Here is a 65,319-nt window from a genome sequence, read left to right as displayed (position 1 = left end):
TTCTGAACATCTTCATTACTACGGAGCTCCTGTCTTTTCGGCGGCGGCCTTTCTCTGCTGTGCCTACAGGTGGCCCCACGGCAGCTGCAGGCGTGTAAAGCATCCCATAACAATTCAGGATAGGGCTGCCTGGAGGAGGGCTTTCAGCCAAGGGCTGGGGAGTCACCGGCCCTGCGCTCTTGCAGCGTGGAGCTGGTGGCTGTGCGGGGAGCAGGGAGCCCTGTGGGTGCCATTGCATCACCTGCACACTGCTTCCTTCTCTGCTTTGTGGGGGACACGGGTCTGTGATCACAGCAGTGATGTGGGCTGGGAGAAGCGCTGCTCTGCAGCCACAACTGCTCCCATGTGTCCGTCCTGCCGGGTCCTGTTCTGTGCCTCTGCCACCAGCAGCACAGAGAGGGGCTGGGGAAAATATGCTGTCATCCGGGGGTCCCACGACTGCTCCCTTATTGCTTCCTGATGAGTTGGGCTACGTTTGGGAAATGCAGAGTTTGCCATGGCAACGCAGCAGCGAGCCGGGTGGAGATAAGCGTGCTGTGCTGCGCTCACTGGGTTTATCTGCAGCTCCCTGGCAGAGCAGTGAGCGTGGGACTCTGCTGTGCTCCCAAACAGAAGCCATGGAGAAGTGCTCAGGGCCATCGCAGGCAGAGCGTGCGAGCGGGAAGGAAGGGACAACAGGGTTTCATGGGCAAAGGCGGTGCCCATGGGGTGCTGGGAGGCACCCACGGCACTCCGTGAGCAGTGCCCCTTCTGTCCCAGCCGGGGGGGCTGCGGCCGGCCCCGTGCACACAGCTGAGGCCAGGGCTGGGTTCGGGCTCCCAAAATGCCAGGGTGGCGCCGTGGCCGCAGAGCTCCGTGGGTCCCCAGGGCACGGGGAATGGGGGGGGGGGGCTGCGGCCGTGGGTGCGGCTGAGTCACCGCGGGGGCCGCCCGCAGCTTTCCCGGAGCTCCGCTGTGCCAGGACGCGCCTCGCTTCCTTCTTCCCACCGCCGCCGCGCTCCCTTGCAGCGTTTGCAATGATTCATATTTGCTCACGGCAGCAAACGGTCACGTAAAGATAACGAAGCACGGCTCCTGCCCTCGCACTGCGGACCCGCAGCTCCCCACCGCCGGGCTTTGACCCCAACTGCACGGCAGCGATGCTGGGCGCAGAGCGAGGCCCCGTGGGTGAGATTTGTCACAAACGCAGCGCAGGGCGGCGCAGAGCCGCCATTCGCCTGGTTAAACGGCCCGGGGGGGACGCGTTGCTCACCGCGCATTGCACAAGCTGAACGGGAGCCAGTTCTTCATTTCTTAGAAATGAGCGGAGCCGCGGCCCCGAGCAGCTTTCCCCGCATCACCACTCGGCCCGGCCCAGCGCCGCGATCCGCCCGCAGCCAGCTGCGATCCTGCGAACGGCTGCGGGAGGGGCGCGGGGTCCCCGCACGTGCAGCGCTGCGGGCGCGGGGCGAGCAGAGCCGTGGGGCGTCGGGATCCCGGCGGGGACGGGAGGGGGGCCGCGGAGGGGTGCGGCTCCCGCCCCGAGGGGCTCATCCTTGGGGTGCGCACCCCCATCTCGTGGGGTCCCCACCGCACCGCCACGGGGGTGAGCGGGTCCCGAGGTTCCGCACCGACGGGCACCGGACGGCTGCAGGTCCGAGGAAGCCCTGGGAGGGGGGGGGAGGGGGCCGTACCGCCCGCACATGCTCGTTGCGTTGTTTTGCGGCGCTGCCGGGGCCGCCCCGTCCCGTCCCGTCCCGCCCCGCCGGGGCCGCCCCCGGGGCGCGCCGGGCACTTAAAGCGGCGCTGGGCGGCGGCGGGGTGAGTTGTTGGAGCCGCCATCTCTCGCCATGCTGTTCGATCGCCTCAAGCGCTTCCTGATCGTGCTGGAGGGCGCGGAGCGGGGATCGCCGGCCGCCTTCAGCCCGGGGCAGGCGGTGGTGGGGCGCGTGGTGCTGGAGCTGGCGGGGGCCGCGCGCTGCGGGGCGCTCCGGTTGCGGGCGCTCGGAGCCGCCCGCGTCCACTGGACCGAATCGCGCAGCGCCGGTTCCAGCACCGCCTACACGCAGAGCTACAGCGATCAGGTGGAGTTCCTCAGCCACCGCGACACGCTGCTGGCGCCGCCAGGTACGGCTGCGGGCTCCGAGCCCCCCGCGCGCCCCCGGCCCGGCACCCCGCACCCGGTGGGGATCCCCGCGCCGTGCCTCCCCCGGCCGGGTGGGCGGCGGGACCCCGTGCTGAGCGGGGTGGGGTTGCGGGGCGCGGTGGCGGTTTGGCGGTGCGGCCCCGGCAGAAGGATCCCGTCCCCTTCGTGTGCTCCATCCCGGCGCGGAGCCCCGCGGGTGGGAGATAATCGCCCTCCGTCTGTTCTGCCCACAGATAACGGCGAAGTCACCGTCCTGCAGGCAGGAAGGCACGAGTTCCCCTTCACCTTCCAGCTCCCAGAGTAAGTTCATGGTTTCCTTAACACAGAGGGGAAGAGCCGCTGCTGGGAGCACGGCACCTCCGCCACAAACCTGCCGGCAGAGCCCTCGGAGTCACTCCTTCTCATTCCAGGACCCTGGCGACGTCCTTCGAGGGCAAACACGGCAGCGTGCGCTACTGGGTGAAGGCCAAGCTGCACCGGCCCTGGGCCACGGTGAAAAAGGTGAAGAAGGAGTTCACCGTCATCGAACCCATCGACATCAACACCCCTGCACTGCTGGTGAGCCCCCGTGCCCGAGCAGAGCTTGTCAGGGGTGCGCCATGCGGCGGGGATGGGCGCCAGGAGTGCAGAGGCTGCTGCACCTCCTGCTTTTTGGGAGCTGGAATGCATTGCAACAGCATCTTGCATAAGGCTCCTAGGAGCCGGTGCTGCTCCCCAGCAGGTTGGCTGTGCCAGGGAAGTGCTTGCCTTGTGTTTTATTGTTCCTTTCTAAGCAGCCTCTGCCCGTCCCTTTTTTCAGGCTCCCCAGGCGGGTGCTAAGGAGAAACTCGCCCGCGCCTGGTACTGCAATCGTGGCCAGGTCTCAGTGACTGCCAAGATCGACCGCAAAGGTTACACCCCCGGTGAGCACCTCCCTCGGGCACCCAGGGTGAACTTTGGCTGGAGGGGACTTGGGGTCACCTGCTCGTCCCCGCCGTGCCAACGGGCAGATGAACCCCCGGTGACCCCCGTGCAGGAATTCCTCGGGGCAGGACTGGGCTCCGTCTGCAACATGTGCATCTGCTCGGCAGGTGAGGTCATCCCTATCTTTGCTGAGATTGACAACTGCACCAACCGGGCGGTGGTGCCCAAAGCAGCCATCATTCAGACTCAGACCTTCATCGCTCGGGGCACCAAGAAGCAGAAGAAGTCAGTGGTGACCAGCATCGTCGGGGACTCCATCGCTGCGGGGAAGCGCGAGGTGTGGCACGGGCGGGCGCTGAAGATCCCTCCGGTGGGGCCGTCCATCCTGCAGTGCCGCATCATCCAAGTGGAATATGCCCTGAAGGTGAGGGGTGCGTGGGGACCGCGGTGGGGCTCAGCTCTCTGCTGGGTGTTCCCCTCTTCCCAAAGCTGTGCTTATCAAGGTTGGTGCCCTGTGCCAGGTCTTGTGCTGAGCATCTCCCTGCGTGTCCCACTGCAAGAATTCCCTTCTTCCCTTCACCCGGGAAAGCTCTGCCCCTCTGTGGGAGTAACGCAACAGCTGAGTTCCCCCACTGCCTGCAGGTCTGTGTGGATATTCCTGGCACATCCAAGCTGCTCCTGGAGCTGCCGCTCGTCATCGGGACGATCCCACTGCATCCGTTTGGCAGCCGCACGTCCAGCGTCAGCAGTCAGTACAGCATCACCCTGGACTGGCTGAGCAGCATCCCCGAGCAGCCTGAAGGTGAGCAGAGGTTTTCAGCCTCGACGAGTCGGGGAACAGCACGTTTGAAGCCGCTTCAGCTGCACGTTCCCCATTCCTCGACGCTTTTCTTTCTTCTCTTCAGCCCCTCCCGATTACTCAGCGGTGGTGCCCAGCCCCACAGCCGAGCAGAGCCTGGCCCCGCCGTGCCGCAGCGAGCTGGGGGCTGTTCTGGAAGGGCCCTTCTTCGCCTACATCCAGGAGTTCCGCTTCCGACCGCCTCCGCTTTACTCTGAGGTGAGGAGCCGTGCGGGTGGTGTGGGGTGATGCACCCACTGCTAACGGGGGTCCTGACTCTGGGCTTGGCGTTGCAGATCGACCCGAACCCACCTTCAGACGGCATCCGCCCGCGCTGCATGACCTGCTGAGCAGTGCTGATGGCATCGTGACCGTTGGGCTGCAGTCAGAGCGCCCGCAGGATGGCAGTGGGCGCGTGGCGGCCGTGAGAGCGCTGAGCCCCCACCACAGGCACTGCCCTGTGGGGTCTGAAGGGCTGGAACCGCCCCAGCGTTTTGGGGTTCGGATGGAGCTGGGATGGTGCTCCTCTATGTGTGCTCCAGCACCTCCTGCTGTGGAGAGCTTTGAGCTCGGAGGTGTTGCAGGGAATCCAGAGAATGTTTAAATCCTGTGCTGGGTTTGGACCCCGCGGTGCTGCGGGTGCAGCTCTGCTGCTGCAGTCGCTTCTCCAGAACTGCAGTTTCCTAAGGAGAAAACTGGCCGGGTGAGGCAGACTGTGCTGCTGGTGAGCACGGCCGGGAGCCAGGAGCTGCTGCAGGGGTGGCTGGAGCCGCCTGGCAGCTGGGTGGGGGCAGCAGAGCCCCCCGTGGCCAACATTGGGGCTGTGTAATTCCCAAAGCAGCAGAGATCTGCGGTGGTGTTTTGGTGCTGCTCCTGCAGGGTGGCACAGACGTGGCCCCTCACAGTGCTTTGTTGGCCGAGGAAACAAGAAAAAAAGCTGGAGTGGGTCCTCCAGGGCAGCCACCAGAGACTGTGCGTTCCCCCCGACCCCTGCGCAGAGCCCCAGCCCCGGTGCTGGGCATTGCTCAGAGGATTTTCTATTGTTTGTATCAGTGACCACTTTTATACCGACCACTCTTTGTCTCTGACGTTACTCTTTTCGTACAACTTCAGTTGGGGTGATTTCTCTGAAATAAATCTCTTTTAACCAACTGCAGCTCTCAGCTTTTGCATTTGGAGTCACGCTGGGTGTGTGCCCCAGTGCTGCTTCCCCTTTCCCAGAGCTCAGCAGAGCGCTGCTCTGCTATGTGCCACTGTTCCTCTTCCGTGTGGCCTCATCCCCTTCCACCCCCATGGCAGCACCCGTCGGGTTCTGCAGTGCTGATGTTCCCCATTGTGCAGCTCCTGCGCCCGCTGTGCTCACAGTGAGCTTCGGGTTTGCTGCACTTCTGCACCCCGTGTCTGCTGAGCACAGCAGATCTCAGAGGGTCTGAAGTGGGGCTGAGTTCCACAGTGTCCTCCAGGGCTGTGCTGTGACAAACACTGCTGCTGGAATGTGACTTTTCCCCCTGGTTTCGTTTGTTTTTCTTCTTTTTTTGTTTGTTTTCCTTTTTTTTGTGTGTGTGTGTTTTTCTTCTTTATGTTTCTTTTCTGTTTGGGTTTTCATTTCCTTTCTTGCTTTTTGGACCTTGCTCAGTGTTCAGACCTGCACCCCGTGCCAGCGCTGCCACACAGGACCCACAGGTGCTCCATGCACCCTTACCCAAACCTCCCTTTGCTTCGCCTCCCCTCGGGACAAGGATGGAGATGCTTCATGGTGATGTTGCTTGCAGATGCACACCCCCAGTGCTCTGCTTCTCCCTGAAGCCATCTTTCCAGTAACTCTTCTTGTAACAGCCTCAGGGCTTCCTTGGAAAGCCACAGCGATGGCTTTACAAGTCCTCCAGTCCCGGAAGGGCTAAAAATACCCCCAGGGACAGAGCTGGCATCCCCTGCTCTGCAGCCTCGGCTCCAAAGCCCTTCTCCCGCAGCCCAGAGCCTCCGTGCTGCCGTCTGTCTGCTGCGTCCCCGCTCTGCTCCGGTGCCACTTGCAGAAGGCCACGACATGCTGTGCACCCATGGGTGGCCCTGAGACGCCGCATCCTTCCCAGGGTCGGTTCCCCTCCCCCCCCCCCCCCCCCTTGCCGGCGGCGGCGCTGGCAGGGACAGAATGTGCTCCGAGGGCTGCGGATTAACAGCGCGGGCATCCATCCAGCTCCGGGAAAACAGCTCTTCCTCCACCACCTCCCAGCTGTGCGTGTTGGGAGCCACGTGGTGGGAGCTCCAGCGTGGATGGGGTCGGACAGCTGGGATACAGCTGGGTTTGCACCCTGATGGGTGCGAGCCTGCGAGAGACAGGGCCAGCAGTGGAACTGCCCCCCCCCGCTCCCCCAACCCCATCATTACCTCCATTATTTTCGCTGTTTTTGGTCCAGTGCTGCATAATGTGGTCCCTGGGGACCCCTTCACGTGGGGACACCGGAGCCACTGCTGCCCACCTAAGCAGAGGCGCAGCCCTGCTCACACCGCCCTGCGTGGGGGATTTGGGGAATTCCTGTGCGGGTTGGACAGGAACGACTGCTCCTCCTGCAGCGCTCCGGGGCTTCGGCTGCCCGCAGTGGGGAGAGATTGCACAGAGCCAGCGCTGCGTTCTGCACAGAGGGAGGCCTGGAGCGGACGGACGGACAGACGGGCGCACAGCGCCTCCGAGGGTCTGCTGGTGTGTGCTGTGTGTCACAACCCCGGCAGGAAAGCAGCCCCTCTTGTGGACAATGGAAAATTTTTACGGCTTTTGACTTATGTCCAATGATTTCAGAGCAGGGAAGCGGCTCACAAACATGTCTATGGGTAAACAGCGGCCGCGGGGCCGGGGCTGTGGGTGGTGGAGAGGACCCCCCTCCTCCCCTCCCTGCAGCCCCAGGTCCCGGCAGGCATCCCCGGGTCCCTCCCTGCAGGCACAAACACGGGGACAAATATTTTGACTCTCCTTGGTGGAGGGCCAGGTCCAGAAAAACAACAACGACGGCAAGGAGGAGAAGCCGTGTGTTCACCTGCCGGCAGCACGTGATGGGCAGTGCGGGGACCCCCGTGCCCATAGCTGGGGTGTGACACGTGGTGACATCGCTCCTGCTGGTCCCTTTGCACAAAGCCCCCACTGCTGTGCTGTTCTTCTCCCTGCCAGATCTCAGAGCTGCCTCACACTTGCAGTTTCACAGTTCGGCTTTTAGTTCTGAAGGACATCAGGGAACGGAGCCGAAGGGTCACACAGGTGGGGGCCGTCACCGCGTTTGTCTCCTGTCCCCGCAGAGCCGTGAGTCCCAGCAAACAGCTGCGCTGCTCTGCCGATGGACAGCGGGGCCGGGGGGTGGATTTGTCCCATTGAACCCCTCGGCCCACCCGCAGCCCGTGGTTACACCCCGACCCCACGGAGCCCGCGGCTGCTGCCCGGCTCGCCAGCAAGCGTGATCCACATTGCCGTGATGTCAGAGGGTTTACAGCGCGCTGAGGGAGAGGACTTTCCTGATAAGCAGCCGTGTGATGCGGCCGTCCCGTCGGGGCCGGGCCGCGCTGGTTGTGGCCGGCGGCAGCGCGGTTTGCTCCGCTTTCTTGTGGTTCTCAGAGAGAAAAACAGGGAGAGCGCTGGGGAGGAGCGCCCCGCGGGCAGAGCAGGAGGACCCGAGGGTGTCGGGTTGTTTGCTGCGGACTCGGCGCCGTGCAGCCGCTGAGATTTGCTGCCCAACCCGGCGCTCTTTTCGGCGTCCCGCACCGCCGTTGTCCTCGCTGACCCGTTTCGGGGCGTCGGTTCCGCTCCACCGCTGCTAAAGCCCGCAAAGCTCCGGGCACCGCGCGGCCCCCCCGGCCCCGACCGCCCCCAAAGCGCAGCCGTGACCAGAGGCACTTTCCATTCCGTACGCTCGTGGCAAAGAAAAACCTCATCCTGAGGAGCGAGCGCGAGAAAACAGCAGCGCTGCGCAGTGTGTGTGTGAGTGAGTGTGAGTGAGTGTGAGTGCGTGTGTGCGTGTGTGAGCGTGCAAAGAGCGGAGCTGCTGTTGTCGTCGGTTGCGAAACGCAGCGCAGAAACACCCGGAGCTGCAAAACCGCACCGCGCGCGGCCGCTTCTCCACCCCATTGCACCCCTCGGTGCGCGCCCGGCAGCGCCCGGGGCCGTTTTGGAGCGGGGGGGTTTGGGGACCCTACGAGGTTGGGTTTTTTGGGGGGTGCAGCTCCGGAACTGCGGGGTTTGCCGCTCCCTCAGCACGGTGCCGCAGTGGGGGCTGCAACGCCCCGGGGTTGGGGGAGGAAGGACGGGGGGATGGGAAACGCACCGCCGTGAGTGCGGGCGGGGCTCCGCATTGGGGCAGCGCTGGGAGCGGCGATGTGCGGAGCTCCCACGGCCGGCACCGGGAAGAGCACGGCGCGGTGCGGTGCGGCCTTCTCCAAAAATAACGGCGGCGGGGCCGGAATTGGCGCGGCTCGGGACGTCGGGGCACGCGGTGTGCGGCTCGTCGGCTCCTCGGATCCGCTGTGAGAAGGAAAAGCTCCGAGCCGACGCAGGGGGCGGCGGCGGCTTTGGGGCGCCTTTGGGGCTGCTGTGTCGGGCTGAGCTTTTTCCCCATTCCTGCGGGATTTTCCCCATTCCTGAGGGATGACTTTCGATCCTCATCAGCCTGGGAGGAGTCCCCCGCTCCCGTGTGATGAGCTGCCCGTTCTCAGCCCGCACGCGGCCGATGCCGCAGTGTGTCCGGGCGGTGCGCGGTGTCGATGCGGCCGATGCTGTGCCCTTGCAGCCGTTCCCGTCCCTGTGCCGCTCCCGTGGCCGTGCTCGGATCGCCGCCTGCACGGCCGCTCCCGGAAACTCTTTCGGAAAATAGTTCAGTGCCGTTTAAACTCATTAGGGAACCCTGAGCCGCTCATTCGTGCTAATTGGCATCACGCGAGGCTTCATTAATTTTCCCTTGCGCTGTGCCTCCGGGCTCTGTGGGTGCACGGGGTCACCGTGCCGCTCGGGACGGGGCTGTCCCCAAAGGGACACGACGGGATGGTGACCCCGCGGGCACGGAGAGAACCCCTGCCCCCACCGCCCCCCCTTGGGGTGTTTTTCAGACGGTGCCGGGGACTTGCTGTCCTGCCACAGTCTCGCTGTCGGATTCCCGTGTCCTGGCCCCGTGCCGGGCCATGTGCTCGGCCCGAGCCGTGACCCTAAAAGTTGGGCTGTAAACAGCAGCCGGGCTGCAACCCGAGCGCTGCGCTCCCTTAACGCAGCACTTCCTCTGCGAGCAGCGGTGAGCACCGCCGCCGGGTGCGCTGCGAGTTGGGTCCGTCGCAACCAAAGCCCTAAAAAGAAGCGCCGTGGGGGGCGGGAGGCTGCTGGCTGCCCGTCCTCCTCCTCAGCCCCACCGCTTTGGGTTTGGAGGGGACGGAGCGGGGCTGCAGCGTTGCGATAGGACCGGGGAAGGGTCAGCGCCGTGCGGCGGGGATGTGCTGTGCTGCCCCAAAACCCCGCGGGGTTGGGATGTCCGCGGTGGGGGTTCGGTTGGGGTCGGTTTGTGCGACGATGGCGGCGTGAGGCTGCGGGAGGGGAGCGCGGGGCTGCTGCCACCTCGTGGTCCCGTTGGTGGCTCCGACGCGGTGACGGCGGACACGACGGAGCGCCCCAAAACGCGGGGACCTCCGCAGCCCGGGGTGCTCCGAGCAGCAGCCGAAGGGGGGGAAACCCCTCGTGTGGCGGGACGGGGGGACGCTGCCTCTGCCCACATCTCCCTCTTGCCTCTTGAACCCGTTTTCTGTTTCCTCAGCATTAATTTTTGCTCTCTCAGCACCCACCGGAGGCCGCCTACAGCCCGGTGTGGGGCAGACGGACCACAAACCGCTGCCGAAAGTTCTGCCCCAGATACGGCGCACGGCGCGGCCCCCGCAGCCCCAGGTGTCTCACCCCACTGCTTGGGGGCCCAACAGCAAACCCCGGAGTTCCCCGACCCGGGTGGGACAAGGAGAGCACGGCGGTGCTGCTGTTTGGTTTTCTTTACTTCTACACTCTGGTGTTTCAGTGCTCGGCGCTGGGCTTGGCTGTGCCCCCATCCCACGGGGGCAGGGATGCAGTCTTCACTCTGATGTGCTCCCAAAGCAGCTTCCTCGTGCCCAAGGAAACATCCCCACCCCCGTAGGGGGAGCTGAGCCTGCAGCCCCCTGCCCTCATTATTTTGGGCTGCACTGTGCCTCACTGGGTCCCGGCCCTGTGCAGTGCAGCAGTGTTCCTGGAAATCAGAAACCCCCAGGAAAGTGCCCACAGGGCCTTGGGGAGGGCGTTCAGCATCACACCTGGATGCTCAGCATCAGCCCTCCCAGACCCTCAGCATCACCCCCTCGCTGTCTGAGGGACCCGCTTTGTCCCCCATCCCTGGGATCCCTAAGGCACCGCCTTCTCCTGCAGCAGCCCCACACCCTCCTGATCCTGTGGGGAGATGGGTTTGAGCAGCACAAGAGGTGGCAGCGCCTGGCTCAGCCCCCAGCTCCCTGCGCCCTCCTCTGCAGCTGTGGGGCCACAGGTGGGGACCCCCCCTGGCCCCCCTGAACCCCCTGGCTCCGGATCCAGCACCTCCTGCCGCCGGTACGTGAAGGGCAGCTCCATCTTGCAGTGTGGCTGCAGTGGCTCCATCGGTTCTTTGGGGCTGAGCTGTGGTGTGCGGGGCTGCGTGCTGGCGGCTGCCTCATGTTCAGGGCTCAGCTCCATTACCAGCAACTCCCCAGGGCTGAGCTGCTCCGAGGGCTCCAGGAAGCTCTTCCAGGGCTTGTTCTGTTGGGGAGAAGAAGCACTGTGCTGGGAGGTCTTGGCCTCACAGCTCATCCCAGGGCGCGCACTGCAGCTCACCTGGCTCATCTCACTGGCTGAGAACCGGAGGGCTTCGCTGCCGGTAGGTTTGGGCAGGGGAGGGAAGAGCATCCCGTGGAGCCTGGGGAGATGGCAGTGGGGTCAATGCGGGGGGAGAGGGGCACGGAGGAACCGTCATTCTGCCTGTTCTCACCTCTTCTTGCTCAGCTGGTAGATGAGGGCGGCAGCTGGGATCCCCAGCGAGATGCCCAGGTACTTCAGGTTGGAGCTCCACACCGCTCCACCTGGAGATGAGCACCTCTGGGTGATGGTGACATCCCGGCCCCGTGTCCCTGTGCCCAATGGGACACAGGAAGGTCCCCATGAGAAAGGGAGGAGGTCCCCCACCGTTACCCAGCGCCGTGGTCTGGAAGTGCCACCGGGCACTGCAGGAGCCCCCGCCGCCCGCCGCCACCTCCTGGATGCCCACCCTGTAGGCGGTGCCCGGTTTCAGGTCTCGCAGCGCGTATCGCGATGCTGATGCGTCCACGTCGCCATCTGTAAGTGACACCGCGTGGGCAGCAGCGCTCAGAGCCGCCCTCCCTCGGTCCCCCCCACCCTCCTGGCAGCGGTGCCACCACTCACACGTCACGTTGTCCCCTTCAGCCGCGTGGCACACGCGATACCCCAGCAGCGCCCCGGGGCAAGCAGCGCGTAGGGACGGCTCCCAGAGCAGCACGGCGGCATCGGCGCTGGCGTTGATGCGGACAGAGGCGGCCAACGAGGCTGCGTGGGGTGGGAGCGGATGTTGAGGGTCCGGCCGGCCCCCTGCGCGGCACCGGGGGGTTGCGATGTCCCCGCTCCCTACGTACTGTTGCCGACGAAGTGATGCTGCAGAGCGAAGGTGGCCCAGTCCTGCTGTGCGCCGCGGCCGTGCACGGCGAGCCGGTAACACGCCGGCGCTTCCAGCGGCCCTACGTGAGGAGCGGCACCGTCACCGCGTGGCCGCAGCCAGCGGGAGGGCGTTGGGGCTCGGGGCGCTGCCGTGCCTGCCTGCCAGTGGGAGCTGCGTGCGAGGAACTCCTCCTGCACGCAGCGCCCCGGCTGTGCGGTTCCCGGCGTCCGCTGCCGCTCGGAGCAGAAGGCGAAGCCTCGCGTTGGTGCCTCCCAGCGTGCGGCCACCATGGTGCCCACAGAGCTGATGTTCTGGAAGCTGAGCTCTGGGGCAAAACACGGGGAGCAGAGAGGTGAGGGTGGTGCCGGGCCAAGGAGCCTCGTCTTTTCTGCGGCCTTTTTGGGTACCCGTGTGCTGCTCCGCCGGCACCTGCAGCCGCCGTGCAGGGCTGCTTCCTGCGGCGTTGGTGGCCGTCAGCACGATCTCGTATGCAGCCCCGCAGAGCGTGAGGTTGTACTCTGTCTCCTCTGCCCCCAGCACCACCTCGTCCTCCTCGGCGCAGCTGCACTCCGGCATGTGGGCACGCAGTGTGTAGCTGACGTCCCCCTGTGCCGTGCGGGCGCGCTGCGTGGGGACAGCGGTGGCAATGCCGTGGGGTGCCTGCAGGACACGGAGCCGTCCCAGCAGTGCGCCCACCTGCCCACCTGCCAGCCCAGCTGTAGCAGCCTCTGCCCGTTTCTCCCGAGGTGTCCCAGCCTGAAGCTCAGGGCGGGGCTCTCCAGGATCTCTGCGAGAGGAGCGATGCGCTCACCCAGGTGCGTGCCGGCCAGGTGCAGGGATGTGGGGTCCCTCCTGGCGTCGCACTCACCCTCGGGGATGAAGATGGATGGGCTCCAGTCGCTCCAGTGGCTGCTCCAGTGCTGCATCCTGTGCCGGAGCTGCACCTCGAAGGCAGCGGTTCCCCCCAGCTCGCAGGTCACTGCAGAGCACCAGGTCAGTGGTGGTGAGGTGACCCCTCTCAGGATGAGTTTGTCCCCCCACCCCAACCCTGAGCATGGGGCAAAACAGACCTGGGTCATCTTCATCCTCACCCTTCCCTGTCTCACACATCACCTGCGGAGAGAACGGTGGGACCAGCCACCGGGTGACGGTGATGCTGACCGAGGTGCAGGGGACGTGGTGGTTGGGGGATCTTTTTGGTCCCCTCACCTGCATCCAGCTGCCATCACCCACCCGGCGGAATCGAGCCTCCCTGCGTGGCGGCGGCCGCTCCTTGTGGTGACACTGCGGCCGCGGCAGCCTCAGCTCCAGGCGCCCATTGGCCTTAGTGAAGGACGTCCCATGGGAAGGGGGATCCAGTTTCACTGCGGGGACAGCACAGCTGTGGTGACCACTGCAGCCCGCCGCCCTGCCTGGTCCCCAGCACTCACCGGCCTCGTCGAGGTGCAGCGTGACGTTGGGGCTGCGCTCCAGATGCTGTCCCCAGCGCGCCTCCACCCAGGCCGTGGCGTTGGTACGGACATAAACTTGGTGCTGCTTCAGGGTGCGCACCGTGGCGGTGCCCGCATCGTGCTGTTGGCACAGCTGCCGGCTCACATAGCTGCAGGGAAAGCGCTCAGCCGTGGTGTACAGCAGTGGCACCGTGTCCCCTGTGGCCCCGAGTGTCCCCTCTGTGCTCCTGATGGACACGGTGTCCCCGACTCACCAGAGCACGAGGACGTAGGTGGTGCTGCCGGCGGGGCCCTGGGGTGGCCAGGAGCAGGTGAAGGGGCCAGAGCTGCAGCGCCTGAAGCAGGAGAGCCCGGGGGGGGGATCGGGGGCACCTGTGTGTAGGGAGTCACACCCGGGCTCGTGGGGGCTTGGGGTAGTGGAGCTTGCTTGACCTGGGATCATGGGGATGGGGAGGGGGGCCAGGGGCCGGAGGTGTTCCATCTCCCAGCTCCCTGCAGGGCCCCCTCCAGCCCCCCGGTGCCACTGCGACTCCACATGACCCACAGCGGCCGGAGGTGGCTCGGAGGCCGTGCAGAGGGCGGGCGGGCTCAGCCGGCAGTGGGGCTGTGGGCCCCCGGCACCGGGACGGCCGCGTGCTGCAGGCAGTGCTGCGCCGCGCCGTGGGGCAGAGAGACAACGGCAGTCGTGCAGTGATTCCCAAAAAGCCCTCTTCTCCCATGGATGCCACGCAGCTTTGCCCGCCAGCACCATCCAGACCCCATCCCGCTGCCCGCAGCCCCAGCACCGTGCCCGGAACACCTCCGTCCGCTGCCATGAAAGCTCCCTGCACGACTCCCTTCCCTTATCACCCCGTATCGCTCAGCGAAACCCTCTGCGTTTATCTCCCATCGCGGCAGCACTCACCGCCCCGCGCCGGCAGCGCCAACGCCAGCAGCAGCCACCGCAGCGCCGGGACCCCTCCGCGCTCCATCCTCACCGCGCCCCCCCCGCAGGGTCCCGCTCCCCCCGGCTCTGCCCCCACTGCCGCTTCCTCTGCTGCTGAGCGCGGCCGCTGCCGGTGTTGGCGCGTGCTTCTCTTGGACCAAAACCAAAAGAGAAAGCAGCGCTGATGTCCCCCGCTGTGCCCGCACACCCGCCCCGACGCTGCCAGAAAAGCAAGGTAAGCAAAAGAGGTGTTGTGTTGCGCCGCTTATTCTTTTTTCCTTTTTCTTTTTTTGGCAACTTGCACGTCGTGGCTTTGATGCGCTGCCCGTATTTGGTGAATCAGGAGCTGCGAGGTCGGGGCTGCTCCCAGCGCGGGGCCGCATGTCCGGGCAGAGCCCTCCGGCCCCCAGCGCACATCGTCCCCCCCTCGAGGTCACAACAAAGCCCCACTGAGGCACAGGACACGGCGTCACCGGGCGCCGTGTGATCGCGGGCGGCAGAGCCGGGTGGCACCGCGCACAGAGCGCCGTTGTCCCCGCAGAAAATGTCCCCTTGTGCGCCGCTCCGCGTGGGGACGGCGCGGCGGCGGTGGTGGAGCGCAGTGCAGGGGCGGCTGTGACCCCTCAGCCCACCGCCGTGGGCGCACGCTCAGCCCCGTGGCTCTTGGAGCAGCGTGCTGTGCCAAACCACGCCGTGCCGTGCCACGCTGTGCCAAATGAAGCTGTGCTGCGCTGGGGGTGTCGTGCCAAACTGAGCTGTGCCAAACTGAGCTGTGCTATTCACCACGCCAAACCAAGCTGTGCCATGCCAAATGAAGCCGTGCCATGCCGTGCCATGCTGCTCCAAACCAAGCTGTGCTGTTCCGTGTTGTGCCAAACTAAGCTGTGCCTTGCCATGCAGTGCCGTGCCAAACCAGGCCAGGCCACGCCACAGCCGCACCACGCCGTGCCATGCTGACCTGCGCCGTGCCGGACGTGGCTCAGCCCTTACTGTGCCGGGCCATCCCCCCAGCCACCCCCGTGCCGTGCCGCGCCGTGCCGGGGCCGCTGGGCGGCGCACCGGGAGCACCGGGCGGAGCGGGAGCAGCGGGAGGCGGCGGCGCGGCGCGGCGGAATGGACGAGCCCAGCATCCTGCGGCGGAGGGGGCTGCAGGTGAGCGGCGCGGAGCTGCGCGGGGCGGGTGGGCGCGGGGTGGGTGCCGGAGGGCGGCTGTGTGCGTGTGTGTGCGTGTGTGTGCGTGTTGGATGTGGGTGCGAGAAGGGTGGATGCTCGGTGAGTGCGTGTGCGAGCGGAGCCGTGTGTGCGGGAGAGGGGGCTGCCGTGCATGCGAGGAGCGGTGCTGCGGGTGGGATTGGGGTGCGGTGCCGGCTGTGGGAGAGGATCCCGGCTGTGGGTGCCGGGAGGCACAGGGCCGTGTGCGGGGGCTCTGCCGGGGGCTCCGTGGGAGCAGCGCAGGACCCCCATCCCAGCGATGCCCAATCTTTGCCCAACCACGGCCGTGAGGGTTTGCAGCCCCCAGCCCCACTGCGCACCCCCAGGGACTCCGACCCCCCAACTCCCCCGCCTATCCTTCTCCCACACCCCCGGATCCCCGCCGCCCCTGTCGGAGGGCAGGCAGACGGCCGCAGCGGGGGCTCACGCTGAGCCCGAAGCTCTGCGCCGATTTTCCGGGTGACCTCACAACTCCGTCCCCATCTGCAAAACGGAGCGCTGTCCCCCGCGGGCCGTCCCGAGCTGTCGGTGCGGTTGGAGCGCGGTACGAAGCTGCCTTCATCCGAGCTGGCAGCTCCCCGGGGCGCCGCGCTGTGCTGCGTGCTGCTGCGGTGGGGGGCGGTGGGGGGAAGGGACCCCACAGCAACCGCAGCACCACGGCAGCCACAGCGCTGCTCTCGGGTGGTCCCTGGGGGGAGCAGCCCCGCGGCCGTGGGTTCAGCTCCCTGCAGCAGGTGGGGACGGTTGTCCCAACGCATCGGGCAGAAGTGCCGCCCCCAGTGCTGTCCCCAGTGCCAGCGCTGTCCCAGCAGCCGATGGCGTGGCCCTGGGTGAGGATGGGGATCTCAGCCGAGGGACAGCGGGGCGAGGGTGCTGAGGGAGCTCCCGCTCCGTGCGGGGACCCAGCACCCGGCCGTGGGGTCACAGTGCTGCTCCAGGGCACCGACACCGTGCACCCACACTGTCACAGCGCACCCGCCCCGGTACCACGCACCCCCCCCCCCGCCGCCCCCAGCACCCACGGGCCCCCGCTGCCGAATCGCTGTGCATCGGGGCGTGATGTCACCCGTTGTCATGGCAACGCTGCTGCATCACTGTGTTGCTGTGCGCCCCAACCCAGGGATTTCCGTGGGGGCAGCGGGACGGGGCGCGGGTACCCCGGCTGCGTGGGGTGCAGGAGTGACAGCAGCAGCTCACACAGCCTCCACCCGTGGGCGCTGCCAGGAGGGGAATGCGGTTAAGCTGCTTAGGGGTATGGGGCCGGTGGGCACAGATCGGGGCAGTGATGGGCGTCAGCAGCACGTGTGGCCACCACGTGTGCCTCCGTCCCGCAGTCACCACGGCACACGCTGCCCGCCGGCACCCACGGCTCCCTGTGTCTGCTGGGTGGCACACGGGTGGGCGCTCGGTCCCTGCTGCGCAGAGGCTGCTGTGCTGCACCGCTGCCCTTTGCCCCTCGTGCCACCTGCAAGCAAACAGCTTCCACCAGAGATCTTCCCATCGGCTGGAAAAATAAACAGCGTGCGGGGCGCCGGCTGCTGCCCACGGCCGAATCTGTGGGACGGGGGGAAGGGACGGGGATGGGGGCACAGCCATCACCCTGCGGCTGTCGTCTCCTGTCCTCGAGGCCTGGCCACGCAGCCACCAGTGCAGGGCGCTGAGGAGCAGCTGCCCCCCCGTGCTGACCCCTCGGTGGGGATGGTCCCTGCGGTGGCAGCGGTGGCAGCCCTGACCCCGCTCGTTGCTTTTCTCGTTGCAGAAGGAGCTGAGCCTGCCGCGCCGAGGGAGAGCGTAAGTCTGCCGAGCTGCACCGCGTGGGACGGTGGCGTCACCGGGAGGGCTGCGCCTGGGGCCGCACTGCCGCCTGCAGGGCTCAGCTGGATGCCACCTTGGGGTGGCCAGGTCTCGCCGTGCCCAAACCCGGAGTGGGATCACCGTGCTTTCTGATGCCAAAGAGATGTGATACGTGTGTGTAAGGGTGTACTGGGCAGTACTGGAGTGTACTGGGGCGAGCTGTGCTGCCGCAGTGCGTTGGGACGTTCCGTGGTGTATTGGGGGTGCACCGGCGTGCGGCAGGAGCCGATCCTGAAGCTGTGCTGAGGCTGCTCGGGGCACTGTGGGGTGATGAGGGGGTGCACCGCTGCTGCAATGCCTCTGTGGGGCTGTGGGGCACACGGGTGCTGTGCCAGGGGTGCGCTGGAGGGGGCGCTGGGGCCGTTATAGGAACTGGTGCTGTACTGGGCCGTCCTGCAACGGTGCTGCTCTGTGCCCAGGCAAAGCCCGGGAGCGGAGTGGCCCCGAGCAGCTTCTGCGCCGTCCGGGCTGTGCTGGGAGCTGGGGGCTGCGGTGCCGCGGGGTGCCGAGCTGTACTGAGCCGTGCCGAGCTGTACTGAGCCGTGCCGAGCCGTGCCGAGCTGTGCCGAGCCGTGCCGAGCGGTGCCGAGCTGTACTGAGCCGTGCCGAGCTGTACTGAGCCGTGCCGAGCCGTACCGATCTGCAGGGGCGGGTCCGTGCCCGGCGGGCCGAGCTCCGCTCCCGGCGGTGCCGCCGCTGCCGCCGCCCGTTGGAGCCGCCCAGCGCGGGGGCTGCCGGTGCGACGGGCGGAGCGGAGCGGAGCGGCGGCGGCGGCATGAAGGCGCGGCGGGAGCGGCTGAAGATCCCCGCGCTGACCTTGGAGTGAGTCGGGAAGGGGCTGCCGGCGGCGCCGGGCTCGGGCTGATGGCGACAGCGGCGTCCCCGCATCGCCAACATCCCCACATCCCTCGCGCTCCGAGCATCCCCGCGTGCTGAGCATCCCCGCATCCCCCCGTCCCGACCCCCCCATCCCCTGGGCGTCCCCTCATCCCGAGCATCCCCAGCTTTCCCGCCCGCCGTGGCGTCTGCCCTCCCGCATCCCCAGCCCTCGTCCCCCATCTGTGCCCCCTTCAGCCCTGCCCACAACGTCTCCCTTCCGGCTCTCCCCCCTCTCCTTGCTCTTTGTCCCCCGTTCCCGATGGTGCCCCGGGAGGGGAATTGCTGCTGCTGTGCCGTGCCCCCAGGTGCCGGGTGCCGCTCACACCGTTGCCTTGCAGCCTGTCCCCGAGCAGCCAGAGCCCGACGCTGCTGAGCCCCTGCAGCCCCTGCAGCCCCTGCAGCCCGCTGCTATCTCTGCACCCCTGGAGGTAAGACCCCAAACCCTGCCTGCTCGGGGCAGAGAGGTGGGACTCCCACCCTGAATGGGACAGAAGCTTCTTCTGGGCACACTGGGAGAGGTGGACGGGGTCCATCTGCAGTTTGCATGCCCCAAAAGCAGATTGTGCTTGGTGATCTCCAACTGATGGCTCCATTTGGGGGAACTCCGTGTGAAAGCCATCACAGCAGTTGGAGCTCAGTCTCTGAGCGTGCTGCACTTGGGGAAAAACCTCAAAATGCCCCCTGGCGCGAGGTCAGCGCGAGGGTGAGGCCCTTCTCCCACACAGGAAGCCTGCTGTGGGATGGGGTGCTCGTCTTTAGGGGATCTTTGGTGGCCGTCCCGTAGCTGCAGTGACCGTGGCACAGTGGCACCGTGCTCGGGGCAGGGCGGCTGCTGGGGCCACGCTGTGCTTTGTGGTGGGGACAGCGTGGGGATGAGGACATGGAGTTGGTGGCACCCAGCAGACCGGGCCCCATCAGTGTGGGGATTTGGGGGATTTTCAGCCCGGTTTGGTGATGCTGTCCCACGTGGGGTTTGTGCTGGTGATGCATCGGCACCTGACCCGCTCACAGCTGGAAAATGAGGCCGGGCACCGGGATCTGTGCCACTGGGTCTTGGCGTGGGGTGTCCCTGCTGCAGCCCAGGAGGGAGTGTGGGGCTGTGTGGGTGAAGCCCCCCCATGGTGGCCCCATTGTGTGAGGAGCAGCGGGGGCACATTGGGGAGCCCCCCCAGGGTTGCCCACACTGCAGCAACACGTGAGCTTTGGGGCCAGCAGCACTGGCTTTGGGGAACACGTGGTCCCGTAATGCATGGGTAGTGGTGGCTGCATCTCCATTTTGGGGTGATGCCCATCTCCATGGTAACCCGGACCCCATTTTGGGGTGATGCTCTGTATGAGTAACTCTGACCCCATTTAGGGTGATGCCCCATTCCTATGGTGACCCAAAGCTCACTTTCGGGGTGCTGCCCTGCCTCTACATCAACCCGACCCCATTTTGGGGTGCTGCCCCATCTCCATGGCAACCCTGACCCCATTTGGTGGTGGTGATGGGGGGTAACCGCCTCGTTTCTATGGCGACCCTACTCCCCCTCCCCCCCCCTCTTCGAACCGCCGCCCGTTTCCACGGTAACCCCGGTGCGGCGGGGCGGGTCGGGCCGTGCTCGGCTCGGGAGGCGGCCCCGGTGCGGCCCCGCGCGCTCCCGGCTCCGCGATGTCGGATCCGAGCTGCTGGGGGGCGGCGGGCGGCGGCTGCCGGGGGCAGAGAACGGCCGGGGCTTTGCTGCAGCGATCCAAGAGGTACCGGGGGCCGGGGGGGAGGCCGGGAGCGCCGTTTGGGGGGGGCTGCGCCGCGGGTCGCGTTGGGGGTGGATCGTTTGGGAAGGGCTGCAGCGGGGCTGCGAGGTCGTGGGGGGGTGGCATGGGGGGGGGGGACGGTTTGGGGGAGGGGTTGCGGCAGGGGATGAGAGGTTGGGGGGGGTTGTACGGGGGGCAGCGTCGGGGGACGCGTGTTGGAGGGGGGGGATTCGCTAGAGGTTGCGCTGGGGGGGGCGTCGTTTGTGGGGATTGCGCTTTGGGGTGCGTGGTTGGAGGGAGTTGCAGCAGGGGTTGCTTTGGAGGGTGCGTGGATTGGAGGGAGGGGTTTGCGGCGGGGAGCGCTGCTAAGGGAGCATCGTGTCGGGGGAGGGGTCTGCACTGCCGCTGCAATCTGCGTTGTTTGGGGGGTCTGTGGTTGGGGATGAATGAGGGGGAAGGGAGTCGCAGTGGGCTCCACATCCCCACGGTGCCTGGTTTTGGGGGGTCGTGCCGAGGTTTGCACCACGGCGGTGCGCGGCTTGGGGCCCTGAGTGACACATTACACACAGGGGGGTGGGCAGGGGAGCTGTGCGTGCAGCGGAGGGGAGATGTCTGCCTCAGGCACAGCGCTGCAGAGCAGCAAGGGGGGCATCGCTTCGGAGCTGGGTGAGGGACCCCGGGGCCCTGCGAGATTTAAAGGAACGGCTGCAGAGCTGTGGGCACCGCAGGTACCACGGTCCCTGGGCAGGCAGGGGGGCATCACCACCTTGCTGGGGTCGGGTCCCGGTGCCAAGGCTGTTGTGAAATCCACAGCTCAACACCAAGAAGCGGCGTTCAGCAGGCGTGGGGCTGAGGGGAGGTGTTCCCATGGTGCTGCCCCATAGCGCAGCCTGGGATGCAGCGCGGTGCCGTTGCTCAGCGGACGGAGCCAGGCGGCGCGGTGCAGGGCTGTGTGTGCCATGCAGCCCCGTGGCACCGAGGGTTTGCTCTTCATTCATTGGGATTCCTAGAATCTACATCGAGGAGCAGCCTGCTGTGAGTTCCAGCAGGCAGGACAGGACGTGCAGGGGGTGATTTGGTGGGGGTGAGAGCACTGGGGGGCTGCAGTGCTGAGAGCACACCTGTGGGCACCGGACCCACATTTACTGATGGGGAACAGCAGCACAGGGACACAGAGATCTGCGTTGTGGTGCAAGGCCAATTCTTTAGGCTGTTTTATTTCAGTGCCAGTAGAGAAATAAACTCCTAGTCAGGATGTGGGGTTACGTTGCCCCGTTCTGCATCCCCCATGCAGCTCCATGTCGGGACACAGCCCCGCTCGGTGCAGCCAACGTGCCATGGAGATGAAATCACGCTGGGCAGCGGTGCAGAAACATTGGGTGCAGCTGCCTGGTTTGGCGTTGCAGGCAATTTGTCTCACTGGAAATGAATCTTTCCTCCCAGGGCAGGGAGAGCACGAGGGCCGTGTGTCTTTCTGTGTGCTTTGGGCCTTCTGGCTCCCATGTCCTGCTGTCCTGCAAGGGTCCATCCATGCACTCTCCGATCCGTCCCCAAATGCGCTGTGTTGTCCCCGTACCTTTCCCCATCCCCACAAATATCGCAGTGCCACCTCACAGCACTGGGAGCACCGTGGGAGCCGGGATGTCACTGCTGCTGTCACCCTCCCCCCCACATCCTTTGGCAGTTTGGGATGGCGATGGGGCCGGGGTGGCTGTGGGGATGCTGCGCTCAGTGTCCCCACACACAGTGGCTCTGGAGATGCTGACTGCAATTTTCCACTCCATTTTTGGTAAAAATGCACCAAGCTCACATTAGTGCTGGAGGCACTGCTGGCAGCACGGGCTGGAGCACAGCCTCGGCTCCTGCCACTGGGAACTCCTGCTTTTGTGCCCGGGAGGCCGGGAAGCAGCTGGGTTTGAGCATCGGCAGCGCGGTGGTGCAAGATGGTTGTTGCAGCGCGAGGGTGGAGCGCGCGGAAACAGGAAACAGCAGCCTCTGCCTGTGTCACCATTACTGGAACTCGCTTAGCCGAAGGTTTGTTTTCACTTCCAAAATGAAACCTCCGAGCGCAGCGTGCGGGGCTGCCTGTGCCGGCAGCTGCTGGCCCCGGGGACCCTCTGCAGGAGGGGGATGAGCAGATCAAAAGCAAACGGAGGGGCAGACCGAGCTGCTCCCCGTGCTGGCTGAGCAAAAGAGCTGCCGCACTGAGGGGAGGATGCAAAAAAGCGCTTCTGAATGCAGGGTGAACTCAACCCTTTCCTGCCAGAACCCCCCCTCGCTGCCTGTGCTGCTCCACATGCATCACCCACGCCGTTCCTGCCGCTGCCTCGTGTCTGTGGGACCCCCGCAGGACCCCTCGGAGTGGAGTTTGTCCTGTGCCTGGCGTTGGTCCCTGTCCTTTCTGGGCAGCAGCCGTGGGGCGCCCAGCCCAGCCACGCAGCTCAGCGCCCCCCGTGCAGGGCTCACAGCTGGAGGAGGCGCTCACACGCACTGCAGTGTGGCTGAGTTGCCCCACACCCGGCTCTCGGCTGCGCTGACATTTTCGTGGGGATCCGTCCTTGGTCTGGCATTAAGAACCCACGCGTCTCTCCCATGCGCACACAAGCTGTCCTCAGATTCTGCTCTGCACGGGGATATTCCCACTCAGCAAAGTGAACTGGGGGCATTTTCCATGCCATGCAGCAGGGCTGGCGTGGCCCGGAGCAGTTTGGCATTTCCATCGCTTCCTCCTTTTAGATCCCTTTTTTCTATTCTTGCCCAACGGCCCCACATGCATCTTTCCTCCCTGCGGGCCAAAACCAGAAGTGGGACCTCACCGAGACGATTTGGCTCCAAAATGAACCCCAGCAGCCCTGTGCTGTGCTGGGGCTGTGATCTTCCTGGGGGCAGGAGATCTGTAATCGATGTGGTGACAGCAGCCGTGTCCCCTTGCTGCAAGCTGGATGAGCTGCAGCAGGGCTGCCCACGTCCAAGCCTCCCAGCCCTGCCCACCTTCCACTTCCCAAATGAATCGCTTTTCCTTTTCCCTTCTCCAGCTGCCGAAGCAGCAACAGGAAGAGCCTGGTGGTGGGGACTCCATCTCCAACCCTCTCGCGCCCTCTCTCCCCGCTCTCAGTGCCCACAGGTGAGGGGAATGCCGAGGCCGGGCTGAGCACCGCGCAGGGTCACCCTGGTGAGGGTCCTGTGGCGCTGCCTGGGCACTCAGTGGCCTTTCCCAGAGGGCTGAGGGGTGGCTGAGGGGACGCCAGGGGCACAGTGAACCCTGTTCTCCCTCTCCTCACAGCTGGGAGCAGCCCCTTGGACAGCCCTCGCAACTTCTCCGCCAGCACCTCCATCAACTTCCCCTTCGCCCGCAGGTGAGCTCCACCTCCCACGGATCACCTCAACCCGTGGATTGGGGCTGTTCTGTTGGCCTTCACCATTGTTATTTTCTTCCCCCTGATTTCTGCTCCGGTTCTGATTTCCCCGCTGCTGTGACCGTTGTGTCCCGCTGCCCTCCAGCCACGCTCCTCGGACTGACAGGCAAGTGATGGGGGACAGAAGGGCTGCGCCAAGGGGAGCTGCAGTGGTGTCGTTCACCCATGGATTGGCTCATGGAAAAAAGCTGCAGGCTTCGTTTTAATTTTCACGCTCCAACTGGAGCAAAAAGCCAAAGGGCTTTGGAAGTGTTCCGCAGTGCAGCAGCCAGCACATCGCCTGCCCTTGTCTGTGCTCTGTGCCCTGCGTCCTGCACGCATGGGAAGCAGCGCTGTGACCTGTTCTGTTGGAAACTCATCCAAGAGGAAGCATTCGCCTACGTGCGAGTGTCGGCCTTCCTGTTTACAGCCAGGCTCTGATCCCCGTGTACTTTCTGCACGGTGCTGAGAAATCTCGATTTCTCTCAGTCTCCAAAGCCAGAATTGAGCTCCCATTAAAAATACGATTCTCCTTTTTTCTTATTATTTGCAAGCAAAGCCTCTCGTGCAGCATGGGGCCGAGCTGGGGCTGCAGCTGCTGTCACTTTGTGTTCCCTGCTCCTGCAGTGCCTCCACCACACAGAACCAACTTTCAGTCCATTCTGGCACTCCAGGCCCTCCCAGTTGGCCAAACAGAAGTCCTCTCTCCCATCCTTATCGTTCTGATGCTATTTCTATACTTGCATTCACCTGCTTTTTCCACTGTGCCGTAGACATGTTTGTGCTTGCAGGGCCGATGGCAGAAGGTGGTCACTGGCTTCGCTCCCCTCATCTGGCTATGGGACCAACACCCCCAGCTCCACCGTCTCGGTAAGGCGCATTCCCTCTGCACGTCCAAGCTTTGCTGCATCCGGTTGCACATCTTGGCCATGCACAGAAGGGCGAGAGCTGCCTGGGGTGTGATGGGCAGCCAGGATTGGGGTCAGTGCATGGAGCTGGGCTGGGGGCCCACGGTGGCACACGCTGCGTGCAGGAGGCGCACGCCGAGGAATGCTGCGCGCTGATCAGTTTCCAGACTAACAGGAGCTTCAAGGCAGATTTTCCTGCTGCTTCCCACCCCGCTGCCTGCGAGGTTCCGTCCCATCTCCTGACCGCCCACATCTGTCCTTCCTTCCAGTCGTCCTCGTCCTCCCAGGAGCGGCTGCACCAGCTGCCATACCAGCCCACCCCCGATGAGCTGCATTTCCTCTCCAAACACTTCCGCAGCACTGAGAGCGTCACGGATGAGGAGGGGCGGCACTCGCCCTGTCTGCGCCCACGATCCCGGAGCCTGAGGTACAGAGACCACCCACGTGAACCAGGTCCTGCTTGCCACCTTCTCGCGAGCCGTTCTGTGACATTAAGGTCCTGTTTGGCCGTACCCTTGGCGCTGACCCTGATGCAGTTTCTTCCCTGGCAGGGATAGTGGTAAAACTCCATGCTTTTGCACACTAGGCTCTGCTGTTCGGTAGCGTGAGGCTGCTGGGATGTGTCAGAGGATGCCTAAGGGTGAGATTCCCCGGGCTGAGGTTGTAGAAAGTGGGATTTGTTCCAAAATAGCCCTTTTCTGCCACGAGCAGTTAGCAACCTGTCCGTGCAGGAAGCCTTTTTCTGAACGTTCCCACGTCCGCTGCGGGGCGGCTGGGGTCTGGTTGGGCTCTCTGTGCTGTGGGCTGCCAAAAGGGCAATCCCAGCATCAGAGCATGGGCGCCAGGATGGCTGCGGATGCTCTCCCATCGTGCTTGGCTGCGGCCCAGGCAGCCCTCCAGTGGCTGCGTTGTTGCTGTCTGTGTCCCAGACATCACGGCAGGGGCAGAAGCACAAATCGTGGCATGAGAGGAAGTGGTGGATGAGCTCAGTGGTGGAAGCCAAGTGACTAATGCAGCACTGGTGGCCCAAAACGCCAGAGGCTTTTCCAGGGACTTGAGTTGGAAGAGCTGGGTCTGCAGGAGCCCAGCACTGCCCAGCCCTGTAGGAACAGCTGGCAGCCTCTGCACAAGGTGGAAATACCAAAGCTAGGGAAGGAGTGAGCTGCTGGTGTTGGTGGGTGTGCGGTGGGGGGACCCCAGGACACTCTGGCCATGCAGGCGATCCCATCACTGCTAGAAGTCCTGGCCCAAGGCTGACAGCTCTGCTTGCACAGGCTCTGACAGCTCGTGACATGGGAACAACGAGCTCCTCTGGGAGCAGGAGCTATTTGCATGCTTCTAAATGCTTTGGATTCATAACTCACCGGGCTTTTCCTCCATTTTTCTCCCCACAGCCCTGGGCGGACGAGTGGAACATTTGATAACGAGGTCGTGATGATGAACCATGTCTACAAGGAGCGGTTCCCCAAGGTAATGGCCATGGAGGGGATGGCAGCGTCTGCGCCCCCACAGCATCGGGCAGCTTCTGCAGAAAAATCACTTCTCTGTGCTGGAACATAGAATGCATGAATACTTATGGGGGTGCTGGGGGCCACTGGAGGCATGGGAGTGAACCGTGTGGTTCTGCATCATCACAAATGCCACAGATTCTCTGGAATGTGTGGCATTGTGTTGTTGGAGCATGAGCAGGTGGTGGGAGTGGGGTCTGGGTGAGGCACACGTGGGGTTTGGGGCTGCAGGAGGCAGGGGGCACGGGGACACGAGATCCACCGTCACCATCCCTCCTGCCTTGCAGGCTACAGCCCAGATGGAGGAGCGTCTGCAGGACACGATCAGGAACTTCTCTTCCAGCAGCACTCTGCCTCTGGCCGACGGGGTGCTGGGCTTCATCCACCACCAGATCATCGAGCTGGCTCGCGACTGCTTGGCCAAATCCCAGGGGGCCCTCATCACTTCTCGCTACTTCATGGAGCTGCAGGAGAAGCTCGAGAAGATGCTGAGAGACGTGAGTGGGGGCAGTTCTCTGCTCGGCGCCATCTCCCAAGGCCATCGGTGACTCCTGGCTTCTGTCCCCTTTCTGGCAGGCTCAGGAGCGTTCAGAGAGCGAGGAAGTGAAGTTCATTGACCAGCTGGTGAGGAAGCTGCTGATAATCATCTCCCGTCCTGCTCGCCTTCTGGAGTGCCTGGTAAGACGCAGCAGCAGTCATGCGGTGCTTGGAGGGAAGCTCTGGCTTTGCTCCCTGACCACGCTTGATTTTCCCCACCCAGGAGTTTGACCCTGAGGAGTTCTACCATCTCCTGGAAGCTGCTGAGGGCCACGCCAAAGTTGGTCAGGGCATAAAGACCGACATTCCCCGCTACATCATCAGCCAGCTGGGGCTCGTCAAGGACCCTCTGGAGGGTAGGAGGCTGCTGGGCTGGTCTGTGGGCTGTGGGCTCTGGGGGCTGCAACACCAGGATGACAGCCAAGCCTACATACAGCCAGCCCAGCATCCCTCCTTACTGCTCCTGGCACGTTCAGCAAAGCAGATTAATCGGAAGAACACTTAATCCATAGGAAGCCAAGGCTTTGGGGGAAACCATAATCCCCGAGGAGCACGATGGGGAATGACTATGGGAAAAAGAGAATTATGTAAATGTTTGGCCTCATGCTTAACCTCCTAATGCTGTGACCTGAATTTCTGCCTACGATAGCTTGCACCAAGCATGCAGCTCAACCTCCGTGGGATCCCTGATGTGGGAGGGCGGGTGGTGGCCGGGGGGTTTTTTTGGCACAGAGATGTGAGCGGGATGAATGTGAATACGGTCCCTGTCCTCTGCAGAGATGGTCCAGCTGGACCACTTTGACAGTGGGAACACCATCACCCCTGAGAACGACGATGCCTGTGAGGTGAGCACAGCCCCACCTCTGGACCCGCAAAGCCCTGTGGGGCTCCAGCCCTCTGGCAGCACACACGGACACAGTCAAACCCTTCTGTGTCTCCTCAGAGCCAGCAGTCGGTCAGTGCTCCTCGGAGGAAGCCCTGCGAGGGCGACTTTGAGACCATCAAGCTGATCAGCAACGGAGCCTATGGGTGAGCTGGCCACACGCATCCCTCCTGCTCCACAGCGAGCAGACCGCATGGCAGCATGCTCCTATTTCTAGCCTGCCTCCTCCTGCAAACATCTCCAAAGCCCATAAGTGTGGCATTTGCACCTTTCTGACCCTATCTGCTGCCCTTCCAAGCCCCGCGGTGCTGTGGGGTTGTCCTGGAGGCTGGAGACCACATTCTGAGGTCTGGTTGCTCGCTCTCTCCTAGGGCCGTGTACCTGGTGAGGCACAGGGAGACGCGGCAGCGCTTTGCCTTGAAGAAGATCAACAAGCAGAACCTCATCCTGCGCAACCAGATCCAGCAGGTGTTTGTGGAGAGGGACATCCTCACTTTCGCAGAGAACCCCTTTGTGGTCAGCATGTTCTGTTCCTTCGAGACGAAGCGACACCTCTGTATGGTGATGGAGTATGTGGAAGGTGAGAAGGGGGTTTGGGGACATCAACGGCGCCGGTGGGGGGTGAGAGCAGGGGCCCCGAGGAGCACTGAGGATGCCATCCTGATGGCTGGGGCATGGGTGGAAGCACTTCTGTTGTTCTGAGTTGCACCTCAATGGGGGTGGTACCCATCCTCCTCCAGGTGAACGTTTCTGCCCTGCAATCAGCAGCAGTGTTTCCACAGGTGGGGATTGTGCCACATTGCTGAAGAACATGGGCCCGCTGCCCGTGGACATGGCGAAGATGTACTTTGCTGAGACTGTGCTGGCCCTGGAATATCTCCATAACTACGGCATTGTGCACCGCGACCTCAAACCTGACAAGTGAGGGCACTGGGGCCCACCAAGGGGATGGGCTGGGCTGGGAGCGGGTCTGGTCCCAGCCAGAGGCAGTGAGGTGGTGCCTTCTTTACAGCCTGCTCATCACCTCCATGGGACACATAAAGCTGACAGACTTTGGGCTGTCCAAGATCGGCCTGATGAATATGACCACCAACCTCTACGAGGGGCACATGGAGAAGGACACCAGGGAGTTCATGGATAAGCAGGTACGAGGGTGGTCACCAGGACCCAGAACCAGCTTGGGGCCCATTGCGCAGGTTGTTGCAGAGATTCCAACGTCTGGTTCGAACACAGGTGTGCGGCACCCCAGAGTACATTGCACCCGAAGTCATCCTCATCCAGGGCTACGGGAAGCCTGTCGACTGGTGGGCCATGGGCATCATCCTGTATGAGTTCCTTGTGGGCTGTGTCCCCTTCTTTGGGGACACCCCTGAGGAGCTCTTCGGGCAGGTGATCAGCGGTGAGTGCTGCTTGCTTTGCTTATTCCCCGGCCCCCAAGCCCCTCAGCCCCATCCATGGCTGCCAGCACAGAGAGGGCTCCGTGTCACTTCCCCTTCTGTTGCAGATGAAATCATGTGGCCAGAGGGCGATGAGGCTCTTCCTGCTGATGCTCAGGACCTGATCACACGGCTGCTGAGGCAGTGCCCGCTCGAGCGCCTGGGCACCGGTACGTGTGCCAGGGGGCAGCAGGTGGGGCTCAAAATGGGTCCAGACTGAGCAGTGCTCAAGGCTTCTCCAAACCTTTCTATGGTTCTCTGATTTGCTTGCTTGTGATTGAAGCTGAAGGGTGTCCTGCGGTACCAAGGACACTTGGACCCCCTAATGCAGGTTTCTCTGCCTGCCAGGGGGTGCGCACGAGGTGAAGCACCATGCCTTCTTCCTCCACCTGGACTGGAATGGGCTTCTGCGGCAGAAAGCGGAGTTCATCCCACAGCTGGAGTCAGAGGACGACACCAGCTACTTCGACAGTGAGGCCGCCTCCGTGCCCTTGTCCCTGTCATCTTTTGTCCCCACTGCTGGAAGGATGCTGGAGCAGGAGATGAAAATCTCCTGGGTGAAGTTGGGCATTTTCTGCCCTGAGCTAAGTCACAAAAACAGATGTAATTCTGTTTCCAGACTGCTCAGCCTTAATGAAAGTATTGCTTTCTCATCCCAAAACATTTGTGGGTTCAGGACTGGGCTGTCAGCCACGACACACCTCCACGTCCTGTCCCCTCACCACTGGGGCTTTTGCTTTCAGCTCGATCCGAGAGGTACCGGCACTTGGATTCGGAAGACGAAGAGACCAACGATGAGGAATCATCTGTGGAGATTGGCCAGTTCTCCTCCTGCTCCCACCGCTTCAGCAAGGTGCTTGGATCTGTCCCCTAAGACCCAGGTGACAAGATGCCACAGCCCCCCTGCTGCCACTCCATTCCAACCACTCCCCTGTTCCCCAGGTGTACAGCAGCTCCGAGTACCTGGCCACGCACTCCAACCTCAGCCTCTCATCCTCTGACCGGAGCCACAGCGAGGACAAGGAGGACAGGGCAGAGCGGTGGGACCGCCACTCGGGTGACGAGGACAAGAACCGGCCATCGGGCGCAGAGCCCCGGTGAGTGGTGAGACAGGGACTAACGTGAGCTGCTGTTGGTGAGATGTGTGCAGGGCTGCAGGAGGATCCAGCACCACCTCCTTGCCCATGCGTGGGTGCCCTGAGCCCTCTGGCTCCTTCCTGCAGGCTGCGGTCCTGGACATCCTGCAGCTCCACACCGTACACTGCCCAGCACGAGCGCAGCCGCAGCCCTGCTGCCCTGACCAGCACCTACAGCCTGGACACCATGCCCAAGTTTGCCTTCTCCTCAGAAGATGAAAGCCCTTGTGTGGCCTCAGCCAAGCCGGAGCGACCCAAATTTGTGCTGGGAGACCCTGATGCTGGGGTGAAGACCTCATCGCTATCTGGTGCGCAGGTTTTGGGGGCAGCCAGGTTTCCTAACAGTGTGAGGTGTTTTCTCCATGCCTTCCTGCACCCTATTGAAGGTCCAAAGGGCCACCGCCGTCCTTGGCCATTTCAGCTCCCTGTTCCTCCTCCCTTTGTGCAGCTGATCTCGTCAGTCTGAACCGCATCCGCCTGCGGAGCAACAGCACGGGCACCAAGAACTCAGCTCCACGAGGCTTGGAGCCAGGCAGCAGCCGCCGGCTGAGCAGCCAGAGGGATGGCGTGGAGAAGCCAAGAGCTTCACCGGGCAGCCGAGTGCCCAAATCCGCTTCTGTCTCAGCCTTGTCCCTCATCATCACATCAGGTTTGTGGTAGCCATCTATGGTCAGGGTGGCTGCCGTGTGGCTTCCCTGGAACAAGCCATCTCGTTCTTTCTCCTTGCAGATGACTTCAGCAGCGGGGCCCTCATGAGCCCCATCTCCCCTCACTCGCTTTCATCCAACCCCTCTTCCCGTGACTCGTCCCCGAGCCGGGATTCCTCCCTGGCCATCACCAGCCTGAGGCCCCCCATCATCATCCACAGCTCAGGCAAGAAGTACGGCTTCACGCTGCGTGCCATCCGTGTGTACATGGGGGACAGTGACGTCTACACTGTGCACCACATGGTCTGGGTAAGTGGCCCAGGGACTGGTGACATTGTTGGGACACAAGGGTGGGAGGTACGGGCTGTGTCCAAACAGAACCCCGGCCGTTCCCTTCCAGAGCGTGGAAGAAGGGAGTCCTGCACAGGAAGCAGGGCTGAGAGCGGGTGATCTCATCACACACGTGAATGGGGAGTCAGTGCTGGGCCTGGTGCACCGGGACGTCGTGGAGCTGCTGCTGAAGGTAGGTGCTTGGGACCTGCATGCAGCTGTTGAAACTGGTGCATCAAGCACAAGCAGCAGGTTGTACAGTGGTGCTTGAGTGCAGCATGCCCACTGAGCCCTTTTCTGTCCTCAGAGCGGCAATAAGGTCGCCCTGCGGACCACCGCCCTGGAGAACACCTCCATTAAAATTGGCCCTGCCCGGAAAAACAGCTCCAAGACAAGGATGGCCCGAAGGAGCAAGAAGAGCAGGAAAAGGGACAGCCAGGACAGGTGGGCAGAAACAGGGGGATAAAATGGCACGTGTGTCCTGGATGTCCTGGAGCAGGAATGCAACAGGAAGGGGCGGCTGCTCTTGTTCTGCAGTACCACAGGGTCTGGTGGCATCCAACGTGGGACTGCTGGCATCGGTGGCTCCAAGCAGTGTCCTACTGCCTGTTGCTGCTGTTTGTGACCAATCTTCCCACGTGTTTTCTTCCCTCCCAAGGAGGAAATCCCTTTTCAAGAAGATCTCCAAGCAGTCAACGGTCCTGCACACCAGCCGCAGCTTCTCCTCCGGCCTCCACCACTCGCTGTCATCGAGTGAGAGTCTCCCAGAGTCCCCTACGCACAGCCTGTCACCAGGTCCCACGACGCCCTGCCGCAGCCCCGCTCCAGACCTGCCCCCAGGTACTGTGGCCACCACACTTGGGCTCGGGGCCGGTGACATCCCCGGTAGTGACTCCTCTCTCTCTCGTTTTTGTGGCAGATGCGGTGTCCCCACAGAGCACCTCTCCCTCCTCCAGCACCCCCACGTCTCCAGCCGGCCACGTGCGGCCCAGCACCCTGCACGGGCTGGCCCCCAAGCTGGGCGGTCAGCGCTACAAGGTGGGACGCCGCAAGTCCACCAGCAGCATCCCGCCCTCACCCCTGGCCTGCACACCCACCTGTGCCCCGCGACCCACGTCCCCGCAGAGATCCCCATCCCCGCTGCTGCCCGGACACCCCAAAACCACCCATCCCTTCCAAGGCAAGACGCTGTCCCCCCCCACCATTGTGCGGCAGGGGCCGCGGCCACGCAGCGCCGAGTGCCCCCGCTCACCCCTCCTCAAGCGCGTGCAGTCAGCAGAGAAGATGGCAACCTACCTGGCGGAGAAGAAGAGCGTGGGCAGCCGCAAGCTGGGACCGGAGATGCCTGCACGGGATGGGAGTGGGGAGGTGTTTGGGGAGGGCGAAGCGCCCGGCTCGGTGCACTGCGGGGACCACGGCCATATGGCAGCCTGGAGGCAGGGAGAGCAGGAGATGGTGGTGATGCGGCGCCTGAACCTCTCTGAGCGCCGCGACTCCTTCAAGAAACAGGAGGCTGTACAAGAAGTCAGCTTCGATGAGCCGGGCAGTGAGGACGGTGCCAAGAGCGACACAGGGCAGGGCCAGGGCTGCGTGGAGCCCAGGGTCGGCCGGGTGCCGCAGATTGCGGTGCAGGGCTCAGAGGGCGACGAGCAGGAGCCGGTGGGCTGGCAGTGCCAGGGCTCCTACCCGCTGCACCTGCTGGGCACCGATGGCACTGCTGGCATCGCTGTGCCGTGGCGGGACGGCCGCCGGCAGCACCGGACCTGTGGGGACAGGGCCCCCCCGGGGCTGTCAGCACGGGACATCCCCTAAAAGCCAGCCTGGGCACACATGGCTCCGTGGGATTTAACGCACTGCGACCTGGAGGTGTGACTTCTGTGCTCCCGGAGAGATGCTCACGTTTTCGCAGTGGCGTTCCCCTGGTGAGGCCCACGCTGAAAAGAAAGGACTCGATGCAAATACTCTGAACTACTCCAAACTAATTTATTACTTTTATAAGCTAAAAGGCATTGCAGGGTCCGAGCCATCCCAACCTTTTCTGTGCATTTCCCAGCTCCTGTCACAATGGCATGATGTTTTCTAACCAGCTTTTTTCCACACTTGCTCACTTTCAGCTGGAAAAGCACCCAAAAGGGTGTTATAAGGCGGTTTTCTGGATAGCACTGAAGCTGAGGGTTCCCCTCTGTAGACAGGGGGTTGGACTACATGATCTCAGTGGTCTTTTCCAACCTTTATGATTCTATGATTTGCATTCAGGATCGCCTCTGTCCCCATAAATCCCCCTGGTGCCTCCCTATTCTGGAGGAAAATGCTCCAAACCCCAGCATCCCGGTGAGCAACACGGCAGAGGCCACACGCTTTGTTTTATTAACATGCAGAGGATGGAGAGGTTTAAATTTTTTTAATTATGATTCCTTCTGAGAAAGACCCAAACCACTGAGCCCACGCTATTGGTGTTCCCGAGTGGGATTGGGCTGGGGAGGAGAAGCTCACCCAGCCCCACCATGCTGGGGGCTCAGCAATGTAACACAAATAATGGCATTTTTAGGTTTACTTTTCGATCTGCTGTGATGTATCTTTGGGCATGCGCAGGTGCATTTTGTGAAAAACCACTATTTCCTTTTTTTTTTTTTAAACAAAAACCCCACACCAACCCGCTCAGTTCTTCCATCAACCACCAAACCCCACAAACCCCGTTCCTGGCAGGATTCTGGCGGCTCATTTCTGACTGGATTTGCTGGGCCCATTCCCGACTGGATTCTCAGCACACGTGAGGCCTTTCCCACAGCATTCCCGCTCATTTTACCTCACGATGCTCCGCTTTGGCCTCGCAAAGGGTTTTTTAACAGAAAAAGCGGTGAAAGCAAACAGGGCCTTGCCTTGGGAAGGGCCGAGCACCGGCCTTGCTGTTAGCATTGCGGAGTTTTACGCGGCATTAAATTGTTCCTTGGGACTTGTTGTGGCCTGCGGCCTTCTGCAGAAGTGGCTGGGGCCGGGCGGGGGCTGGAGGAGGGCGAGGGGCTGCGATCCTCGCGGAGGGCCCTCATAGCGCCCAGGGTCCACACGGCGCCTGGCGCCCCGTGCCCGCTTCCCCCTCCCGCCGCCAGGTGGCGGCACAGCGCTCTCCCGCACGGCCGCTCTGCCCCACGCCGCCGCGCGGCGGTTGGCGCCGGTTAGCGGTCGGCTCTTTCCGGAACTATTCGGCCGCGGGGGCGGGATCCCGATTGCAACCCGCAGAGAGGGGGAAGGGGCGTGGCCAGCGAGCGTTCGGGGAGGTTCGTTCTTCTCCGACAGCTGTCGGGTCTTTCCGGGGCGGGTTCGGGCCGTTCCGGCGACGTTCGGGCCTTTTCCCAGGCTGCCTCCGGGCCGGAAAGAAGGAACGGGCTGAAGGCGAGCGGCGGCGGATGGAGGCGGCGGGGAGGTGAGCGGGGCGCGGGGCCGGGGCTCTGCGAGCGCGGGCAGCCCCGGGGCCGGCGGCGCGGGTGGGGGGCGGCGGCAGCAGCAGCAGCAGCAGCAACAGCAACAGCTGACGGGCCCCGGCCCCGATCTCGGCCCGGCTCTCCGCCCGGCTCTCCGCCGCGGCTCCGCGTCCCGGTCTCGCTGCCGTCCCCGCAGCCCCGCGCCGCCCCGTGCGGCCGGGCCGCTCCCGGAGCTCCACGTGCCGGCCGGCCCTCGTCGCCCGCGGGGCGGCGTCCCGGGCTGCGGCGCGGAGAGAAACGGGGAGTGAAGCCGGGGGTCCGGGCTGTACGAGCGCCGCGGAACGACCGCCCGTCCTCCGCCTTTTATCTCCGGAGCGGGGGAACCGCGGCTGTGAGAGCAGAGAATGGAGACAGCTGAGCAAACACAGCCCCGAACGTCGCCTTCCCGGCCCGTCCCCCGCCCTGCCGGCTGCCCTCCGCTCCGCTCCCTGCCCCGTCCTTTACGCGGGGCGGCCCGGGCTCTTGGGTTCCTTCCCTGATTTCCGAGCGTGTGACTCGGATCTGCCCCGCGCTTCGTGGCACAGCGCCGACTGCCGCGCTGCGGGTCTCCCGCTGCTGATCGCAGCCCCCAAACGCTCCTTTTTACCTCGTGGTTCCTCTAAGAACGTGGAAAAATCGCTTCTGCGTGCGGTTGGTTCTCACTCGACGAAAGTTCTGTGTTGGTTGGGAGAGAAACCGCAGCTCAGAGGAATGCAGCGGGGAACGGAGCCAGGCTGGAGCGGCGGAGCGCTGCTGTGTTTACAATAAAAAGCTGTATTTATAATATCGGGGGCTCTCTTAATTCCTCTGAGAGTATCTGCAGCCACAGCCTGGCGCTGAAGCGGCTGAGTAATGGAAGATGGAGAGCAAACGGAGGAAGGGACGGTGCGGCTCAGGCTGGAAGGTCGTGCAGCTCTTGCCGTATCCTCGTAGGGTTGCATGCATCTCACCTTGTAGGTTATTCGCACCGTTGCTGTGCTGTGTTGAGCTTCTAACAAACTGTCATGGATTCCTGACGCTGCACAAAAGTGATTTTAAGCAGATGGGTCAGCAGAAGCGGGGTGTCGTTTCTGTGCGCTCTTTGCTTTTTTAGAACTGTGACTTTTTTAAGGGAATAACCACTGCTGGGTTTGCTGCTGGGGAAAAAAACCCCAACTCTTCCCTGTGCTTCTAAAATGGAAATCGGGTGTTTGTGGGGACGTGGCAGGGGACATGAAGCGAAGAGCCCCAGTGCGTGGAGTTGTGCTCCGTGAGTGGGACACTGCTGCTCTGTTGGCAGCTGCGACAGAAGCATTTCTTGGTGAGGAAAGAGGTGAAAATGGGCTTGGCTGCCCCGTGCCACGCTGTTTTTAGCAGATGGAAGGTTTGTTCTCATGGTTTGTAACCTGTTAACATGTGGGCTTTCGTGCAGTTCAGAACTTGATCTGGTTTTGGTTTTCTCGCCTTTTTTCTTCTCCTTTTTTTCCCCCTCACTGAGGATCTGATGGAGACATTGGAGCTGTGTAAGCTGTCATAAACACTTTTTTTAGAATATTTTTACGCATACTTCTGCCTCGCTGGAGGGAAAGCAATGCTCTGCCTCATTCAAGCCAAGCTGCCCTTTGAACCGCATTTGGAACTTGGTTAAAAAGCTCAGGAACCGCATTTCATAAAAGCTAAGATGCTTTTATTTATGTGCTGGGCACGCAGAAAAAAGGCTCGTAATGTGTTTTTTGTTTCAGACTGGTGTATTAAACAAAGAAAGTATTGACAGCGGCTAATGAATCGTGGGATTGTTTCTGGGCACTGAGATAGATTTACCAAGGTATTTAGATGTCTAATGCATGGGATTTTCAGAGGAACTCGACAAGTGCTCGCCAGCACAGACACACGAGGCTCCTTCCCCGTGAGCGGAGCTGGAGACGGGCCCAGCAGAAATGTGCTGGCAAGCTGCTGGCTCTCCTGGCGCACGCAGAGCCCCGCTTTGGAGGCGCTGGCAGCAGGCAGGCTCGTGCGTGTCCCGCGCTCTCGGCACCGCCTGCCCCTTCCCGGCTTCTCCTTCCCTCCAAATATCTATTTAAGGGCTGTGGAAGGGCTGCGTTCCCTCCCTCTCTCCCCACACACGCACTGATCTCCCGCTCTGTACAGAGGTTCCCCAGGCAGCGGTCCTGCACGGCTCGGCCGCCCGCTGGTGGCTCCTGGAGGAGGGGCGGCGAGGCTCCCTGCCAGCATGGACTGAGTGCAGGGAAGGCAGGTGAGGCGCGAGGCCGGCCTGGCTCCAATGCCGTAATTATCTGTGTGCCAGGCGCCCCGCTGGGGCGTGGAGAGCAGGGCAGCGTGGAGGCAGGGCTCTGCTTTCCCACCGGGGTCTGTCAGCGCTGAGAGCTGCTGCAGCAGCTGAGCTCCTTGCCTTGTGCAAGAGCAGGCGCCGGGCTGCACGGAGCCAGAAGCTGTGGGACCTGCTCCTGGGAGACTCGGAGCTCCGGAGCCTCTTCCCACCCCACCGTGCAGCTCTGCTCTTAAAAGCTACTGAACGAGTTTGCCAGGGCTGAGCCTTTTTTGTCCTCCCAGCCTCAGTGGCCGCACGGGCTGGTTGGAAGCACCTGGCTTTTGGGCTGGGATCTGCGCCTGGGTGCCGGGCAGCCGCTGCGTTCAGGCTCTGTCCCCTGCGGGCTGGTGGCTCCTCTCCATCAGACCCAGCAGGCAGAGTTCAGAGGGGCGAGGGGCAGGCGTCCCAGCGTGGCCATAAATCTCTCTTAATGCTCTGGGTTATGAAGTAATATTTTCCTGGCTGGGACTGCTTGGATTCAGGAAATGTGCGTTCTGCTGTGAGCGTTCTGTGGCTACTGTGCTGGGCTGTGCTGCCTTGCCTGCAAGCACCCCGCATCCCGAGGGCCTCTTGGGGAGCTGTGCAGCCTCGTGTTGCACTTAAAGCCGTGGAGAAGCTCTCCAGTGACCTGGATCAGGCTCAGTCCTGTTCTGCACCAGCTGGAGCCTCCCTGCGAGCGTCCGGCCTCCCTGAGGGTTCTCTGCTCATTCATGGAGGAGGCAGCCCAGCTGGGATGTCTGCCCAGACTCAGGCAGCCAGCACAGGCTCTGGCTCCTGCACAGGTTTTGTGCTCTGCAGCTTCTTTGTGCCTTTCTTTGTCAAGGGAATGAGCGAGCTTTGCAGGGCGGTGCTGGGAGCAGCGGGACTGCAGAGCTGGGGGTGCAGCCAGCTTCAGGGGGGGCTCGTGCCATCTCTTCAACCCTCTGCTAGCACGCAGATGTGGTAGGAAAGGGGGCTTGTAGCTGCATGTAGCTGGCCCGGGAGGGTTGTTTCAAGTTGCTGCAGATCACGGATGTTAATGCCTCTTGCTGAGCCCAGCATGAGGTCGGAGCTGCTTTGGCTTTGGTTGGCGGAGCGTTCGTCCTGCTGGGAAGGGTGCTGGGGTCACCCGGTGCAGGCAGAAGGCTGTGCTGCTGCCTCGGGGAGCTCCGAGCTCTGATGGCGTTCGGATGAGGTGTGGGTTTCTGGGCCAGAACAGCTCAGGCTGCTGACAGGACCTGCAGCCATCCAGCAGGCCGACGGCATCCAGCTGCCCCCGCAGGCGGTGCCTCACAGGGCCGATCCTCAGCACCGCGGCTCTGCCTGAGGGAGGTGGAAATGGCAGGGAGGGATGGGAAAGGAGGCCGTGCAGGGAATGCCCCGGCTCACACAGCCCTTACCCAGCGTGTGACTGCCCAGGTTTGTTCTTTTGGGTGGCTTTCTGGGCTGGGCAGGCGGCCCATTCTTCGGTTTCTCCGTGCTTGAATAGCTTACAGGCGGTGAGCGGCTCTAAGCAGATTTGAAGGCTTCTGAAGCTACTTTTATTTTTAACCTCTCTCGCTTCCATCTGTGAAGAAACTGTGCCTGCGTTGCCTACGCTTCGTGCTGCTGCTTTTAAATAAAAGTTCAAAAATTCACTTTGCTCAGAGCAAAGCTTTGAAGTGCTGCTCTGTGGGAATGGCGCAGCGTCTTGAAAGCCTTCAACTGAAAGCTGTGTTAACCTACATTTGTGGGCAGTTACCTTCAGAAAATGACTTTGTGGGGAATTGCATGGGGAGATGTAAAGGTGAACTGTGAAATTTAATCAATTTAGCAAGAAAAGGTTAAATCTGTTTGTTTTGCTCCTATTCGGGGCCTCCAGCTGGTGGTTGCAGGGTCACCCTTTTCTGTACGCAAAAGTTCCTGCATAAAGGCTGTTTTGTCCCACTTGTTGTCCTCTTGTTTGCATGAGTGCTATGAAGAGAGCGAGCTGGAGAAACAGAAGTGATCCTCTTTAAGATGCAGAGCCAGTGCCTGGCTGTGGCAGAGGGGAGGTGTTCGCTCTGCAGAGCATTCCTGCGAGCAGCCGCTGGCTCCCCTCGTGCTTTTCTGAGTGTAAATTGCTCTTAGCGTGTCCTGGCAGAGAGCGCTTGGATCCAGGGCTTGCAGCGAGCCTCGTTAGGAGAGAAGCGAGCCCTGCCTCACTTGGATGATCCCTGCTTTGAATGCTGGCTCCTGGGAGGGCGCGGGGTGCCTGGCGGTGCGGTGACGAGCCTTCTTCTCTTTCACTGCAGGCTCTGGGTCTGGAGGAGCAGCATGCCACGCGGCTCCTGGCTGGAAACGCTCCGTGCTTTTGCCCTGCGGACTCCAGGAAACCTTCTTGTTTGGTGAACTGAACCCTGCCCTCCTTTTTTCTTTGCTGCATGCCCACTCACGAGTGCTGGATTATGTTTGTCTCCTTCTCCCTTTGCTCCATAATTTGGCTGAACCGCGGTTTCAAGCTGAGGAAAAGGGGCTGCACCTAAGCAAGCCGGGGCACTGGGACCGGGCTCCCGAGGTGCTGGTTTGTGCAGAGACGTTCAGACTGCTGATGGGGGAGAGCTGCCCCTGAGGTCTCTCCTCTCCCGCCCAAAGGACGCTGCCTCGCTGTTCGGAGCCGTCTCCTCATGGCAGAGAGAATGGGCAGCACCGACGGGTTCCAGTACCGTGCGCTCTATCCGTACCGCAAGGAGCGCGAGGAGGACATTGACCTGGTGCCTGGGGACATCCTGGTGGTGAGCAAGGGAGCCCTGCAAGCCTTGGGCTTCAAAGATGGGGACGAGCAGAACCCCAACCAGATCGGGTGGATCCTGGGTGTCAATGAGAGGACCAAGCAGAAGGGCGACTTCCCCGGCACGTACGTGGAGTACGTGGGGCCCGTGAAGATCTCCGTCCCTTCGCACCGGCCCCGAGTGCAGAGACCCCTGCCTGCAACACCAGGAGCCAGTGGCTGCCGACTGCAGGAGGCTCTTGAGCAAGGTAAGCATCACTGCAGGCCCCCTCTGCTGCTCGGCAGATCCCTGCCAGGTGTTGAGTTGTGCAGGATTTGTGGGCTTGCGCTCGGTTCTGTCCAGAAGCGAAGTGCTGTGTTTTTTGGGTGTGTTGGTCTGTGTTCATGTTCAAAGCTTTGCAGTGCTTTTTGGAACAAGCCTTGTTCCTCTCTAAGGTCTTGTTCCTCTAAGAGGTCTTTCCCTGGCCCATGACCAGCTGGATCCCCGTGGTCCCTCTCCCTGCTTTGCTGAGGGTTCTACCCAGCTCCCTCCTTCGCAGAGCAAGTCCTGACCTCTCCTGTCTGCCTCCTGAGCACCTGGCACATCACTCCTTGCCAAGAGCTGCTTAGCCCTGCTGAGATGCAGTTACTTGTCTCTGGGCAAGAGGAAAAAAATCTGGGTCTAAAAGAGAACTTCCAAGAACTGCAGCTAATTTTCATCTTCCTGGCACCCGTCTGTATCTGTGCGTGGCAGAGCCAGGACTGAGCAGGGCATGAGCACCACACACCTGGGGCAGGAACTGGGCTTGGCACGGCTTCAGCGGAGGAGCTACCAGCCTCGGTGCTGCCCGCAGAGCTGGGAGCTACGGCTGTCCTGTCAGATGCTGTATGAAACCTCTCAGAGGCCCTAAGGAGCAGAAAGGAGCCCCTGTGTGACAGCGCGACGGCGGGGCTGGGTGTGCTGTTCCCAAACCCAGCATCACGGCCCTGGGGATCCCACGGTCTCTGCAGGGTGCAGACGTGGCTGGGCCAGGCGCTGGGACTGGCAGCAGGAGCCACCAACTTGCGTCACCCCCCTTCCAGGGATTGGCTCCTCGTGGGAGCCCGGGGCACGCTCTGCAGTGCATGTGTTGGCCTTGCCTGCACCCAGCCCTGCACGCCCTCGAGGGCTGTACTTGTGCCTTTGTGGGCTCTCTCATGCTCCTGGAGCTTGGCTTGGCAGAGCTGTGTGTGGGTGGTCAAAGCCTCTGCCCTGTGCAAGGTTGGGGGTGGAGAGCTGTGTGATGTGGAAAAGGATTTGTGCTGACGTTCCTGACCCATGGAAAAGAAACCAAAAGCCAGCCGGTTTGCTTCCTGCCCTAGGATGGGCAGCATGAAGGCAGGGAACGCAGTGCACCGGGTGCCAGCTGTGCCCTGTCCCTTATGGGGGGACCCCACAGCCACCCCAGCCCCGCGCACACAACCTGCAGGACAGCAGTTCAAATGCCTGAGGCCACTTTGCACGCAGCACGTTGTGTTGCTGGGGGAAGGCGCATTTTTGCAACAGAGAAATTGTATTCGAGCCAAGGCTGTGTTATTTCTTTGTGGCCTGTGCTCGGATGAGGCCTGCTTGGGAGGTGCAGAGCTATCTCTTGGCTGCCCGCTCAGCTCAATGCTGGCTGTATTTCTGCTTCCTGGGTCTGCCCTGACGTGGCAGTCCCTTGTCCCCCTGTCACGCAGAGCGTGCCCGTACCGCAGCCTGGGAGGAAGGGGCCCCGGCAGAGGCAGCCCTGCAGGGCAGCGAGCCCCGGTGCTTTCCGAGGCTGAATTTATGAGCTTCTGGTGTTTGCCTTCTGCAGAGAGCGTGAGCGGAAAATGCGGCTTGGAAATATTTCCGCAGCTGCCCGGCTGTGCTGTGAGTGCCCTTGTTCACTTTGGCCCAGCCCAGAGGCCTGGCGGGCTCGGGAGCTGCTGCTGGCTGCAGCGTGGCTGCTGGATCCCAGCGCAGGCTGCTGCCTGCTGAAACAGCACATTCCCAACTGGACCACGTGGGGAGCACAGCGTTTACCCTCCCTTCAGCCCTTCCCAAGGGTCAGGGCTGGAGCTGCCAGCCCTGTGCTCCTCGTCCAGCTGCGGTGAGGACCTGGCCTCACCCTGGGGAACGCCGTGCTGAGCCCCATCTTGTGCCCAGCCAAGGGCATGGGCAGCTCTTGGAGCAGCCTTGCTCTGCCTTGGGATCATCAGCAGCAGCCTGGGCTCTCCCTGAGCTGCTCCCTCCTCTGTGGTCGTTGTCTTGAAGCACAGCCCTGCGCTGTTTCATCCCTCACTGTGGCAGTGGGGGCAGGAGGTTCACTGGGTGCTAACTAACTTGCAGCTTGTGGTGGGACCGCACTGGGTGCACGGGCAAGCTCAGGTCACATCCGTGACAGCAGGGCTGTGTTTTGCAATGCAGTGCTGCCTTTTGGTTCTGCTCCCATGAAGCAGAGTGTGCTGGCTCCTTGTGGACCACTGATGTCCTTTTGCTGGGGACTGACTGGCCTGGAGGAGCCTCCCGCCTGGCTGGCACTCAGCAGGGAGCAGGGACGAGCCTGACTCTGCTCATCCTCCTGCTGGCAGCTGGGCGTGCACCCTCCTGCCCTGGTATGCGTCACACTCGGCATGGGGAAGCATGCCTGGGGCCCTGCTGTGCTGGCCCTGAAGCCATCTCACTGCAGCACATAGGCTGTGCTTTGGCAGCACCACTGCCCTGCCCTGTGATCACACTGCAGCTCCCAGCTCCATCTTCAGCTTCCCAAAAGGCACCTCGGGGCAGCTGCCCTGTATCGCAGCGCATCGCAGCCCTTCCCACGCTGCTGTGACCCTGTTACAGATCCAGAGATGGCACCGAAGTGCTGTTTGATGCTCGGCCGTGCCTGTGGTCAACGTGGGGAGGGTCTGGGAGCACGCAGGGCAGTGAGGGCTCCTGGGACACGTGGTGTGGAGCAGCCGGCTGTGCTGCCCTGACCGGTCGGTGCGGGCTGCGTGGAGCGCAGGGGCTGCCTGCAGCAATCCTGCCGCAGGGTGCCTGGTGCTGTGCCACAGGCTGTCCGCGCCCTGCAGCAGCTTGCACCGAGGTTATGGGCTAGCGGGGAGGGGGGAGGCAGAGGGCTGGTTTCCATGTAAAACGAGCAATCAAGGGCAGGAATTTGCTGACGCCGCACTCTGCCTGAATCGCTGGATTAATCACAGCTCACCGCTGAGAGCTCCCCAGCCACGTTCCTCCACCAGCCTGTGCTGCATCTGTCCTGGGCAGCGGCCGAACTGAGCCTGAATTCCAGAGCCCAGGTAACCCCTGCAGTGCCTGCCCACACGAGCTGGGCGTTCAGGGAGGTGAACTCTGCTCTGTAGTGTCATCAGAAAGCAGTACGGATCCATCCGTGTGTGCAAACCCCACTGTTCTTTCTGGGACGCTGAGCGAGGCTGGGCTCCGCAGGTTGCAGGCTGGTTTAGGGACCAGGGCTCCCTGCAGTCCCTGCATAGCATTTGTGTGGCTGTGGCCTGGCAGCAGGGGTCGGGGACCAGGCTCTGTCTGCCTGCAGATGCTGCTGTTAGGAGCGGTGTTATTGTCTGTGCTCTGGCCCCAGCTCTGCTGAGAACCGTCTGCTGAGTGGGGTCTGACCTCTTCCCTTTCTCCCCAGGGTCTCCTCTCCCCGACCTGCAGGAGCAGTTCAGCCCTCCAGAGGTTGCACCTCCACTGCTGGTGAAGCTGGTGGAAGCCATTGAGAAGAAAGGTAACGGGGGACATTGAGTACCAAGGGGCTGACACCCTCCAGAGCCCCAGTGAGAGTGGGACAAAGGCAGCTGTTTATAAAAGCTGTTAGTGTTGGACAGAACACAGATATGTGATACACAGCTGCCTGTGGGAGGGGAGCCTCCCAATCCTCTCTGGCTTCAGGTGCTGGTCCCCAGCCTGAACCCTGCTGCGTTGTCCAGCTCCAAACAGCACAGAGCTCGTGCTGCAGTGCTTGGAGTGCAGGGTGCTGAAGTGCCCTGGATGCTGGGCAGGCTCTGCAGGGTGCACCCAAATCCCCACTGTGGGGGCACTGAACAGGGGCTTGGAGGGTGTCCCAAGGATTGAGGGTGGCTGCGGCAGCATCTGCAGGAGGGCTGCGTGAGCTGCCTGCCTCGAGTCGTGCTGCAGCCACCGTCCTACCAGGCTGGCTCCAGAACGGTGCGTGTGCTGGGACTTGCACAGCTTGCAGCTAACAGCGGCGTCCTCACTCCTGCAGGGTTAGACAGCGAGATGTTATACAGGACATCTGGCTCCGAACTGAGGCAAGCTCTAAGAACCGGTAAGAACCAGCTCTTCATGGTGAGGAGGCGAATCGGCTCAGATGGAGGAGATTAGTGGATGTGACAGCACCAGCAGTAATGCAATCCAGGCCGGGCTCGCCTGTCCCTGGCGGTTCCTGACTGCCGCACGCTGCCTGCGGGGCTGGGCTGCCCGTCCTGACGCGTCCCCCTGTCACATGCTGGGGTCGGGACGGGGAGGATTCCTGCTGCCCTTGGTGGGCAGGGGTCAGGGCAAAGGGATGCGGCACCAGCTGAGAGACCCGCGGGCCCCCAAGTGAAGCCCCATGCTTCTCTCCTGCCGTCTCTTCGGGCTGCCCCGCTCTCAGGGTGCTCTGACGACAGCCTTGCGGAGGTTTCTCTGGCTCTGTCACACCGCTAATAAGCAGGAGAGGATCACAGAGCTCAGCTTGGTGGTGGAGCTGTGGCTCCGCTGCGCCTGCGGCTGATGGTCTGTGCCAGCAAGCCCCGGGAGCTGTCTGCCTCTCGGCTGAGCCTGGGCCTCTTCCAGCAGCCTGCTAGCTTGTCCCCTTTCGCAGATGTTCTTTGTGGGCCGGAGCTAGGCAGTGCTCTTGGCTCTGGCCGTGCTGCTTTCTGAAGAGGCTCTCTGTGCTGTCCCAGCAGCCTGTGCCTGGTGTTTCTGGGGCAGCACGCTTCAAGGGAGACATTTTCCCTGTTGGGTTTGGTGTGTGAACAATTGGCTGATCCCCTCTTCACGCTTGTCTCTAACAATAGCAGGGAGTAAAACTCAGGCAAGTCATATGTGCCCTTGGCAGGGCTCAGCGAAAGGTGTGGGCACCCAAATCCACTAACACCCCCTCCCAGTGGAGCCTGTGCCAGCTTACTTCAGGGAGATGGGCGCTTCCAGGCAGGTTCAGTCTTCTGGTCTGCTTGACTGCCCAGGAGCTGCCAGAGCTCTCAGTGCCCGCCTGCCACGTCCCGTGATTGCTGGCAGCAGCCAGAGATTTTCTAGCTCTTTCTAGGTGCCCCCATCGCTCACTGCACTCCTGCTGCAGTGGGACACAACGCTCTGGGGTGGGTGCCAGATCTGCACGCCTCTCCCATGGCAAATCTCTGCCTTGGCAGATTGGAGCCTGGGTGACCTGGAGCCCTTTGACGTGCACTCCCTGGGCGAAGCGCTGCGAGGCTACCTGCAGGACCTGCCCTCCCCCGTGGTGCCAGTGTCTGTGCATGGAGACATCCTTCGCATCCTGCAGGGTAAGGGCTTCCCCGGCCACACTTGGGAATGGGTGCGTGGGTGAACGGATGCGTTTGGGGTAATAAAATAGGTCTTGTCCCTCTGGGGTTTGTCACGTGGCCTCTGCTGCTGACAGTGCTCCCACGCTGTGACAGCCAGAGCGTGGAAAGCAGTGCTGGCTGCCCAGCCATTCCATCGTGTCTTGCTTCTCTCCCCAGAGATCCCCCAGCCAGAGAATTGCCGGAAACAGCTGCTGCTGGCCTTGGAGTCGCCTGCAATCCCACTCCAGAACACACTCACCCTACAGTTCCTGCTCCGGCATCTGGGGAAGGTATCGCAGCAGGCCGAGAGCAACAGCCTCCACCCTCAGGCCCTGGGAGAGATCTTTGGCCCCCTTCTCCTCCGGCTGCCCGGCGCCAGGTGCGTGCAGCTCTCAGATCCCAGCCATGTGCCCGGTGCTGGCTGCTGTGCCTGCCAGGACAAGGAGTCCAGGCTGTAACAGTACGTCTGCCCGCACCCCGGCCCTGCTGCACGTGGGATTAAACTGCTGGCAGCATACAGAGGTGGGGCCCGAAGCCAGGGCAGAGCCCTTCTGTTATTCTGCACTGCAGCAGCTGGGCTGTGCCAGGATGAACAGCTGACCCTGCTGCCCCATTGCGCAGGGGGCACAGAGGAGTGCCAGGCTCTGCCTTCGATTGCTGATTCGTCCCTCTGTTCCTACAGCCCGGAGCTGAGTCCTGACTTCTCTGTGCTTTTTCTGGAGATGCTTCTGCAGACGAAGGAGTTGGAGCCAGAACAGTTGCCTCCAGGTACCGTCCTGGTAGCTGACATGCCCCCTCTTTGGGACCCGAGGCATTAGCATTTGTGCTGTGTGGGTGTGGAATCCCTGCCTCCCTGAGCAGATTGCTGAGGGCATTTCTGTAGCCCAGCTGTGCTTGGATGCCTGCTCCAGGCTCTAATCTCTTGCTCCTGGCTGTGTGGTGGCCCAGCAGGGCTTCCCAGGACAGTTACCTCAGGGAGGGGGACTCTGAGCTCCAAGGGATTGCCTCTGGCGAGGGTGTGGAGCTGGGACTTGGGCCAGTCCCGCTTTAACTCTGCTTCAACTCTACTTCTCTTACAGCATTGCCTCCAAAACCACCCAAGCCAAAGCCCAGTGCGGCCAGCCTGGCCAACGGGAACAGTGTGCCCTTGCAGGACGCCGAGTGGTACTGGGGTGACATTTCCCGGTAAGGGGGTGGCTGGCAGCTCCTGTTGTGGATGCCCAGGCTGTTGGGTTATCTAGGGGGCCTCTGGTTGCGCCTCACAGGCTGTGACAATTCTCTGTCCCTCTCAGGGAGGAAGTGAATGAGAAGCTTCGGGACACACCAGATGGTACCTTCCTGGTGCGCGATGCCTCCAGCAAGATCCAGGGGGAGTACACACTCACACTCAGGTAGGGTGCTGGAGCCCGCAGAGAGCCTCTGCTGCCCGGGGTGGAGCTGTCAGCAAGTGTCCCTATGGCTGGTGGAACATCAGGCAGGCACAAGGGGCACATCCGTGCTGGAGCAGAGCACTGGAGTGGTGATAGGCACCTTCTGCTCCCCTCCCTGCTGCAGGAAAGGAGGCAATAACAAGCTGATCAAGATCTTTCACCGGGAAGGGAAGTATGGCTTCTCAGAACCCCTGACTTTTGGCTCAGTGGTGGAGCTCATCACACATTACAGACATGAGTCGCTTGCCCAGTACAACGCCAAGCTGGACACCAGGCTGCTCTACCCCATCTCCAAGTACCAGCAGGTGAGGCCTGAGCTGCAGGAGTAATGGCTGGCCAGCACAGCCAGAGCATCTGTTTGCTCATCCGTCCCTGGCCCTTCGGTAGTTGGGCTCCGTGGTCCAGACCGTGTCCTGCAGCATCTCTTTGCTGTGCTGGACATTGCTTTGTGGGGTAATGGGCACCCTGCAGGGGGGGTGGGGTTTCACGGGGCCGACTGCCTTACAGAGGGGCTGCTGTAGGGTGGGAGCGGGTCCTGACTTGAGGCTTTGTGTATGGCAGGACCAAGTGGTAAAGGAGGACAGTGTGGAAGCTGTAGGGGAACAGCTGAAGGTCTATCACCAGCAGTACCAGGACAAGAGCTGGGAGTATGATCTGCTGTATGAGGAGTACACCCGCACTTCCCAGGTACGTGGCCCCATGGGCTGCCGCAACATCACCGATCACTGGCAGCCACACACTGCACAAAGGAGAGCAGAAGCTGGGCCCCCACTGCCCCGTTTGTCCACTCTGGGTTTGGGGGACTCCCCAGAGAACTTCAAAGTGGGAATGTACTGCCAGGGACCGTGCTGGTTTGGGAAGGGAGGAGGATGCTCCAGATGGGCAGAAACCTGCCCACGTCTTCCCCCTCACTCAGCTCTCCCTTCTCCTCAACTCAGGAGCTGCAGATGAAGAGGACAGCAATTGAAGCCTTTAACGAAACAATCAAGATCTTTGAGGAGCAGTGTCAGACACAGGAGAAGTGCAGCAAGGAGTACATCGAGCGCTTCCGACGAGAGGGCAACGAGAAGGAGGTGCAGCGGTAAGGACTGAGGGCAGCAGTGACCTGTCCTGCTTGGGGAAGGGCTCTTGGGGCCGGAGGGAACATCCGGGCTCAGGGCAGAGCCGAGGCACGCACAGCCCTTTTCTCCAGCGTGCTGCAGGCTGGAGCTGGCAGGCTGCCTCCCTCGCCTCCCCCACGTTGGCTCACAGCCCACCCTTCCTTTCTCCCAGGATCCTCATGAACTCAGAGAAGCTCAAGTCTCGCATCACGGAGATCCACGACAGCAAGATGAAGCTGGAGCAGGACCTGAAGAAACAGGCCTCGGAAAACCGGGAGATCGACAAGCGCATGAACAGCCTCAAGCCAGACCTCATGCAGCTGCGCAAACTGCGGGATCAGTACTTGGTGTATGTAGTGCCTGACCCGCAGGGGGCTGGGAGAGAGGCCCCGCTCCCCTGCAGCCCGTCCAGCTGGCTCCTTGAGGGCTTTGGGGTTTGCCAGACCGGCTCTTAGAGCTGCTGTGTGCAGGAGCGAGGAGCCCTGCGGCCTCGGGGCATGGCAGCTCCTCAAAGGGGGAGGCTGCTGCCCTCTGGCGATGGCTGCTGGCTGAGGGCTGTCTGGCCTGGGCACGCTGCCTGCTGAGCTCTGCTGCTTCTTCCCTAGGTGGCTGACGCAGAAGGGCGCCCGGCAGAAGAAAATCAACGAGTGGCTGGGTATCAAGAACGAGACGGAGGAGTGAGTGTCCCTGCTCGTGTGTTGGGGGCTGTAGGAGCGCGGCTGGTGCAGCCAGTTCTGCCTGTTTGGGGGCCTCGGGCAAGTCCCATCTCCCTGTCTGGGAGCTGAGGCCGCCTCCCGTGCCAGGAGTGATGGCAGCTGGCTGGGGGAGGGAAGACGTGGGGGCCACACGTCCAAACTGAAGGGTCCTGACCCCGACTGTGCTCGATTGCAGTCAGTACTCCATGATGGATGACGAGGAGGAGCTGCCCCACCACGAGGAGCGGACGTGGTACGTGGGGAAGATCAACCGCTTGCAGGCAGAGGAGATGCTGTGCGGCAAACGGGACGGCACCTTCCTGATCCGTGAGAGCAGCCAGAAGGGGTGCTATGCCTGCTCCGTGGTGTGAGTACCCCGCAGTGCTGCGTGCGAGGCTGCAGCCGCGTGGGGAGCGCGGGATGGGGAGGTGTTGGCTGTGCTCCCGTGCTGCTCTGCCCTTCTCTTGCCAGATGCTGGCGCTGGTGGAGGCATCAGCTGGCAGGCTGGGCTTCTCCAGAGTCTCCTGCCTGCCTTGGCTCCTCGTGCCAGGGCCAGATGTGTCTTTGGGCAGCTCCGGTGGTGCCAGCTTGCGCTCTGCTCTTGCTGTCCTAGCAGGGCTCCTTCGCATGCCGCTAACCCGCGTTCCTTCTCTCCCTGGCAGGGTGGATGGTGACACCAAGCACTGCGTGATCTACAAGACAGCGACTGGCTATGGGTTTGCAGAGCCCTACAACCTGTACGCCTCCCTCAAGGACCTGGTCTTGCACTACAAGCACACGTCCCTGGTGCAGCACAATGACTCCCTGAATGTCACGCTGGCTCACCCGGTCCTTTCCCAGCCACCAGCCAGATGAACAGACCGTGCACAACACAACAGCTGCCTTCAGCTTCTCCCCAGAGCGCTGCTTTCTGGCTCTGGACTCTTGCACCCTGTATAGTTGAGTCTCTGTGCTCCTGCCCCTCCAGAGCATCTGAGATGTCTGTGACCGTTCCCGGTGTCCCTTTTGGTCAGTAGCTGAAACCCGTGTTGGCTGATGGGACAAAAAGGCTGGAATGTCGACTCGCAGCGGCCTCCAGCCCTTACGAGGTGGGATCTAGTTGTGATTGAATTGCTGTGGATGAACGCAGCCCCCTCCCCTTCCCCAACAAACAGGTCAGATCACCTTTTTGCTGGCAGGTTGCCCCGCTATGCATCACCGTAGAGCTAGATCCCAATTCCTCTGCACTGTGGTGCCATTCCCTGCCCAGCTGAGCAGCACTGGCACATTCTGAGCGAGGGGATCTGCTGGATCCTGGAGGAGGAGGAGGAGCCTCCGCTGAGCATGCGTCCTCCACTCTCACTTCCCCCTTCCCTCGGTGACTTTGCAGGTGGGGGTGGGAGCTGCTGTGTGGTACGAGGGGTGCTGCTCTTCTGTGCAGAGACTCATTTCAAAAAGAAGGCGGCGTCCTCCGTGGGGCAGCGGGTGTGCTGGGAGGAGGGCTTCTTGGCGAGGTCCCCACGCCATCCTGTGCCCCATCTCGCTGTCTTGTTCCCTGGTGTCATAGCCACCTCTGTAGTGTTGCTGTCTGGGGAGGGAGGATGTGGTTTGTGACGAATCTCTCACCTTAGTTGTGCCAACTAAGCTGTGAAGTCCGTGTTGGTACCCGTGTTTTTCCCGGCAGAATCCGTGGGATGCACAGCTCTTTGTTTCTGGTTGTCTTTGGTGAATCTCTGCGAGTGTAACCCGTTGAAGCTGACTGTAGCTCTGTAAATACGGTTCTTTTTGTCATTGGCTGCTTACCTCATCCTGCTGAGCTCCCACTACGACATGCAAGCGCGTGGCAACGGCTGGGCAGCTGCTGCAGCTCGGGGCAGGAGGGCTGGGAGGCTGACGCACACTACGAGCCCTGCACAAAATGAAGGACCTCTGCTGCAGGAGGGCGGCGTTTCTGCTGGGCCTGGGGCCTTGGCACGTAGGGATGTTTGTGCACCACAGCCAGCTGTGTATGCAAAGCACTTCTGTTCGTGAGTACTGTGTGGGGATGGTTGTAGGGCTGCCCGTTGCGGCTGGCTGGCACAGGCAGTGCTTGGGGCGTCTCTTTGGAAAAGGCTGAGTTCAGAGGGCTCCAGGGCAGCAGAGGAGGTGCGGGGTGGGCCCTGCAGGGTCTTTAACAGGGCTCTGAGTTGAGGCTGCGGTGCTTTTGCTTTACTGTATCACCCTGTCTGCCCGGCTTGAAGAAAGCATTGATCGTCCTCTTGATCTGCCTGAGAGGCTCCTTCCCTTGCAGAGGCCGCGTCCTCAGGACAGGCTGGTGGATGCTGGAGGCTTTGCTGCTTCTGCTTGGTGTCACGATGGGCTGCAGGTCCTCAGTGCTGCAGTGCATTCCTGTGTGCTCTGCCTGCGTCCCATCCTCCTGTCTGTGCACTGCCTGCATTGGGGCACGCAGCATTCCCATCATCAGCTCTGCTGCTTGCATTGATCCGGGCCGCTCCTGGATCCTTCTTGGATCTGGGATTGCTGGTAGAAATGTTACGTTCCTGTTGCTTGTGGCAGCTCTCCTACCCCAGCTGTACAGACCCCATTCCTTGCTCTGTGTGCCCTCCATGGGCCCCGGGCTGTGTGCTGGGGCTCCCCTGCTCTGTCACTGTTTGGTGCTATCACTCGGGGGGGTCACATGGTGATCAGTGATAATTAATAGTTAACAATTAAGGGAACGGTTTGGGCTGGGGCACGAGAGCTCAGCTGAGCAGTAGGGCTGGCAGCCCTGGTGCTCAGAGCCCTCCTGTGTAATAATTATTGGAGGTGATTTATTGAGAGTCACTCGCGCTCCATCGACAAGGAAAAAAAACAATATAAAAATGTCCTAAGAGAGGAGGAATTTTAGGGAGAATTACCACTGCAGGCCCAACCCGAAGCAGGAGGACGACACTGCTGTCTTCTGGGCCCAGGCGGTGGCTGAGTCTCTGCCCCCATAGGGAGGGATGCACACACTCGGTTGTACCGAGGGCTTCCGTGGGAAACGTAGAAATCTCTGTCGAGTTCTTCCATGAGTGAACTGTCTGCAGCCAGCTCAGTTCAGTTCAGCTCAGTTACTCCTATTCTTGCTTCTGCTCTGCAGCGTGTGTATCAGCGGCCATCCAAACGGATCCGCAGTCTGCAGCCTCAGCAAACAGCACAGAGTGTTGATCAGTTTGGTGGCGGCCTCCCTGAGCACAGCCAGCCTCCCTCTGGGGGCTCTCAGTTCGGCCGGGAGGCTGTGGGCGCATCGCTGTGAGAGCTGGAGTTGGGCATCGCTCAGAATCAAAGCCCAGCTGCCCCCCGGCCCCTCTGATAGCAAACCAAGCTGGAACAGCAGGAGGTTCATTTTCTGCTAAACTTTTTCACCCTTGACAAGGGACACCGAGCCCTCATGGGGCTGTGACACCCCAGAGCTTTGTGCCGGGCGCCTGTGCTGTGGGGTGGCAGCAGGGGCGGCTCCTCCAGCCCCTCATCGTCCCCCCAGCGCCGCCTGCTCTTCTTCAGCCGCTCCCAGCGCTTTGCTCGGCCCGGGCTTTGCTGCCCAGGGAATTCCAGCTTCCCGTGACGGCGTTTTTTACCCTCCCAGCTTCTTTCTGCTTCTCCTCACGCCGTCCCTCCCTGCTGTGCAGCCGCAGCCTCTGTGAGCTCAGCAGCAGTCGCGTTGGCCCCGCTGCGTCGTCCAGCCCTGGCACGCAGCACCGTGGCTGGGGACGCGGCCCCTTGGGGCTCTGCTTGCAGCACTGTGTGGTGAGGAGGTCCGGGCCTTTCCCAGGGCTGCCGTTCCTCCAGCCGTGCTCTCAGAAACGCTCCTTTTCCCTTCTTTCCCCCTTCAGGTGGAAAACCAAACCCTGAGCTTCCCGCAGCGCAGCTCCCCCGGAATAAGCTAGTTGTGATTTGTCTATGATGCTTTTGCTCGTGCTGTCTGGGTAGTGCCGTGTTTGGAGGCCCTGGGCTGTGCTTTGCTGCTTGTGACCCGCATGTCCCCCCCCCGCCCCACGTGCCCCCGTCCCACGGGCACAACGCGGCCGTTCCGCTCCCGGGGCGCAGCGCAGCCCTGCGGGGGTTGAGCCCAGGGCTCTGCCCGGCTCTGCTCGCTTCGGCTCGGCTCACGTTGCTCTGTTCCCAGCTCAGGACACTCTGAGCCCCCCGGTGTCACCTCCGATGGCGCTCGCGTCGCAGGGGGGTGGTGGGGGTGGCAGAGGCGCCCCGACTGCTTTGTGCTCGGAGAGGACGTGGCGGCTGTCAGCGCTACCGAGATGTTAGTCCTTAGCTGTAGGCAATAATCCGTACTCTAACTCGCCACTTCAGCTGTTTGTTACCAGCAGTAGTTCTCTATGCTCTTTCTGTTGATGTTTACTAATGTAAACCCAGTATTTGTTACTGTAAGAGAATTTTTGTACGGTACTTCAAAAAAAAAAAAAAAAGAAAACGGAAAAAAAAAAACCCCACAAATAAAACAGAGTTAATGAGATCACAGGGCTTTCTTTGGGGTGGCAGCGAGTCCCCAGGGAATGGAGATGGGAGGGGAGTGAACTGGAGCTGAGCCCAAAGGGGCGAGAAGCAGCCGGAACCGCCTGGCTGCAACCTGCGGGGAAGCACCAACTTCCAACCCGATCCCCGAAGGGCTGGGAGCTCAGAGCGGGGCTGGGCTGCTCCCGGCTGCCGGCAGGTTTCGGTGCTGCTCAGGGTCGCGTTTCTGCCCGTCACCTTTTGCAGCCGGTCCGTGCGGGAGGAAGCAGCGACAGCCGGTGGGGCTGGGGGGCGGCTTTGCCCCAAAACCCAAACGGCAGAGCCGTGCCCCGGAGCCTCCGCCGCCCCATGGCGCGTGCTGTGGGGCATCAAGGATGGCTTGGCGGCATCCGCAGCCCCACGTGAGTCGGCGGCGTCGGTGTCACATGAGGAGGCCGGTTGCGCCATGCAGGAAGGGAGTGCGGAGGCGGGTGCAGGCGGGCTTTAAAAGCCCCAGCCGGGACAGGCTCGCCTCTGCGCTGGCTCTCAGCCACCCTGCCGTCCCCATGGCCCCTGCTGTGCCGCTGGCCCTGCTGGCCGTGGGGCTGGGGCTGGGGCTGGCCCTGCCCGGCTGTGATTACCCGACCCACCTCTGGTGCAGCTCACGGGAGATCGCCGTCGCTTGCCAGGTCAGAGCCGCGGGGCCGGTGTTGGTGCCATCTGGGGACGCAGCTGCTGCTGCTGCTGTGCGAGGCTGGGGCGTGCGGGGCTGCAGCTGCACACGGTGCTCACACCTGGTGCTGGCACCCGGTTCGTGCGCTGGCTCTGAGCAGGGATGCTTGGGGTCCCGCATCCAGCGGCACTCTCTGCCACGCACGGGGAAGAGCTGTGCTGCAGTCAGACCCTGTCCCATCCCCGGGCTCCGCTGTCACTTCTTTTTCAGCACGAAACAGCTTTGCAGCCCGTTCTGCCATGAATCGCTCTGGATGCTGGCACCGCTAACGGCGGGTCCGGCAGCACTGGATGGGCTGCAGCCCACATGGCGGTGGGTGCTGTGCCCCTGCTCAGGCACAACCCCACTGGCTGTGGTTTTCCCCAGAATACATGGCGGAAGTTCCTGAGGAAAGCCCCAGCACCACACGCACAATCCTGCAGCTGCATCAAACCTCTGTGGTTCTCACTTCCCTCCCCGCGCACGCAAGGCTCCGTCCTGCCCCATCCCAGCAACTTTCCCCCACGCTGTGCAACCGCAGGTGGCTGCAGCCGTTCCGTGGCACAGCCCCCAAACCCCAAACCCTTTCACTCGCAGGCAGAGAGCCGCTGTGCCAACCTCTCGCACCCGACAGCTGCTCCCGTGCAGCTGAGTCTGTACTATGAGAGCCTGTGCCCGGCGTGCCGGGGCTTCCTGGTGCAGCAGCTCTTCACCACCTGGCTGCTGCTGCCCACCGATGTCCTGAACATCACTCTGGTGCCGTATGGCAATGCTCAGGTAGGAGCAGCTGCAGCCCTCTGCTGAGTGCGCACCGCCAGCCGCGCTCACACCGCTTCATCCTGCAGGAGAAGAACGTCTCTGGGAAGTGGCAGTTCCAGTGTCAGCACGGCTCGGAGGAGTGTTTGGGCAACATGCTGCAAGTGAGCCAGGCTGTCCCTGTGCCCGTCCTCATGGGACGGTTTGAGGGATGCTCACCACATCCCCGCATCCCCGCAGGCCTGCCTGATGCACGAGGCCGAGAACTTCACCACCTATTTTCCTGTCATCTTCTGCATGGAGTCGGGCTCCTCCGCCACCAAGAACCTGAAGGCTGTATGACACTGTCTCCCCCTCCCCGCCCCACGGCTGCCCTCCGTGATCTTTAAGGTCCCTCCCAGCCTAAAGGCACGCTATGATGCTGTGATCCCAGTGCCTGCAGGTTTACGCCCCGCAGCTGGATGCAGGCCGCATCACCGCCTGCGTGCAGGGGGAGCTGGGGGCCGCCCTGATGCACCGCAACGCCCAGCTGACGGACGCTCTCGACCCGCCGCACCAATACGTCCCCTGGGTCGTCATCAACGGGGTAGGGGGGGCTCAGGGCTCGGAGGGGGGGCCGTGGGGATCCTCCCTGTGACGAGCAGCCCCACGTCTCCCCGCAGAAGCACACGGATGAGCTGCAGGCGGAGGCCCAGAGCTCACTGCTGAGGCTGGTGTGCCAGCTGTACCAGGTGGGACGGGGACGGGGACGAGACGGAGGGGCCGGCGCCGCCAGGGGGCTCTGGGACGTGCTGTGCTCCCCCCGCCGGGCACTACCGTCAGTGTGTGGCAGGGGGACAAACCTGAGGCCTGCAAGGACACGGAGAGCCCGAAGGCCGGGGCTGTCTGCAGGCGCTGAGGCCGGGTCTGCAGGGCCGGAGTGGATGCAGGCGGCGGAGAGCACCGCGCTGCGAGCGAGGAATAAAGAGAATAATCGTGTAAGGAAACGAAAAGAGCGTCTAGCGTGTTGTGTGGGGACGGCGGGGGGTCTGCTGAGGGCCGCAGCACAGCCCCGCGCCATGGCGCTGCCCTGCGCAGCGCTTCTGCCTCGGTACCTGTCATGGCGGCCACCGGAAGCGGAAGTAACGCGTCACGTGACGTCATCCCGTCTTCCGCAGGCGGCGGTGGTGAGGGGGGCGGGGAGGGGGGGGGGGTGCTGGGGTACGGAAACATGGCGGGAAGGGGGCGGGGGGGCACGGTGTGACCGAAGGGGTACTGAGGGGTAAGTGCGGGTGTGGGAGGCTGAGAGGATAACGGGGGGGGGGCATAAGGGATGGGGTGGTGGGGGAGGGGGGCATGGGAGTGGCTGGGGGGGCACACGGGGTACCTGGGGGGGCATCGCGGGCCGCAGGGTGGCTCGTGGGGGGTGTGCGAGGGCTCGGTGTGGCTAACGGGATTCCCGGGGGGGGGGTTTGTATTAATTACTCGAGGAGATGGGCGCTGTGGGGCTCATGGGGGTGGGGAGGTACATGAGGTGCTTGGGGGGGCACAGGGTGTTCAGTGGGGCTCTGGGGGGGGGGGCGTTAAGTGCCCAAAGGTTGAGAGGGCGGCACAGAGTGACTCAGAGTGGGGAGGGGGTGTCACTAAGTTACTTGTGGGCTGATCGTATGCGTGGGGCCAGCAGGGCGGGAGAACTGTGCTTCCCCCCCCCCGGATGCTGTCGCGGGGCAGGCGGCTGCTGCAGCCGCTGTTCAGGGGCCGCCTGCTGCTGCTGACCAACACTGTGAGCTGCGGCACGCTGCTGGCGGCCGGCGATGCCCTGCAGCAGTTCTGGCAGCTGCGCCGTGAGCCCCAGGCCCAGCATCAGCTCGCACGCACAGGTGGGTGGCAGCGATCCCTGCCCGAGTCGCCGTCTCTGGTTACGGGGCCGCATCAATAATGCAGCGGGTGTCGCCTTGCAGGACGCATGTTTGCCGTGGGCTGCAGCATGGGTCCGGTATTGCATTTCTGGTACCTGTGGTTGGACAACGCCTTCCCGGCACGGGGGATGAGGACGGTGCTGAAGAAAGTGCTCATCGACCAGGTGGTGGTGTCACCCATCCTGGGAGTGTGGTATTTCCTGAGTGAGTTCTGCGTGGCAGTCGCCTGGCACAGGGCTGACACCCAACCTCGGCCACCCCACTGACACCATCTGCCCCGCAGGTATGGGCACACTGGAGGGCCACAGCCTGGAGGAGAGCTGGCAGGAGCTGAAGGAGAAGTTCTGGGAGTTCTACAAGGTAAGCACACCCCTCTGCTCATCTCTGTGGCCCTGTGGATGCCCGGCCAGGCAGCCAGCACCCCCAGCTGCCTCCATCCCCTCCCACAGTACGACTGGTGCGTGTGGCCGGCGGCGCAGTTCTTCAATTTCCAATTTGTGCCCCCCATGTACCGGGTGGCGTACGTCAACACGGTGACGCTGGGCTGGGACACCTACCTCTCCTACCTCAAGCACAGGGTGAGCACCACCCCGGCTGCCCCACACGGACGGAGCGTGGCACAGCTTGCAGCACACGAGCCCCCTTTCTGGTGTTTTGCAGCCCAACCAAACCCCCAGTGCTGAGAAGCAGCGCGGTGCCGGGATGTGACGGGGCTGCTCCCAAGGACCCCAACGTTTTTGAGAGCTCCTGCCCACCTCTGTGACCTCACTGCAGGGCCTGGCAGCGAGCACTGGAGAGACAGCCACAGCCTGCGCACATCCTGCTGATGAGCTCATCTGCTGATGGCAATTAGGGGGCTGGGGCTGTTGAATCCACTTGTGAAGATGCTGCTTTCTGTACATCCCAGTGTGGGGAGCAGCGTTGGGCTTCAGTCCGTGTCCCCTGCTGCCACCCCCTCCCCACACACACACACGTTTCCAGGGGCCTTTTGCCTCTGGGTTTCAGCTCTGGGAGTGGCTGCCACTGCATCCACGGTGCCGAGGTGACAAATCCCACCCTTGCCCCCCAGGCACCGAGCAGCACTGCTCCCAGCATGGGACCTTATTCTGTCCAGCCTCCACGTGCCTCAAAGCATCCCCTAACGCCCCAGTTGTGCCTCCCAGCCCCCTCAAGAGCGCAGCTCCTTCCTGCTAAAATCACCCGCTGGCACCTGGAAGAACTGAGAGCCCCTCCTGATCAGCATTGATTTATTTCTTCACAACATTTCTTTAATACAGTGATTTTTAGGAAATTGTACTCTTTTTTTTTTTTTTGACACTTTTGACATTTGTACAGTACAGTGTAACTCTTCCATAAGTAAACTTCACAAAAAATAGGAAAAAGGGGGAAAGGGAGGAACAGGGGACCGCAGGGAGAGGGAGGGGGAGGGAAAAACCTGTAAAATAAAGACACAGCGCTCCAGGAGAAATAAATAGGGGGATGCAAGACCTCCGGGGCAGTCATTGCTATAGCAATATCCACGTATTCACAGTCTCACAGAAGCACGTCGCTATACGGGCACAAGGAGCTGCGCCGGGCGGCCACAGCCCCGTGTTTGGTTCTTCACCTTTAAATAAGAGCTTTGAAAAGTGATATTTCACAAGCAGAGAAACCACACCGAGGGGGGGGGAGGGAGGGGGAAATCAAGGGACGCATCAGCACGGCCACGGCACAGCAGGTCACGCACACAGCGTCACACCTACGGCTATTTACAAGGAGTCTGTCGTATGTACAAGGAGGAAGACGGCGGGAGCAGCGATCAGCATCTATTTGTACAAATTAACAAGAGGTGGGGAACGGCCCCCAGAGCGCCGCGCTCCGCCGGGACCCTCTGTAGGGGTGGGGGGGGGTTGGGGGTCCCGTCCCCCTCCCCATCGCCCCGGGGACCGCGAGCAAAACGGCCACAATCAGGACTTTCTGGAGGAATTTGGGCTCGTCGAGCGATTAATTAAAAGCAGAAGGGGGCTATTCTCTTTCTCTTCCTACCATCCCAGGCTTAAAAATAAATAAGGTGGGGGGGGGGGGGTTGGTATGACGGTGGGGGGGGGTCTCAGCTTAATTGATGGGGGGAGCAGGGCAGGCTCCAAGAGGGACCGCGGCCCTTTGGGAACCTGCGAGGTATCAGCAGCAAAGTGCCCCCCTGGGGAAAATAGGGGGAGGTGAGGGGGGGAGCAGCGGGGGGCCCTAGCAGGCGCAGTCCTGGTGGGGGGGGGCCTGCTGGTCCGACAGCTGCGGGCCCTGCTTGGCGCCGGTGACGGCGGGGTCGGCTGCATCCAGAGACTCCGACATCTTCTCACAGATGATGTCCACCAACCGCTCGAAGGTCTGCTTGACGTTGATGTTGTCCTTGGCGCTGGCCTCGAAGAACTCGAAGCCTGGAGATGGGGAGGGGTCAGAATACGGAGGGGGGGGGGGGGGGGGGGTCAATGCAGGGCCCCCCGGTGCCGGTTGGGACCCCCTGCCAGCACACGGAGTTCAACGCTCAGTGAGTGGAGCCAGCTGACGGCTGTGCTCCCACCCAACGCCCATGGGGTGGTGACAGTGACAGAGGGTGACCCAACGGGGGGCTGCAGCTCAGCTGAGCCCTGGGGTCACTGTGGGTCACAGCTCTGCTGCGACTTCAGCACAATTACGGCGGGGGGGGGGGGTTAAACCTGCACGCATCCCCACGCTGTCACAGGGACGCTGTGCCCCACGTGCCACTGCATGGGGGCAGAGCTGACACCGGGGACCCCCCCATGCTCACCCAGGTGCTCGGCGAGCTGCCGGCCCTTCTCAGCCGACACCACGCGCTCGTCCTCCATGTCACATTTGTTCCCCACCAGCAGCACCTGCGCGTTGTCCCACGAGTACGTCTTGATCTGGGTCGACCTTCGGGGGCAAAAAAGGGACAGAAGTGATGGGGGAGGAAGGGAGGGAAGGTCGTGCCTGATAGATCTGGGAGGGAGGGCAGCGCTCACCAGTCCTGCACGGCGTTGAAGGACTCCTCGTTGGTGATGTCGTACATCAGGATGAAGCCCATGGCCCCGCGGTAATAGGCGGTGGTGATGGTGCGGTACCGCTCCTGCCCGGCCGTGTCCTGGGGGAGCACACGGTCAGGGGGGCACAACGCAGAGCCATGTGGTGTGCACAGCTCTGGGGCTCAGCCAGCACCCAACTCCTGCCGGCACATCGCCCCGGGGCCGTTCTGCACACAGTGCACACAGCAGGGTAAGCAGCACTGCCGGCAAAGCTGGGATGCAGAGCACGGAACTCAGCCAGCATCCGGCTGCTGCCAGCAAACTGCCTGCGGGTCACTCCGTGTATAATGCAGGAATCACCAAACTGCTGCTGAGCCGATGGGCTCCACGCACAGCATTGCTGCCTTGGGAATGCCCGAGGGCACAGAATGCAGCACTGAGCTGACAGCAGCACCCGGCTGGACAACCCCACAGCCCCCAGCACCGGGACAGCCCAACCCCAACCCCAACCCTGGCCCTAATCCTGGCCCAAACCCTGACCCCCAGCGCTCACCCAGATCTGCAGCTTGATGCGTTTGTCATTCCTGTAGATGGTTTTGACCTTGAAGTCGATGCCAACGGTGCTGACGAAGGCGGGTGTGAAGGAGTCGTCAGCGTACCGGAATAGGAACGAGGTCTTCCCTACGCTGCTGTTACCGATGATGAGGATTTTGAACATGTAATCAAAGTTCTGGTCTGAGGACTCCTTCTGTCCATAGCGGGAGTCGGTAGCGGACGCCATCTGCAAAGGGAGGAGGTGATGGGCGGTCACCGGTGGGGCCAGCAGCCCCCGTGGCACCGGGCTGTGCTGCTGCGTGGCACTGCTGCAGCGTGCATGCGGACAGCAGAGTGCTGCGCTGCCCTGCTGCCACCCAGCCCTGCACAGCCCCCATAGCTGCTGCTCGCAACGCTGGACGCACCGTCCCCATGGCTGCCGGCAGCGGTGCCTGGTGCATCACCCCGACGGCCGCCGCCAGCAGCGCCACACGCACGGCCGCGCTGCTGCCGGCCGCGATGCCCACACTGCCGGTAGCAAAGCCGCGGGCATCGCCCTCACTGCTGCCGTCAGCGCTGCCGGCTGCATCGCCCCATCGCCGCCGCACGGAGCGGGGCCCGGAGCCCGGCAGGATGCGCTGCAGCCGCTCCCGCAGTTCCTCTGCAAAATGGCACCTGCAGCCGTGCCCCCGCACAGCGCGCCCGGCGGGGCTGAACCGGGGGGTGCTGGGGGGTGGGGGGGGGGGCACAGCACCGCGCAGCGCTGCACGGCGGTGAGCGCAATGTGCAGAGATGGGCGCTGCGTGCAATGCCCGGCACCGAGCGCTGCCGTAGGAGGGGGGGGGCAGAGGTGATGTCGGTGGTGGAAGGGGGGGGGGCGGGAGCGTTGGGACGGCTGTCCCTCGCCCCGTGCCCTCCTGCCGCCCCCCGCACTGCCTCCCGCAGCCCCAACCCGCGCCCCCCCCCCGGCCCCTCCCGCAGCGCTGCGCACCCGCGGACCCCCCCGGAGCTCCCAGTCCCCCCCCTCCTCCTCGCAACCCGTCCCCCCCCCCGCTGCAGCTTCAATGGCCGCCGGCTGCCGCGCGGCCCCAACGCCCCGCTCGATGCCCACCGGCCTCCCCCGCCGCCGCCGGTGCTCGGGGGTCCCGGGGCCGGGAGGAGGGGGGGGGTTTGGGGGGGGGGGGGCCGCGGGGGCGCGCGCTCACCTCCTCCCCGCGCTCCCCGCAGCGACTGCAGCAGCGGCGCGCGCCGCCCCGGCGGTTGCAGAGCCCGGTGACGTCGGAGGGGGCGTGGCGCGATATGCAGATGAGAGGCTGACGTCAGCGGAGGGGCAAACGGGGAGCGCCGATTGGCAGCCGGCGGACGGGGGGCGGGGCCGAGACGGGACACGCCCCCTGCCGGGCGCGGCGCCGGAGCTGCGGGAGCGCCCATCCTCGGCGCGGGGCGGGGGGAGCGGGGAGGGCCGCCACGGAGGGGGGGGGGTTCGAGCAGCCCCGCACCGCTGCACCTGGCACCCTTAGGGCCCCTGAGCCCATCGCTCTCGGTGACCCCGCGCCCTGAGGTGACGCCCGCTGCAGGTGGGCGGCCGCGTCCCGCCCCGGACCTCGCGTCCTCCGACGGCCCCGCTGCGGGCTGAGCGCGGATTAGGCCGCGGCAGATGGCGGGGGCTCAGCCCGCAGCCGGGGCCCGAAGGCCTCGAGACCACCCATAGGGCCCGAGTGCGGCCCCACGCCTCCATCCCCCACCTCCAGGCGCGGCCTCCCGCACCCTGGCCCGCAGCATCACCCCGGTCCCCCCTTTGGGGCTGCGGGCAGCACGAGGTCTGAGGGGAGCACCGAGCGCTGCCCCCCCCCCCCCCACGGCCGGGGTCACGGAGCCCCCATCCGCCCCACAGAGTCCCACACCCGTGGGACGCCCACCGCCCCCCGCCCGGCCTCGGGATCCGGCTGTTTTCTCCCCTCCCAGGAGGTTTGGGGAGGGCGGCTCCCCCACCGTGGGGCGAAAGGAGGGGGTGGCAGTGCGGGGCTGGGGGGCCGTGGGAACCCTCTGGTGCTTTGGGGTGAAGGGAGGGGTTTGCCGGGGCGGTGCTGCGGGTGGGGCCGTGTTTGCCGATCAATCACCCCCGGGAGCAATGCGGAAGAGCAGGGAGCAAGCTCCGCGCCGCGCCAAGCCGGCGATTAAATATTTACCTTCGTGGGCAGTGTTTGCCAGCGACGGAGCGACATTTCCAGGGAGGAGTTCGGCTTTGTTCGAGCGCACAGCGCTGCTCTCCGCGCTCCCCGCGGGGTCCCGGGGGCACCGAGCGCATCGCGACCCGGGCACGGTGCCCCCAGCGCCCACGAGAGGAGCAACGTCCGCTTTGGAGAGGAGTGGAGAAACAAACGAGGTTTAATATCTTCAGGGTGAAGGAAGAAACCGAACCGTCGTGGGGCCGCCCCATCGGGGCCCACGGTGCCAAACAGCAATGAGTGCAGCCAGAGCAGCTCCTGCTGTGTGCGCCCAGGTGAGGCTGATGGGATGAAGTGAGCTACAAAAGGCTTTAAAAAGTGAAGCTGTCCCCCAGTAAAAACACCTCTGACTCGTGGGCGCACAGCCAGCGTTGTGCTGCGATGCCCGGGCACCAAATGCTGTGTGCCACCGTGACACCGAAACGCTTTCGGCTGCACCGTGCTGAGTGGGGACTGCTCTGCTGTGCCCAGGGCTGGGATGGGGCAGGAGCGGCATCCTCGAGCCCTGTTTGTGGTAACGGGGACCTTTCCCAGCAGCTGGATGCCGGGTGGAAGCAGGGGAGGGGGTGAGCAATATCCTTACTGCCATTGGGATCTGCCCGGCTCCCACATGGGGACGTCCTCTGGGGCCCCGTGTGTCAGTCCCAGCAGTGCCCACGACCCTCTCTGGGGCAGTGCCCAGTCCCGCATCCCCACAGCAGCGATGGAACCCTCCAGCCAGGCCACTACGTGCCCAGGGGCAGGAATGTGACATTGCCCTCCGTGTCCAGGCACAGCTCCCCGCCGCTCTGGCGATCCGGCGCAGTGCACCCACCACCAGCCCCATCCTTTGGCAGTGTCCCCTCCAGCACTCTCCTGTTGTCCACCTCCCTGTCCCCGGAGCCAGGTGACAAACGCTCTGTGTCAGCTGACTCCGAATCATCCGTAGCCGACGTCTTGGAGCCGCTGTTGTCCTCCTCCAAAGGGCTCTCGGGCCCCTCCGCTTCCGTGTCCGACTCTCCCTCCTCCTCTTCCAGCGTCATCTCAAACTGGGACTTGCCGGGGTCAGAGGGGGGAACTTCGGATCCCCCCTCTGGCGGTGGGGAGGGGCTGTGTGGGATCATGCTCTGGTACCACTCCCGGTTGTCCTCCAGCGTGTCCAGGATCTCCTGGGCGTCAGGGTGCACCAGGTCGGCCCAGGTCTCCCACAGCGGGTGGGCGATGAAGTCGATGAATCCCACCTGTGGGAAGGGAGAGCTCAGCCCCCCGCGGTGCCCCTCAGCCCCGACCCCACGCCGTGCCCCCAACCTGGGACTTCTCCACGGAGGCGGTGTGCTTGTCACACATGGGGCTGATCTCCATCCCCTTCTCTCGCTCCCGGTCGCCCTGGTGGAAGAACTCGGCCATGATGCGGTCGGTCCACTGCCGGTACAGCTCCAGCGGTTTGGTGGGGTTGCTGAGGTCGGCGCAGTGCACCATGTTCTGCAGGACCTGCAGGGCACCGTGCTGCTCAGCCGACAGCCCTCATCCCCAGGGCCGCCGCCTCAACCCAGTGCCATGGGCTGAGCAACGCTCCTGCCACGTCCCCGTGCCCACCTGGATCCGGTCAGAGTAGTTGTCCAGCAGCAGCACCCCCAGGCTGGTCACCTTCTTGGTCTCCACCATGGTCTTCAGGTCCGCCAGCAGGTTCATGTGCTTGGACATGTCGGTGGCCAGCACCTGGGCAGGGCATGCAGGGCAGGGTGCTCAGCCCGACCGCAGCGCCCCACAGCCCCGCACCCCGCGGCGCCGCGCACCATATCGATGGCCATCTTGCGGAGCGACTGCCTCTGCTTCTTGCTCAGGTTCTGGAAGATGTCGCAGTTCTCCTCCTGCAGCAGCTTGAAGCCCACAGCCAGGTGGTGATTCTCCAGCACCGAAGCATCGTTGTACATCAGCGCCAGCTCCGAGTCTGCGGGATGATGGCTGTGGTCACATCGCGGTGACCCCACGCACGCAGCCCCGCCGCCCCGCTCCCCCCGGCTCACTGGTGTTGATGAGGAACTGATTGGAGACGCCGGGGTGGTCAACGTCGTGGATGGCGCTGGCGAAGATGGCCGCCATGATCTCCAGGTCGGTGAAGACGGCCTGGGAAGGGCGGCACAGGTGGTCACAGCCACGGCGGACGCTTTTGGTGGCACCGAGGGAGCGGGGCTCACCTCCAGCGCCGGCGTGGAGAGCAGCACGTGGGTGGACTGCGCCACGTCGGCGGCATGGATGCTGTTGTGGTACGCCAAGTCGGCGCGGTAATGCTCCTCCAGCGTCAGCATGTAGGTGAGGAAAGTGTCGGCGGGGATGCGGAACGTCTTCATCAGGTCACGCTCCTGCAGGAGGACCGGGCTGGGGTCATCCGAACAGTGAGGAGGGGGCAGCCCCCCCCCCCCCGGTGCTCACCTGGAAGATGCTGTACATGAGGACCGTCAGCGGGCGGTTCCCTGAGTACTCGGCCACTTTGAAGATGTCCAGACCCCACTTGTTGGTGTCCTGCAGCTCCTGGGGACCGAGGGACGGGGTTCTGCGAGAGCCGGGACCCCGACGGGGGATGGACCCACGCTGGGTGGGGGCTCACCTTGGCCAGCAGCCCCTCCTGCTCCGTGCGCACCCCGAAGCGCGGGATGGCAGCAAGGCGGGGGCCGTGAGCCGGCCTCCTCACACCGCTGATCTGCGACATCGGCCGCTTCCTGCGCTCCCGCTCCTTCTCCTTGGGCAGCGCTGGAGGGATCTCCACCTCGTGCTGCTTGTCTGCGCGGCCGCGGCAGTGAGGGGGAGCACAGCCCCCCCGATGGCTGACGTCAGCCGGCACGGAGAGCACCGCGACGCCATGGCAACCGGGGGCCGCCGGGGGGGCTGCCGGGAGCTCCCCCCACCCACCCACCCACCGTAGGGCTGTCCCCTGGGATCCCCCGTGCAGGGACAGCCCTGCGCCAGCTGCCAACCCACGCACCAGCACAGAGCAGCATCCACCAGCACGCCCCAGTTTGCACCGGTGTTCATAGCCAGGACTGAGGCTGCGACACCCCCCAAAGCCACCAATGCTGGGGCAGCTCCCAGAAAAGCCCCGGCATGCTCCCCCAGACTTGTAAAATGTGAAAGAGTGGGGCTCAGCACTGCAGTGATGTGTGCCCAGCTCTGCGCAGCTGCTGCAGGCCCTGAGCTGCAGAGGGGTGCGGAGGCCCTGCCTGCCAGGAACTCACCCAGGAAGGTGCTGGAGATGTACTCGGACACCTGGTTCCCCGAGCGGCCGCTCTCCGAGAGGTGCGAGAGCTCCCGGCTCAGCATCCGCTTAAACTGCAGGCGGCAGCGGACAGGGATGAGCTTTGTGTGGGGCAGCCCCTGTGCCCCATGGCAGGGCAAGCACCCCCAGGGGGGCGGTCCTCACCTTGTTGGAAGCCATCTCGCTGACCGAGTGCCGCGTCTGCAGCGTCTCCAGCTGCTCCAGGCACCAGTCCAGCTCCTCCAGGGTCTCCAGCGACAGCTTCTGCTGAGCATCCTCTGCTGCAGGGCAGCACGGTGTCACAGCCGGGCACGGGGACGCGAGTGGAGGCCCGGCCCCGCCGTCCCCACCGAGGGATGCCCACGTCCCCATGGGGCTGTGATGGGATGGCGCTGAGGAGCAGTGCTGAGCGGGCGCTGCGGCTGGGCACGCCATCCCCGGTGCACAGCATGGTGTCACGCCGTCCCCACGCCTCGCCCCGAGGTGACACCCGGCCCGGGGCTCCCACAGGGCTCCACGCATCGCCCGGGGATTTATTAATGGAAGGTCTGACGTCAGCGGGAGCCGTTCCACCTCCACCGCTGTGCGAAGGGCGGATGGAGCCGCCGAAAACCCGACATGGATCCCAAAGGGCAAAGCCATCCCTGCACCCCACGGGTGAGGGAACACCGCACCCCCATTGCGGGACAGCGACCTGCCCCCTCCCCCCCGGGCCCCTGTTTGTCCCCATTGGGGCACTCACCGGACAGGCCGGCTCTGCTGGCAGAGGGGAGGCTGCTGCTCGACGCCCGCCTGCAGAACGCGCAGAGCTGAGCACCACGCCGTGCCCCCCAGCCCAGCCCAACCCCCCCAACCCCCCCACTCACTTGGTGCCCACGCGCTC

The 65,319-nt window shown here is 63.1% G+C and overlaps 8 protein-coding genes across 10 annotated transcripts in view; 5 read left to right on the top strand and 3 right to left on the bottom strand.

Annotated features, from left to right (window-relative positions):
* Positions 1 to 1,829: 1,829 nt before the first annotated feature.
* Positions 1,830 to 4,216, top strand: ARRDC2 (arrestin domain containing 2; the record flags this gene model as incomplete). Its single annotated transcript, XM_079546811.1, has 8 exons — positions 1,830 to 2,106; positions 2,359 to 2,425; positions 2,536 to 2,683; positions 2,925 to 3,027; positions 3,196 to 3,452; positions 3,671 to 3,830; positions 3,934 to 4,085; positions 4,163 to 4,216. The coding sequence occupies 8 exons, from the start codon at positions 1,830 to 1,832 to the stop codon at positions 4,214 to 4,216; spliced, it is 1,218 nt and encodes a 405-aa protein (XP_079402937.1).
* Positions 4,217 to 10,251: 6,035 nt separating this feature from the next.
* IL12RB1 (interleukin 12 receptor subunit beta 1) lies at positions 10,252 to 13,970 on the bottom strand (the record flags this gene model as incomplete). Its single annotated transcript, XM_079546801.1, has 13 exons — positions 10,252 to 10,638; positions 10,714 to 10,795; positions 10,868 to 10,958; positions 11,062 to 11,439; positions 11,526 to 11,873; positions 11,956 to 12,172; positions 12,253 to 12,335; positions 12,417 to 12,527; positions 12,619 to 12,661; positions 12,758 to 12,912; positions 12,979 to 13,148; positions 13,254 to 13,371; positions 13,904 to 13,970. The coding sequence occupies 13 exons, from the start codon at positions 13,968 to 13,970 to the stop codon at positions 10,252 to 10,254; spliced, it is 2,250 nt and encodes a 749-aa protein (XP_079402927.1).
* A 5,550-nt stretch (positions 13,971 to 19,520) lies between these two features.
* MAST3 (microtubule associated serine/threonine kinase 3) lies at positions 19,521 to 32,195 on the top strand (the record flags this gene model as incomplete). Its single annotated transcript, XM_079546657.1, has 26 exons — positions 19,521 to 19,606; positions 22,639 to 22,727; positions 22,887 to 22,959; positions 23,772 to 23,868; positions 24,176 to 24,333; positions 25,301 to 25,376; positions 25,702 to 25,911; positions 25,991 to 26,092; positions 26,175 to 26,307; positions 26,729 to 26,796; positions 26,895 to 26,980; positions 27,206 to 27,414; positions 27,617 to 27,755; positions 27,847 to 27,979; positions 28,068 to 28,233; positions 28,339 to 28,440; positions 28,619 to 28,741; positions 29,014 to 29,123; positions 29,213 to 29,367; positions 29,494 to 29,714; positions 29,855 to 30,055; positions 30,136 to 30,362; positions 30,454 to 30,576; positions 30,691 to 30,827; positions 31,042 to 31,223; positions 31,303 to 32,195. 26 exons carry the CDS (start codon positions 19,521 to 19,523, stop codon positions 32,193 to 32,195), a joined length of 4,299 nt encoding a protein of 1,432 aa, XP_079402783.1.
* Positions 32,196 to 38,773: 6,578 nt separating this feature from the next.
* PIK3R2 (phosphoinositide-3-kinase regulatory subunit 2) lies at positions 38,774 to 48,483 on the top strand (the record flags this gene model as incomplete). The annotated part of the gene is made up of 15 exons (XM_079546893.1): positions 38,774 to 39,125; positions 42,513 to 42,605; positions 43,104 to 43,166; positions 44,251 to 44,382; positions 44,581 to 44,782; positions 45,086 to 45,171; positions 45,483 to 45,588; positions 45,696 to 45,794; positions 45,958 to 46,138; positions 46,395 to 46,520; positions 46,772 to 46,914; positions 47,106 to 47,282; positions 47,539 to 47,610; positions 47,825 to 47,995; positions 48,291 to 48,483. The coding sequence occupies 15 exons, from the start codon at positions 38,774 to 38,776 to the stop codon at positions 48,481 to 48,483; spliced, it is 2,196 nt and encodes a 731-aa protein (XP_079403019.1).
* A 4,160-nt stretch (positions 48,484 to 52,643) lies between these two features.
* On the top strand, positions 52,644 to 54,443 carry IFI30 (IFI30 lysosomal thiol reductase; the record flags this gene model as incomplete). Its single annotated transcript, XM_079546800.1, has 7 exons — positions 52,644 to 52,766; positions 53,387 to 53,566; positions 53,635 to 53,709; positions 53,786 to 53,881; positions 53,979 to 54,131; positions 54,208 to 54,276; positions 54,378 to 54,443. 7 exons carry the CDS (start codon positions 52,644 to 52,646, stop codon positions 54,441 to 54,443), a joined length of 762 nt encoding a protein of 253 aa, XP_079402926.1.
* Positions 54,444 to 55,238: 795 nt separating this feature from the next.
* On the top strand, positions 55,239 to 56,151 carry MPV17L2 (MPV17 mitochondrial inner membrane protein like 2; the record flags this gene model as incomplete). Its single annotated transcript, XM_079546799.1, has 5 exons — positions 55,239 to 55,404; positions 55,486 to 55,647; positions 55,727 to 55,803; positions 55,893 to 56,021; positions 56,104 to 56,151. 5 exons carry the CDS (start codon positions 55,239 to 55,241, stop codon positions 56,149 to 56,151), a joined length of 582 nt encoding a protein of 193 aa, XP_079402925.1.
* Positions 56,152 to 57,666: 1,515 nt separating this feature from the next.
* Positions 57,667 to 59,223, bottom strand: RAB3A (RAB3A, member RAS oncogene family; the record flags this gene model as incomplete). Its single annotated transcript, XM_079546923.1, has 4 exons — positions 57,667 to 57,857; positions 58,229 to 58,353; positions 58,443 to 58,561; positions 58,996 to 59,223. The coding sequence occupies 4 exons, from the start codon at positions 59,221 to 59,223 to the stop codon at positions 57,667 to 57,669; spliced, it is 663 nt and encodes a 220-aa protein (XP_079403049.1).
* A 2,706-nt stretch (positions 59,224 to 61,929) lies between these two features.
* Positions 61,930 to 65,319, bottom strand: part of PDE4C (phosphodiesterase 4C) — a gene marked incomplete at both ends in the record, with an annotated part of 7,498 nt that continues 4,108 nt past the window's right edge. For 2 of the 3 annotated variants that reach the window (XM_079546572.1, XM_079546574.1), the window contains 12 exons: positions 61,930 to 62,424; positions 62,492 to 62,674; positions 62,780 to 62,902; positions 62,980 to 63,134; positions 63,211 to 63,310; positions 63,382 to 63,546; positions 63,617 to 63,715; positions 63,792 to 63,964; positions 64,417 to 64,510; positions 64,602 to 64,714; positions 65,179 to 65,228; positions 65,303 to 65,319. The exon at positions 65,303 to 65,319 is cut by the window's right edge and continues 57 nt beyond it. In XM_079546572.1, coding sequence (XP_079402698.1) covers positions 61,930 to 62,424; positions 62,492 to 62,674; positions 62,780 to 62,902; positions 62,980 to 63,134; positions 63,211 to 63,310; positions 63,382 to 63,546; positions 63,617 to 63,715; positions 63,792 to 63,964; positions 64,417 to 64,510; positions 64,602 to 64,714; positions 65,179 to 65,228; positions 65,303 to 65,319 — 1,767 coding nt within the window. Of the gene's footprint in view, positions 62,425 to 62,491; positions 62,675 to 62,779; positions 62,903 to 62,979; positions 63,135 to 63,210; positions 63,311 to 63,381; positions 63,547 to 63,616; positions 63,716 to 63,791; positions 63,965 to 64,416; positions 64,511 to 64,601; positions 64,718 to 65,178; positions 65,229 to 65,302 lie in introns of all 3 variants that reach the window. The other variant, XM_079546573.1, reaches the window with a different exon arrangement.

The sequence above is a fragment of the Tetrao urogallus genome (genome assembly GCF_951394365.1).
Source record: "Tetrao urogallus genome assembly, chromosome: 25".
Lineage (NCBI taxonomy): Eukaryota > Metazoa > Chordata > Aves > Galliformes > Phasianidae > Tetrao > Tetrao urogallus.
Note: the sequence above shows the minus strand (reverse complement) of the source record. Positions and strands in the feature narration are given on the sequence as shown.